The sequence below is a fragment of the Dermacentor albipictus genome, chromosome 7 (genome assembly GCF_038994185.2).
Source record: "Dermacentor albipictus isolate Rhodes 1998 colony chromosome 7, USDA_Dalb.pri_finalv2, whole genome shotgun sequence".
NCBI classification, from domain to species: Eukaryota; Metazoa; Arthropoda; class Arachnida; order Ixodida; family Ixodidae; genus Dermacentor; species Dermacentor albipictus.
The window spans coordinates 74,218,009-74,290,097 of NC_091827.1; the positions used below are offsets into that span (position 1 = coordinate 74,218,009).

The 72,089-nt window shown below is 43.5% G+C and overlaps 2 long non-coding RNA genes across 2 annotated transcripts; both read right to left on the reverse strand.

Moving 5' to 3' along the window:
* Positions 1-17,601: 17,601 nt before the first annotated feature.
* Positions 17,602-23,073, reverse strand: LOC135916097 (uncharacterized). Its single transcript, XR_010568849.1, has 3 exons — positions 22,982-23,073; positions 18,999-19,327; positions 17,602-18,096 (listed from the first exon to the last, which is right to left on the reverse strand). It is a non-coding gene; the product is annotated as an uncharacterized lncRNA (long non-coding RNA).
* Positions 23,074-40,083: 17,010 nt separating this feature from the next.
* Positions 40,084-48,911, reverse strand: LOC139047501 (uncharacterized). The gene is made up of 3 exons (XR_011507180.1): positions 48,647-48,911; positions 47,419-47,524; positions 40,084-41,418 (listed from the first exon to the last, which is right to left on the reverse strand). It is a non-coding gene; the product is annotated as an uncharacterized lncRNA (long non-coding RNA).
* Positions 48,912-72,089: the final 23,178 nt, after the last annotated feature.

Below are 72,089 nucleotides of genomic sequence, written 5' to 3' on the forward strand. Positions count from 1 at the left end.
TTACGAGAATTGAGCAAGACAGCTCTTACCTTACTGCAATAAGACAAGAAATGGGTGACGCTGAGCCTCTCGCTGAAGGAAACGCCAAAAATGCTGTCGGTCCTAAGTAGCCAATGGACAGCTATGAAGACAGGGCCAGCCGGTCGACTTGAGCGTTCTGTGGTCGAACAGACAACGACAGCGAAACATGGGCGCAGTTCGAGGCTTTAATGAGTGAACACGGCGAAAGCAATCTTGATACTATCATTCAACTAAATGGCGGCAAACCTACTCCCTGCCTAGGAGACTTTCAAGCTTGCAAGAATGAGCCAATTTTGTGAATTTCTTGCCTAAAGTTTTCCCCTGGCAAATTCAAAGAATGTGTCCCATGAAATTCATTTAAAATAATACGCTCTAGTTCCGGCATGTCACTCGACTATTCATTGAACAACTGGCTAGCCCACAATAAAGTTAAGATATTATAAAAGTCCCAGAACGAACATTTCAGACTTTCCATTGATGAACTACCAGTCAGAAGCTGCTTACACCTATGATAACTCTGGGCAAAAAATTATGCCGCAAATGCCATGGCTATCTACTCATAGTAGTACAGTAACAGCTGTTATTGTATTTACTAGTATCAGAAGCATCCAAGCCCTAATGTCATTCCATTAAAAGCCTCATCAGCATCATTGACTCTAATATTATCGAGCTAACGGAAATTCGGTTGTTCTCGTCAACCGATAACTCGGAACTGCATGTTGCTTTCTGAGCGTTTGGTCTATTTTGTTGCAACCACGTGGATAGACTAGGTAGTGGTGTATTAATATCTATGCATCACCATTCATGCTGTCACGCACTTCATATTTATTATCCTTTACAAATTCTAATTGTAATGTCGCAAATTCCAAGTGAACATATTATTATTGCACTATAGTTTCGCCCTACCGCTGCTGCCACCAGTTTCGTTTCACATTTTCAGAAAACACTTAGTAACATTGCATTTTCAAACCCTAACGTTCCCATCCTACTGTTCCGCAACTTCACCTTTGCTGATAGAACTTCGTCTGATACTGCAAAACAACCACACCAAAATAACACCGCAGTGGAATTTGTTAACACTTGCCTTATCTTTCGATTATCGCAACTCGCTACCGAATCAACAAGGCAATGCATTCATTCCCTGAGCATTCTTTATCTCGTGTTCACCTACCATCCATATAACATCCACACTCAATTTCTTCCCTGAACTAAGCGTTGGCACTATATTCCATGGCTCCGGTCATTGAAGACGCACATATCTTAAACATTTATATTGTGGGGTTTTACGTGCCAAACCCATTGATCTGATTAGGAGGCACGCTGTGTGGGGACTCCGGAATTTGTACTACCTGGGGTTCTTCAACGGGTATAGAAATTCAGGTACACAGGCGTTTTCGCATTTCGCCCCCATCGACATGCGCCCGCCGTGGCCGAGATCCGGTCCCTTGATCTCGTTTTTAGCAGCCCAACAGCATAGCTACTATGTAACCACGGTGGGTCGTACACATCATAAAAAGGTAAAACAGACTATCACGTTTCACAAGGAGGGAAACTATGCCGCATTTACTGAAAAATGTTGAATTGTAGCGTTCCAATTTTGGACCAGATGTCGAGGCGTTCAATTCAGAAACGCTGGGTGTTTCTTAATAGTAAAGTTCTGCAGCTCATAAGCAAGCATATTCCTGTCATGACTCTAACGGACCATCTATCATCGGACTGGTTTCATAGCACGCTAAAACCCCTCAAGAAACAAAGAAAATGCTTTGACGGATCGCTTAAGAAACTTGCAGGTCGCTTCTGTCCGGAAACTCGCTTACAAAACTAGAAGCTCACTCTTTAGTATTGAACTTCCAGCCATGGCACATATCTACCAGAGCCAATTTTCATGTTTTCAATCCAAAACCACGAAAAATTAATGTCTCTTTCGATCTAGATGTTGCGATTTCTGATGAAGGTGTCGCCTCAAAACCTAATGCTGGTTCTTGCTTAGTGTTCACAAAGAAGCTTGATGGCGACCTCCATTTGTTTCCAGAAGTTCCTCTACACTGTAATGACATGTATAATTACTAAGCCTAAGGTGTCATGGAATAATAACTTTTCTTGAGCCGACCTCTTCCCCTGGGATGGATTTAATTAGCATAAGCTTTCTTGAAAACGCCAAAGCGGTTACAAGTGTAACTCTATGCCGTATTTCGATATCACTGTCTATTACAGCGGGGCCGCTTCGTTGGAACATAGGTAAGATAATTCCAGTTACCATAAACTTTCATATTTTTGCCCGACCTATAGACGTAGGTTAGTCACTAATGCTAATGGAGCATATTCTTTCCTCTCATATCATGGCCATTCCTACAAACAAGCTATTTTTTCACTTCATATTTACAAGGATTTTTAATATCACTTTCTTTTGAAAAGAAACTCGCCATCTTCACTAATGGCATCGGCTCCAATACTCACTTATACATAACTGTTGGTGCGCGTTATCGAAATTTTTAGAAAGCCTTTGACAAAAATATTCCAAACTCGTCTATTATAAAATTGCTTGCGTTAATATCTTGATCTACTACATTAGAATTGCATATATAGCATTTTAACTGATCGACAGTCAATAGTGTTCGCGGAGAACCACTACTCTCTAACTCTCATGCACTTTCCGCTGTACCACCTTCTGGGCGCAATTATTTTCCTCATTTATATTATAAATAACCTTCAGGCCAGAATTTCTTTAACATACGTTTATTCTCGGACGATTGCTTTACCTCTGACGTTAATATTTTTCAGCAGGGCTTGGATAAAAATAAACATTGTATTTTAATGCGTGTTTACTGACTCTGCATATTACAACACAGTAATTTCATCTAACAGACTAAGAATCTGTTCAATCTCTGAAATATGTAGTAACGCCCAAACCCGTGATCTTTGTTGGCCAGAGTATGTAAGAGAGATAGGCAACAAGCATAAATCTCGCTTCACCTACTGCAAATCTACCAGCATACTAAACCGCCATACGGGCCAAAATACAATATACGTGTTCACTTTGGGACCTTCAGCAGTCTAACCTTTTAACACAGCTCGATTGTATTAAAAACAGTCCAGCCGCATTATTATTTACTTATAACTCCTAATGCAGCAGCCTACTTAACCTAAACATTACAGCTAACCTGCACTACCTTGAACTACGACGCAAAAGTGCAAGGCTCTGTGTATTTCGCAATTCTTATCACTCAACTACAAGTCAACCTGCAATCTCGTTTGCACATCGCCATTCTTCAGAAATCAGTCACCAGAAAGATGTATATCCTGCATAACCACGTACTTTTTTGTATATGCGGTTCTTCGTTTTCAAGACAACAAAGCACTGGAATGATCTGGCCAAGGAAGCCACGGAACAGCACACTTCAAGGCAACTACCGAACATATCTTTATTTAAGGCAACCTACGCCTCAAGTCAACGCCACTATCTAACATATCTTTATTTAAATCAACGTACACTTCATGTAATACGCATGACAGGATATGTCAGGAATAAAGCACGAAATAAAGGAATTAAGCATCTATTTTGTAATGTAACCTTTTTTTGAAAGCCCACGCAAAACAAGAAGCAGAAATTCTTATGTGTAATGTAAAAGGCAACGAAAAAGAATGCCTGCAAGGGAGTTCAGCAGACGCTTCAACCTATTGTGGACAATCAGAACTGATGCTTGAATGCTGCATTGTGTTGGTCCTATCGTGCTTGTCGGATGTTTTTCGGTGTAGCAATGTCCATTGAAGCTTAAAAATTGCAACATCATAAATAAGACGTGCTGATTTAGAAAACATGTGCATTTCCCATACGGACGCCAAAGTAGCAACAAAAAATCTTGCAACTAATTTGGACAGCTGGCTCTCCAAACGTAATTCTGTGACCTTACCACTGAACACTTAGCTGAAGGATGCAGAATTCGATAGAGTTTATCCGGATGCCAAATGCTACTTACGGGCGCTCTTAAATTCACTGGTGCTATATGCGAATGGTGCGCCCTGACGCAGCAGTTCCATGTGGCATTAACAAAATCTGCGATGGGTGGCTTCATTTAGATTTCGCTTGCTGTTTGTGTGGATATAGAGCATGCCCATCGCGTGCCAGGGCCGCTAGAACAGTGAGAAAAGCACGCTAGCTTGGCTGACCATCGGTATACTGGCATATATACAGTTCCGGTTCACTGAAGCCACTGTGTTGCGTACGCGCCTTCGACAAACAAAGAAGGGATCGCTCGTCGCCCACTTATTAGCTTTCGCTGCGGCAACATGTGACCGCTACCCTGCGGCGGGTCACATTAAAGTGCAAGGTCTGCGGCATGACCTGTCCAACTTCACCGTCCACTGCCCGGCACGATTAAAAAGCCGACTCGTCGACCCATGAGACAACTACCGCCATCTGTGGGCTGAAAACGCCGGCTCGTTGACCGATCAGACAACTACCGCCATCTGTAAGCTGAAAACGCCGACTCGTCGACTGATCAGACAGCTACCGCCATCTGTAAGCTGAAAACGCCGAATCGTCGACTAATCAGACAACTACCGCCATCTGTAGGCTCAAAACGCCGACTCGTCGACTGATCAGACAATTACCGCCATCTCTAGGCTGAAAACGCCGACTCGTCGACTGATCAGACAACTACCGCCATCTGTAAGCTGAAAACGCCGCCTCGTCGACCGATCAGACACTCGTCGACTGATCAGACAACTACCGCCATCTGTAAGCTGAAAACGCCCACTCGTCGACTGATCAGACTACTACCGCCATCTGTGCGCTGCAAACGCCGACTCGTTGACTGATCCGACAACTACCGCCATCTGTAAGCTGAAAACGCCGACTCGTCGATTGATCAGACAACTACCGCCATCTGTAAGCTGAAAACGTCGGCTGGTCGACTGATCAGACAACTACCGCCATTTGTAAGCTGAAAACGCCGCCTCGTCGACCGATCAGACAACTACCGCCATATGTAAGCTGAAAACGCCGGCTCGTCGACCGATCAGACACTCCTCGACTGATCAGACAACTACCGCCATCTGTGCGCTGAAAACGCCGACTCGTCGATTGATCAGACAACTACCGCCATCTGTAAGCTGAAAACGCCGGCTGGTCGACTGATCAGACAACTACCGCCATCTGTAAGCTGAAAACGCCGCCTCGTCGACCGATCAGACAACTACCGCCATCTGTAAGCTGAAAACGCCGGCTCGTCGACCGATCAGACACTCGTCGACTGATCAGACAACTGCGGCCATCTGTAAACTGAAAACGCCGACTCGTCGATTGATCAGACAACTACCGCCATCTGTAAGCTGAAAACGCCTACTCGTCGACTGATCCGGTAACTACCGCCATCTGTAAGCTGAAAACGCCGGCTCGTCGACTGATCAGACAACTACCGCCATCTATAAGCTGAAAACGCCCACTCGTCGACTGATCCGACAACTACCTCCATCTGTAAGCTGAAAACGACGACTCGTCGATTGATCAGACAACTACCGCCATCTGTAAGCTGAAAACGCCGACTCGTCGACTGATCCAGTAACTACCGCCATCTGTAAGCTGAAAACGCCGGCTCGTCGACCGATCAGACACTCCTCGACTGATGAGACAACTACCGCCATCTGTAAACTGAAAACGCTGGCTCATCGACCGATTAGACACTCGTCGACTGATCCGACAACTGCCGTCATCTGTAAGCTGAAAACGCCGGCTCGTCGACTGATCAGACAACTACCGCCATCTATAAGCTGAAAACGCCCACTCGTCGACTGATCAGACAACTACCGCCATCTGTGCGCTGAAAACGCCGACTCGTTGACTGATCCGACAACTACCGCCATCTGTAAAGTGAAAACGACGACTCGTCGATTGATCAGATAACTACCGCCATCTGTTAGCTGAAAACGCCGACTCGTCGACTGATCCGGTAACTACCGCCATCTGTAAGCTGAAAACGACGACTCGTGGATTGATCAGACAACTACCGCCATCTGTAAGCTGAAAACGCGGACTCGTCGACTGATCCGGTAACTACCGCCATCTGTAAGCTGAAAACGCCGGCTCGTCGACTGATCAGACAACTACGGTCATCTGTAGCCTGAAAACACCCGACTCCTCAACCATCAGACAACTACTGCCCTCTGTAGGCTGAAAATGCCGACTCGCCGACTAATCAGACAACTACCGCCATGTGTAGGCTGAAAACGCTGGACTCGTTGACCGTTCCGCCAACCACCGACATCTGTTGGAGGAGGAGGAGGAAAAAACTTAATTTGCTCTACAGTTGCGTACGGTTCTGCAATATCCGCCATGTCCGTATCGCTGCCGCTTTGCCGCCAGGTGCACACGTCATCAGCATAGGCGCTATGTAACAGCTGCTAATAACAAAATTAGGCAATTACCTGCCCTGCGGCTTTCCCAAGATTACTTTGAGAGTATATGCTCGGCATTTAGAGTAAATTTAAGCAAACTTACATATTGTGGCAGTTGGCCTTCTGTGAGTAGGGCAGATTACCGGTGCTGCACTACAGTTATAGAATCGGTGCCAAGGGAAGAGAATCGTAGTCGAGGATGGTAGAAAATTACGTGGGGTTGTGAAATTTGAACATTTGCAAGCTCATCTTCCAATCAGATGGCGCAAGACAGGGATAATTATAGATCGCTGGGAAAGGCCTTAAAGGCCATCCTTAGCTACTACGAAACACTTTCTCATATTCGAGGGCGTCACATTTTTTTGTACTCCTGAATAAGCTTGACATGATGACATTCTTATAATCTTGCATTTCGGAAATTCGACTAATTTTATTTATTTATTTTGTTTATTCATTACTCTCATGGCACAAGGTCATTAAAGAGAGGAGAAACGTACGAAATCGTAGGCACACTTCCTGAAGTTATCAGCATCGATTATGGTGGCGATGGAGGCAGGGAAGTAGTTTCATTCACTGCAGGTGCGGAAAATAAACGAATTCAGGCGGGTGTCGGTGTGGTATGACAGTCGGCTGAGTAATTCTGCGGCCACGGAGAAAGGAAAAGTCGCGAATTCTATTGTTTTCTGAAGTGCACTATTACACGAGAAAGTCGTGTATTGACGCACATGATCCCAGTTCTTGTGGTCATCAGCTACTTACATGGATAGCACGTTAACAATTGCTTTGTTTAGGCGCTCGATTAGGCCAGTTGTTGGTGGATGGTAAGCAGTAACGTTTTATTATTCGGTGTGACTGGCATGCCGGCGCGCACAAGCTCTCCTCTAGGCCTGTTTCGCAATCGGTGTTGACTACAGCTGGCGCTCAATTGCGGAGAACGATGCACCGAATGAAGAATAACGCAACATTGAGGGCGTTGACTCCTTGGTTTCGTAGTACCCGTAAGAAAATCTGTGGCATCCACAATACATCACTTGGCGGCAGAATACGTCGGAACTTGCCTGAGTAAGTCCTTATCAAGCTCAACAGGAACCTTTGGAAAATTCACAGGCTTGATAAAGCCGACTGGTTGCATAGGCAGAGCCTGGCGGCGTTCACAATGCAGACCCGTTTTCACGAAGTGTTTCATACTGCTGGAGTACCCTAACTTATCTCTCCATAGAACCCAAGTTGCTGAAAGAACATTGGTCCCGAATCTCGCGTAATATCCTCTGGAGGATATTACCCGACTTTTTTTGTTATCTCCATGAGGAGCCCTGAAAAGTTAACAGGGAGTTATGTGGTATTCTTCGAGTTCGTCGTAGGCGAAGTGGAATTTTGCACGCTTGATGGAGAATTCAGTCGTTAGAATATCTCCAGGGTTGCTTGTGTTCGTTCGATCTATTGTTTCAGCGTCATGAAGAAAATTACGCTGACCTTTTCCTTCCCGGGAATGCTTGTAGGAATCTTGACCTGCTGGTATCACAGTAGGCTTATTAATAATTGGGCGCTGGGCGCCGGTTCCTGGTCGGCGGTTTGTCGGGTGAACAGCGCGTCGAGGAAAGAACGTTGAGAATTTGGTGGACTCCGCTCTCTTTTTCTCCGAAATAGGCTGGTGCCGCTACGGCTCACATCTCTGAAGAAGGTTGCGCTGCATTTAGCAAACACATAGCGCCTCCGGGACGGTGATGGTGACATGAGACGAGGTTGTGCAACCACAGGGTCATTTTCTTCTGCTACAAACACATCAATTTACGGAGGACTATCGCTGTAGCGGGGGAAATACAAGTTGACATCGCGGAGACAAAATTGTGGGAACGTATAGCCCGAGTACAAGCGACCAGCTTCTGAACAGTCGTAACAGAGTGGACGGTTGTCGGCCATGAACCACACATTTGTCCTCTTCACGTACTGCCGAGGAAGTGATGGGCATAGGTGACCTGCGGGTGCTCGACTCGGTCTAATTTGAGCTACCCGACAATATCGGCACGTATGCCATTAGTTGTTGCCGACACATTCGTTTGGCACCACGTTGCTTGGAAACTCTGGAGTTCTTCACTCGCAAAACGTCATATGACGTTTGCGAGAGTCCCATTCAATTTATCACGCGAGAGAGGAGGGTGGTACATATGAACGTTATATAGCCGCGTTTCGATGATCATTGCCGTAGTATCCGTTCGATAGTTATGGCCCAATAATGAACTGCGCTTGATAATTCTGCTATAAACTTGCTCAACGTGTGGCCATTCTAAAAAAAACATTGAACTATGCAAGCCTGAAAAAATGATGTCTTTTTTATTGTCGCTCTCCCGGATATCCGCATGACACCGAGAATATTCGATGCTTGGCATACCTTGGAGCGGCGGCCATTAACGTTACTTCTCCTCTCATTTGCTCAGAGACGTGGATTGAGTGATTGTTTGTCAAATATTTATTTGGCCTTTACAAACTTCTAAAGCGCATTCTAATGAAAAATAAAGGCAAAGGGTGCGTGGTTCATTCCGAAGGAGAATGATGTCCTGCCCACAATCATTCATCACTAGTGACTATGGCGACTAAGAGCACCCTGCTTAAGAGTTATTCCTCATTATGTTGAATTTCAAAAAGTTATTCTTCAGTTCATGCACACTCCACCTCAATATACTAACATTTATTGCGAACAACTCCACCACACAAAACGAATGGTTATATGATACAAATACACCACGAGGGTGATCTATTGATCCTTAGATTATATGATCTGTTTCACTGCAAGAATAGATATTACTGCAGAAACTTGGCATTTCGTCCTGCATCGAGCTTTATGGCGAGCTACATTGTGATTTTCATATTGACTGACCACTTAATCCCAGTTTACGCTAATACTTTTATTGCCTTGGATGGCACTGCGCCAATATGCGGCAAAAGTAATCAGAAATTACACGTAAACCTTTTACTAATGCTATCGCTGCGGAGTGTCAAGATGGAAAAAAGTGTATGTACCTAAAGTTTCGGATCTGAATATAGAGCAACTGACGGTGCTCTCCTCTCGGCAACCGTCAGTTGCACTTTGGTCCTAGAAGACGTAGAAAGTGTGCTGATCGACCTCCTTAACAAGACTTGACAATGTGGTCAACGGGACTTATGTCATGGATAATGGGACTTCAGTGATGTTAGTCGGCAACATGACGCATTTCTCTCGCATTTACCGCTAAATCACCTCTAAATCTTTTTTTATCGAGGTAGAGTTATGACTGCCGCACCAGAAGATGCCTGAAGAAAGCGGACTCTTCGCAAATAAAGAAAATCCGCACAAGAGAATAGACAGAGCAAACTCCTTGACCAGAAAGTTTCTGTAATATTCAAGGCATGGTTTCCACATGGTGCGTGCAACACGAAGCGGTTTTCAAAGTCTTGCACGTGTTGGTAGACTTACTAATTTACTGAGGACTTCCAGCGCATACAATATGGAATACCCCACACTGGGTAAGCAATAAGGTCATCGCATCTGATTGCGCCCTCTTCTGCTTCTAAAGCGGCTCAAGAGAGGGGTTAAAACCCGTGGCATTCCATACGTCAGCCTACTTCGTACGTTGTGCACATTGCTTCGGTACTACAAGTAAAAAATTCGAAATCAGTGGCACAATATAACAGACACCTTGAAATTTAGAGAAACAAGCCAGAAAAAAGGAATACCTGCAAGTGTGATGTACCCATATGTGAAAACGTATGCAAGGTGAATTGAATCAGAAGGCAAAATTATTCCTTAGTATTAAATACGTCAGTTAATGTCCCACAATTACTGAAGATATTCTGATGAGACGTAAGAAATCATGGTTCATTTCAAACACCCACTTGCGGGCACGGCACTTGAATAGAACGTGTTGAGTACGCTATGTCTAGGCAAAAATATTGAAAAGGTGCTTCCCACTTCAATGTGTTCAGTCTGTTTTCTGTGTGCCTATTTTGGGACAGGGGCACCGCAGTGCCACTTCGGTCACTGCTACCACAGTTCTCCGTTGCGAATGCTATCCTCCAAAGCAAGCCACCCCCCAAATCATGCAAGCAACAACAATACAACAATGGGAATGGTATCTACGCCTGATCTTTTCAAGCTGCAGACTATCCTGCAGCACAACCACTCGGTTTGTAGCCTCAAAATGAAGCCAGATGGTGATTCGGGAGGTGGTAGCAATTTTATTAAAATTCTGCTCAGGTAACGTCTGACAGGCCCGAGTCTTAGGATCGCCCCTCGCGAGAAGCGACCCTTTTGGAGCAGCTGACGAGGGTTTACTGTCGTCTTTGATCTGCCGTTCTTCGCAGTTGTTCCCACGTCTGCAATAAGGGAGCTAACAGGGGGGAACCAGGAGGGGTAAATATTCGGACCTCCAAGGACTGCGCTTTTGGGTAGCCAATGCTTGAGTTGTGCAGTTTTGACATATTGGATTCCATTGCCAGCTGGTAATTATGGCCAAACTACGTGAGCTGGGAAACGTATTATTTTGGATTCGACGCACTATCGAGGCATGTGCTCACGTGAGGCTTGCGTTAGGAGGCGGATAGATTCTCCACTTGTCCATGTAGTAGTTTGTTATTTCGTGGTTCGTCATCGGTGCCTCATCCATGGGATCCGAGTTTTAGGGCAATCGCTAACTTTAGTGAGGCCGATTGAGTTCAGCTCAATTCCGCTACTGGCGGGATTGAGCTAAACTCCCGGTCACACTAGGAGGATGCCTCACTGATTTGTTCTGTGACCTACGAATAAACTATCGCTCGTCAATGTGCACATATTTTCAGTAATGTTTCATATTGTGTTTACCTTTTAATGTATTCTTTAAATACGCAAATATATGCGCGTGGCGGGTGAGTTATGCGGTGTGAATAAAGTACGATGGCAGTGTGCTTTCGAGAGAATATTGCCAGAGGATAGCAATCTCTCATAACTCAGCACTAACAATATGATCGCTTTAGCTCGCAGGACGAAAATCCAAAATATCGTACCTTTCTTCACTACTGTATATAAGTCCCTCTATGAATATAAAAAATAAGGTAATATTTTGTTTGATTTCTCTTACTAGAGATATTTAGGCTCCTTTATTGAGCAGTTTAACATGCGTATCTTTCACTTCTATCAAGAGAGTAATAACGCCATGCCATTCAAGCAAAAGCGGTATTTGTGTGTGCCCCCCCCCCTTAAAATTATTGTAATACAGCAATCGATGAAAATGCACCCATTTTCCCAGTGGTAAATAGTCCTACGCTAAATTTGCAATAGGTAGGAAACATGTTCGATTAAGAATTTACCTTAATCAAGTGACGCTATAGTCATTCTGGGTTCTTTGATTCTTGTGCGGCTTGAGATCATGAAGTGGTGCTTGTTCAAGGCGCCATAATCTACTTTTATGTTCTAAGCACGCCTATTGGTCGAAGCTGAAATGATAGAAAAAAAACATGAATATCACCGGTCACGCACATCAGGTGCAAGTCCTGGTGCCAGCGAATCTTAAGGCGTGTGAAGCAGCGCACGTTCAAAGTTGTGTTACGTTGTGGACGGAAGCACAGAGCGTGGCCGGGAGCAATGCCCCATCTCCACGTGCGTTTATCCATCCTTTGCTTCTTATCTGAGGGGACGCAGCCCCAGGGGCATGTATTTCCGGCTTCCTCAAGAAGATGAAAGAGCGGAAATATACTAGGCACGCACGTCGAAAGCAACGACACTGTGACCATTCTGTGCACTATATATCTCAGCGATAAATTTTTTACTGCATTGCTACATCAAACGTTTTGTGTTTTATTAACTAAGTTTTGTCGCTAACGCAGATATGCACTCCAACCGCAAGTTGCACGCTTTTGGGGGTGCATTTCCCAAAATGGTATTCGTCAGCCTTGGCGTTCATTTCCTTCATCAGCGTGGCATGCCACTTTTGACAAAAAAATGACGAGTGCAGATAATTTGAGTAAAGAAACGCAAGCAACACAGATGACTAATATTTCTGGGGAACAATGATGGGCACCATAAAGGGTGTCAGCTGGTTTGACAGAATACCACAATTTACCTTCTTGTAGACATTGCACTTTTCATTCCAAGGACTGTACCATCTGTAGGCGGTATTTTTCAGGAGGCGGAAATTGAATTCTATGTTTTGTTCATCGGCTAATAAAGACAAAAAAAACTTTTTATGCTTGGATTCAATGCGTCCAAAGTGATCACATTGGCCTTTTTCGCTGTATAAGATTTGGCAATCCACCAACAGCAACATTATATTCCTTCTGCGTTCATGCTGTTACTAGTAAACGTTTCCTGACAACCTGATCTAAACTCCTAATTTATCCTTTATTGTCACTATTCCTAAGAGCATGTTGATCCTGCTACTTCATTTTCTTAAATTTGGTTCTCTTTTTCTCTTCTATTTCATTCTCAATGGGAAACTCGTGAGTTCCCTCTGATATATTTCTGTTTGGCTCTCCTGTATCTTTTTCTGTAAGCCCAACACTGTTTTTTTTTCTCTTCTTGTTGCACATGCTGAGTTGTTTTGCACACTTGTTAATTTCTTGCCCACCAAGCTCAACCAGGGCAGTCACACAATCATACTGCCAATGTGGACGATTATTATGTCGCCAGGAGCGCCTCCAGGGTGGAAAGGCTGATACATCAAGCCAGTAAATAATAGGTTTAATGAACGTTTTATTCCATTGCTTTCTTCTAAACATTTATTTCCCTTGCTAGCACTGAGGAAGTAGTTATTTCTTGGTATTCTTACGTTTGGTAGGAAGCAAGTTACCCAACTCTTGACACAATGCTAAACGTATTGATCCACGCCCACCCTTATCTCCTTCCTGAAAAACAACACTTCATAAATAGCTTTAGCGTGTCCGGTGTAACCGTGTTGCTCCCTTAAATGTTGACACGTGTACTTATCTTTTTCGGGCGACCATGTTTCCCCGCCTAAGAAATGTTATTGCACAGCGCGGGACACGCCTGCATGCATCCGAAGTTCCTGGAAAGTTATCGATGCTTCTATCCGGCTGTCTGTTGTCGCCGAACCTTGTATTATCAGATTTGATCGCGTGACACGATTGGTGTAGAACTTTGTGGAAGGCACGCGGGTCCCATTGATTTGTCGGGAGCATTCGACGACTGCGGTATAAAAGACGACGCGCATGGCCCGCTGATGAGATTTCGACAACCGCCGATCGTGTTCGCCGCTACCGTTGTTCTTTGAGTGTAGCCCGTTTTTGAGGGCACAAGTTCGCCCAATAAAACGCTCGTTTCGTTAGTCACAGTTTTGCTGTCTTCTTAACCGTCACTACCACGTGACAATATACACCAGCAGGAAAGTAGCACACACCTAGATACTCCAATATTTACGGTGTTTGTGTGGTTGAGCTCTGTGCCACCAGGTCGCTGCGCCGTGCAAGCCATCCCCGCTTGCATCTCTGCGCATCTGCTAAAACATCCAGTCCGCTTGTGTTTTCTAAAGTACCGGACACCTTAAAAATGTAATCAATCTTAATCGGCCGCTCTCGTTCGGCTAGCCATTTTCGTTTTCGCAGCATTGCGCGTGCGCCGTTCGCACACGGATGACGCTCTCGTTCGCTTATACCACACATATTTGTTCAAGCTCTAGGGTTGTACATCACATGACCTTGCAGTCGCAGACGAGTGCATATATTGTGGCGGTTTCTAGCACAGCTATTTCAGTAGTGTACTGATATTTATTAAATATACTTGTCAAATTAAGGAGATTGAATACTGCAAGCATAATTTATTTTAAAACCTAATGTTTCGGAGCCGGACTCGTTCTTTCTTCAGAGGTGAGAAGGCGTGAGGTGTAGCCATGCTTATATGCTTTCTTGGCATTTTCACAGGCGCGCAGGCAGGTGCCGAAAAACTTTTCTAGACCTTGAGAGTAAACGCCGGGAAGTGTTGCCGCGAACAATTGATGTAACCGGCGTCTTCTGGATGCGCCAGGATTCGGAATGGGGCCGCCACAGGCAGTTTCATTCTGTCTCCAAGATGACAGCGCCATCGGGACTAAACTGGTGATAAGGAAGGTCACAGTGTTCTACCACAGCACTGTGCTCTGGGTTTAAGTGGCGAAGGTCCTTCTTGCTTTGAGAATTTTTTTTTTTTCTGGGGAAGCTTTAGCCTCGCCAATATTGGACCCGGGACATACGGAGCAGGTAATGTTGTACACAATGCCCGGAGCCTTTTCAACAGGAATGCGGTCTGTTCGACGAGGGAGGAGGCTACCGACCGTATAGAGAGGCTTGTGAGCGACGTTAACCCCTACCCTTTACAGTGCACGGTCTAATGTATCGCTGGTGCCTTGAACATATGGTTTGGAGACATGGGGTCATTGTTTAGGGGGTGCAGTATCCACGTTTCATCCTTTCATTCTCGTTCCGTCGTTTTAGGGCGTAGCGAATTTCGAAACTGAAAATGACACTCTTTGTGTAACATTTCATTGCTAGGTGACGGATTACTGTGTTCTTTTTTTCCGTGTGGAGGTGCGGAGACGAGAAAATTTGTTCATTTCTGCGTAGACAAATTCATATCCCTATGTGTAATTGTCACAATTATTACGTCGCTACGCCTCTGTAATTCGAGAAAATACTGAAGAAATTTTTCTGCCTTCGTCTTGCTGAGCTGGTACAGTAGATTGCGCAGCAGTATAATTAGTATATACACTCCGGGCCAGCACAAAGCGGGTCCAATGGAGTTGTGTTAGTTTTTGCAATGCTAGCCTTCGTTTGCATGGAACTACAAGGCTAAAGTGACTCGCCTGCGTCATCACGCAGGTCATTTGCGGCTGTGCGTGTTGCCGCTTTCAATATCGTGGTGGATCACTGTGTCACCACATGAAAGTGTGGACAGCGCCACTTCAGCTGCAGGTCACAATCAACACAACAATGCATTTGAAGGTGACGCTGACAGTTCTCAATGTATATTACACTTTGGGGAGCAAGACCAAAATTACCAAGTAAACAGATGCAGCATAAAAAGAACAAAGTAAGCAGTCTTCAGCCTGCCTCTGGGTAAAGGCAGTGCCGTAGTTCAGTAGTGCTGTCGTTTTACGGTGCAGGTACGAAACTCAACGTTTTTTCATCCTCTGGCATGAAGGTGATGCTTCGCTTTGAACGCAGCAGGTGAAGTAGGCACTGCATACAGTAAATACCCAGAAAGAGATGTTCTACCGACAGCAAATTCTCCTTCGCAGCGTTTCGATGCCTTATTTTAGCAGCCCACGACTGCCGCGTGCATCATTTTCGCAGCGCTGAATGATGCAACACTGCTGGCGTTGTCCAACACACCCGGCGTATTATTCTTTCGCATGTTCTCAGCTTCCCTGGTTCTCTTCCGCTGTAGTTACCGTCGTCTTAATTTATCGCAATATGTGACCAGTGGTACTCTTCAAGACGCAACCACAGGACCACTGCGAGGCCACCCACCTCCTGGGCAGCTCTTTCTCCCTACAGGAGTTAAGCGCAGCTGCTACCCACAAAATTTGTCGTTTCGTTTTAAATGATGCTTTGATAGAAACTGCTTTGAGCGTCAGCCTCACAAAATAACAGACAATCTGTCAAGTTGGCGCTGGCTCGTAAATCAGCGCAGCGCCAAATCACAAGTTCCACTAGAAAGCAATGACTACGACCGATGTAGCTTTGCAAAATTTGATTCGCAGCAAACGCATGTCTCCTTCTGCGCTGCCCGTATTTATGAAGCCTAAATGCAGAAGGTTGTAAAACGCGTACGCGAAAAACTTTATATCACTTATTCTACTGAATGCTGCTATACACACAGACGCGACTGAACGTCTTCATACGCAAGCTTTTCTTTTTTCTGGTCCGGTTCTAACGAAAATGCCATATATTTGAATAAGCCAAAGAAAACTGAGGAACACGTCTTTAAAGTGGTTCACAAGGAATAGAAACAAGGCCTTCTTTGGCGCAATGGCATATCATATGGCTTCCTAAGACTTCGTGATGCACCGAAATTGTAATACTGCACAATCTCCAAGTTGCTCATACTTTTGCTGAGTAAATATTGCCACTCTGAGTAAGCTTTGATTCGCCTTCAGGTTAAACAAGCGTATGTGCGTTTAAAACGCATATAAGTTCTCGACACTTTTCTTTCTGCTAACCTTGTGTGCCTTTTCCAGCTTCTTTATGACGCTTTTTTTTCTGGGTGCATAGCGACGCCTGAAGTTCTCTTGTTTTACGAGGCAAAAGCTTGCAAAAACACATATCCAACTAGCCCCAAATCATTCTGTAATCGCCAAACAGAACTTGTATTCAGAAATAAACCTTTTTCTTGCTGCGCGTGCAATAAGCTGCGGGCCTTTCCTTTACACGGTGCTGTAAGGAAACATAAATATAATATTTTCATGTTTTTTGTGCACCAACTTCAGCGCTACATTCCCTTGATTTATCACGTGACGTTTCCATATGTACGCACATGTAAAGATGTTTACAATATTGCGGTCACGTGGAAATAGACCGGATGTGTATTCTGACACCTTGCAGGCACAACATAAGACACGACAATGGAAGCCCTCAACTACGTTTGAAGCGAATAACCTTCTTTGGCTTTTTCGTCTGTTTTTGCAGCAGCAGGCAGCTGATCGGTGCCGAGGCACCAGGCTGCGCCCTCAAGTTGTGGGTTGTCTTTGTTGCTGAACGCGAACTGCTATAGCTTATTGAGATCCGTATGTTCTCGACCTATACCACCGCTGTACATAAACCCTGCCTGTATGGAACCTTTGAGCGCATCAATATGTCTGTAAAGGCGTCCGTAGGTGTCTCGTGTTCGGTAGTTATATGACCCTAACATTGTTTCCCATTGATGCGTCGTATGTGGTAAGCGTTTAGCTCTCATTTCTATTCGGCTTAAATTTTGTAACCAAGCTCAAACGCTATATTTAGGTGCTTCTAAATCTAAGCGAAACCTTTTTTTTTTCTCTGCACATATCAGTGATAAAGACCTGCCGTCCGTTCACGGCATACATGTCTCCTTCCTCCTCGTGTCGCCTCATTGCACAAGTTGCGAAATACGCTTGTGCATAGAAAAGCTGGCGTTCTTACAAAGTGCGGCTCCGAGTGTCCACTGAAAAGCACAGTATGAATGACACGAAAGTCTCAAGGACAGGGTTTGTTTATTCTCCACGGCATACACCAAATGTGTCACAAAATAACCAGAAAGGCTCTCTACACAGCCTCAGCTTCCTCAATTCAAGAAATCTGCTTCCAAATCATCAGAAAAACACTACTTCAGCCCACTTGCACAAGAAAATGCTTGAATGGCCCAAGTGGCATCAAATAAATTGAACTTCCGCATCCCGAGTCAATATTTCTATATTTCAGAGTAACAAGACCGGTTGATGATGCTTTACTATCTGACATCCTCATAGTAAAGAGATGCTCATATTCTCAGGGGATCGAGACAATTGATAATATGTTTCCCAATTTTGATGTAAGCACATCAATCCAAAACTCTTTGGAAATTTGAGGAAATAGCTTCCCCACCACCGCTGTCACCGTAGCCATGACGTCCCCGGCTCCATCAAGGAAAAGTGCCATCTTGTCAATGAAAACAGGCCTTGGACTGCTGTGATGTGTAAGGACTGGGCCGTTGGCACCACGGCGAGGATCGCTTGGGTTTACAACCTAAAAGAAGAAAAATAATAGCAAAAAAGTGACCAAGACGAATGTATTAATTCGTGCACATAGACTTTCATTGCATTCATTTCATTTATTACGCCACAAATAATGTAGACGCTGGCACACTTTATTTGTTGCTTGGCTTATATTATACAGGCATCCATGCACGCCTATTATTTTTCTATAGATTGCTCTAGTGGGCTCCGGCGAAGTACAGCTGTTCTTTATTCTTCTGTTACGTGCCAAGCCGCCTTGCTAGAGCATGTCTTTTCGCCAACCATGTAAAGTTCCCCATAACGCGCTGGAATCAAAATTGGGCCGTAATACGGCAACTCATTACTTACCGCAAGAATATTGTGCCGTGATTCAAGAAAGAACGTGCCATTAGTATCTCCCTTAAAAGCCATGTGGTCAAAATCTCCGACATCTTTGCAATATTGAGAACTGTCCGTTTTGTGGGAGTAATCCATATGTCCCCAAAAAAAATTTGATAGAGATATCTCACAGCTTTGAGATTGGTCTTGATGAAATGTCTTTTTGTGTTATATACAAACTGTGTAGATTTGTATAAATTTCTATTTTTACTCGTGTGTGGTTTCTTTGCTGTTCTTTGTATTCTTTAGAACGCATTCTATAAAATGAATGCTTCAACTTGTAGTCACCGCTGCATACTGTATGTTTTAGCGTTTTTACCTTGTGGGACGCATTTGACTCGCCAACTAATCAACATGAGATCACGCTCTGTAAACATCTGCTCTCGAACACGCGATGCTATTGAAAAAATATTAAAGTAGCATGTTGAACTCACATTCACTATAGTAATTTTCCCTTACACCAAAGCTCCTGTTTACCTAAAAAAATTATTTGTCCTCATGTTAACTCGTACTTTAATTGAGTATTCAATTTACCTCGAACGTTACGGTCACTCTCGCTCCAGTGTAGGTGCCGAATGTTCCGTTCAGACCATTTCATGTCTTCCAGCGGGCCCAGGCGCCAATCTGATCATCTCCTCTCGTCGCCAAATCAAATTGTACGAGCCTCGATGCGTTTTTGCAGTATGGCACAGGAGGACCAAAAAGTTTGAGTTTCTCTAAACCAGTGTAGACGACTGAAGACGACAGAAAACCGGCAATGAACTGTTCGGGCCAGTGTTCGTGCTCTGCGTACGTTACGGGCAGGTGGCTCAAGACATCCTTGACCATGCGCTCCAGGTCGAGACCAGAAAAATCACAGTTCCCTGGAATATAAAAAGACACGAATACTAGAATTGCATCCGATATGTTGGAGTAATCGGGGAAGAATAGTGAATACCCGATGTATTCCACTAAGTCTCTGTTTGTCTGTGTAGGACGGCCGTAGTTGATTTGAGGACGCTTGGTTTTACGTCCAATGCCGCAAAGAAAACCATTTTTTTTTTATTGGGGCTACAAATTCGCGTTTTTTTTTTGGCTCCTGAGAGCTCCACTACGCCGCATGTCTTGTATAGCCCCTCGTAAGCTTTTCTTGACGATTTACTTTTTCTTTAGGACCGCACGGGTACTCTGCGCAAATCGACGGCCTCCTATATTTTATTCTCACCAGAAATCCCATACATGTGGCACAACTAAATATTTATCCCTACTGCCATAAAAGCCACAATTTATATTGAGAGACTCGGAACATTCGTAGCAATTACAAGCTATTAGATTCTGTTATACGAGGCAAGGGTCTTCGCATATTAGGCAATATTACTTGCACCTGATTAGTAAGTATTGTATTGTAAGTATTGGCGCCTGATGTGGCATGCTTAAAGAACACTTATAGAGTTCAAATCGTGACCACCAGCACTTGTCGCCACAACGCTCACGAGGTGATCACTGCGGGCAGCGGAGAGAGCGTCTTCTTGCAAAAAAAAACTCACATCGGAATAAAGCTGTAGACCAAGCTTCCTGTATTAACCCGTTAATTTGATAATGCCATAAATATTTTGGCTTTTTGGCAGAACCGTGACGTCTTTGTTGTTTCCTTCATGGCATCAGGCCACAGGCCCAGTTATTTCGTAATCATGTGCACGCCCTCACGGCCTCTTCCTTGGCCATGGAACTCAGCGAGCCGGAAGATGTGGTCAGAGGACGCACCGCTGCACGCACAACGGCTGCAGTTGAGAACTGCCTGGAGTGTACGCATAATTACTACCAAGATAGAACGCAGAATCTGAATGCACTAGAATAATAACGCAATCCAACCCATAATATGAAGCAATGTACTGCGATTTGACATATTAAGATCACATATATTATTATTAAAAAACGCAACTTCGTTGTAAAATGCTTTCTTAATATCGGCTATTGCATGCAAGGAACACTATCACAGGCTAATTTCCGTTACACAAAAACAAATTTGAATTGAACTGTATCTCTGATATGCGAATAACCCCGAAGAAATGGTTCAAGAAAGCAGCAACTGAGGTTCAGAAAAGCCCGATCACAGAAGAACGGTACCCAAAAGCCGCTTCAACAGAATTTAAGACCTTAGGCTTATCACATGTTTTTGGCATTATCAAACTGTACCACTGCGTGCAATGCAAACTCTTCAAATCTGTGCATCTTTGTATGTCGCGCTTCGTACAAACTCGCGTATGGTACAGACCTGGTGGTGGCTTAGGTTGCGAGTCAGCGTAGGGGACTACAAGACCGAGTACTAATAAAGTGGCGAGACCTTGCCTCATATTGGAAGGCCTGTTGGAGAAAGTAGACAAATTCCAGCAGAAAATTATTTGGAACCACTCTTAATTTATTTGGCTATAGCTCAACCTATACTTAACATGCTTTCTAACAAGTCTCACTGGGCGTGGTCTGACATATATTGACATATTTAAGGATACAGTATAACAGGCAGACGTGGCATATCTTATCGTGAATGTCACTTTGAATAGTGGAAACCTGTGATAACTATTTCACCGAGAAAGATAGCCATGGGCGTTCATTTACGGGGTGTTTCAGCGAACACTTTCAAAAATCTCTAAGAGCTGCCTCTGGCAGATATCACAATTCCAGTTCATGAGATGGTCTACTCGAAGCGGTGGACAATAGTAGCACGAGAAATTGAGACGCGAATTCGACAAATAGTAGAAATTCACTACTTAATTTCTAACTAATCACAGTATGGCCCATATTGTAATTTGCAAATTCTAGCTATGGAGTTCGCAAGGCGGATCCACTTGGAACGAATTTTGAAGATAACACCAGTTTCGAGATATAAATTCCGAAACTTTCTGGAGAAATGCATTGGCGTTCCAGTTAATTTCTTAAGAAAACGTCGTTTTATGCACTGAGGCAAACAAGTGACTGGAACGCCAATGCATTTCTACGCAAAGTTCAGGGACTTGTATGTCAAAACTGGTGTCGTCCTGATGATTCGTTCCAAGTGGATCCGCCTTGAGAAGTCCAGTGCTAGAATTTGTAAATAGTAATATGGGTCATAAGATAATTCGCTAGAAAGCTAAATAGAGAATTCTTGTTAAGTACTCGATTTTGCACTGCAATTTCTTGTGCAAGTAGTGTGCGCTGCTTCAATCAGACTGGCTCATTAACTAGGATTGAGCTATCTGCCATAGGCAACCTTTAAAAATTTTTGAAAGTGTTCGTTGAAACATCCTGTATGCTTTCTACATTATTAGGGAATATTTCTAGTTAGGGAAACTACGTAATCTAAAGATGCTATTCCAGTACTACTATTTATCTAAATTCAATTCACATATTACACAAGGCTGATTACCAGTAGCGAAAACTGCCATCCATTGTCTCACTGGTACGATATAAATATAACATATCGCTTAATGAAAGGCCCCCAGTATTTTACAAGTTTCGGCGCACTGCTGGACAAGAAGTATTTCGTCGATAAATTATATCGTCTTACACCAGCTCAAAAAGTATATCATTAAAGCAGGTTGCTTACTGATCAAAAGTTTTTGATAACAAGTGTTTCACTGTGGCGTTTGTTGTGATTTCAAAACTAAGAACACCAAAAACAAATATCATATTTAAGTTGCGCAGAGAATGACTAACCTAATCATAAAAGAAGGCTCATATGTTAGCTAGAGTACAGTGAAAAGTATATTGTGGCCGAAGTGTTCTATATGGTTTGCGAAGTAAATTAGCTAGTTGTAATATAACGTGCCGGAGTTTGGTGATAAAAGCTCCATTGTGTTGCAGCTACTACCTCATTCGAAGAATTTTCATGCTAGATACACTGCGACTCTTTTTGGCGAATTGGAGCATCTAGTGGGGTAGTCTGATTGCCAGTACGTCTTATAAAATGAGAACAGATCAAGGTGTGAAGTTGGGAAACAACTTAAATTTTACATTAATATAGCTGTGCTTGTTTGTTGTGGTTGTGTAACCTGATGGAAAGGGGGCCCTTACCTGCTGGAATATTTTTACGGTGTTTGCATTGTAATCACTAAGGTCATATACTTTTAACAATTCCAAGTAATTAGAGGTGCCTTAACTTCTCTGATTCTTACTCGCTCAGCAGTATGACTGCTCGTTCAGTTTCAAGAGCGTTTACCCGCGTTAGTAAACCTTCGAGCAAGATATAATATACATATCTTATATTTTGCGTGAATGTATATTGGCTTGGGTAAACGCTCTTAGAACTGAACGAATGTATATACCCCATACTTCTGTTATTTCACACAGTGTGCTTACGCCCTACTTATCCGTATTCCACGTGTAACATTAGAGCCGCATTCAAAACATTGCCGATTTGAACAGTCGCAACATTCTGCTAGGAAAAATTACTTAATTAGGCAACTGACTGACCGCATTTCATTTGTATGAGTAGACTCACCCACTGGAGCAAACGAACGTGTTTAAAGCATCAAAGCAAACCAGCCAGAAGTAATACTTACTTTGGTATGCAGCTATTTTCCGAAAAAGATACGTCGGGCGCTGCTCCTGCCTATGCTTCACATGCGTCGTGTACACCCACCTTCAACGGTCGCTACCCTCTCCAGCACTGCCACGTGCTAGACAGGAAAGCCTCGTCTCCACGTGTGTGGAGCCAATCCTTCTTTCTTATCGCAGATGACACCGCCGTAGAAAGGCGCGCCCCGACGATTTCTGTATGAAACCTTCAGTTCCTGCTTCCTCAAAAAGGCTTCAAACTGTGCGAACGTTTTTCTGAGTGGCACACAGTGCCATAAATTCCTAGAGGAAGCGTCCTAATATGCGGCTCTCACGTTGCTGGCGCTGTAACCGCAAATGCCTGCTGAACATAACTAAATGCAGTCTACGAAGGTGTAAACATACGCCAGCCCCTCCAAACACAACTAAGCAGCTATGAAGACAGCTAGCGGCAAATTTCCACGTGGAAAAATACCAATCTCATAAGTTCTTTTTAGATATGAACAGTAAAAAACAGTGCGATCTTGCCTGCGGCAGCAAATTGGTACAGCAGAAACTGCAGCATTTTACAGTAAGTCGAAACAAAATTATCTTCGACTTTATTTACGTGAGTTCGTGCTCAGTGCTTATTTTTTTAATAATTTTTTTCGATATAATCGAAATTTCCGCACTTTATGAGGACATCCTTAGGAAAATTGTCCTCTAAATTGACTACAGTTTTTCTCCACTTTCGTGAGTGGAGTTTACTCAATTACATACTATTTTTCTGTTAGTGTTATTACTTGCGAATTGCTATAGATGGCACTGCATCCTAAATGGGGAACGTCATAGCTCATAAATTCTTTCTCGACATATTTGTGGTTCTTCGTGCGTAAATTGTCTGACTAAGAAACTGGTAATGTAATTAAAACTCCTTAAATGGAATATATGCGTGTTTTGGGAGGTTCCTTAATGAACTGCGTAACACCCATAATATAAATTTATAGGGAATGTAGTGAATTTTTGTGGTTAATGGAAGTTTGGAGGTTCTTTAGGGGATGAATGAAAATTGCTTAGCCCTGGATGCTTGCTTCATTAGAGGCATTATAATAAATGCTGGCAAAGCTTTCCTCCTTCTCTGAGATAGCTAAACGTGTTAGCTATTCAATATTTATAGAATATTAGGCCATGTAATGGGTAACCTGTGTGGAAAGCTATTAATATGTAGTTAATTGCAGCTTTTGCGGGAGAAAATGGGTTCAAGCTTGCCAGAGGTCACTTGATGACCAAGATTTCGCATATGCATACGCAATGGGACCTGATACCATCTTTTTTCTTTTGAATTTTCCGTATATCGTTGTGCACGTGGCCAATACAGTTAGCCGGTGTATACATGTACCGTCTTTTCTACAAAAATAAACTGAATTGTCACTCAGCGCTGGTTTGTTAACATGCCTGTTTTCATCTTTTGCGCTGCGGCTTAACAATAGTCCAATGGATGATAAGAAAATATTTGCCTTAACTGGCAACATTTAAATGCAAACTCTCCAATCTGAAGGTTTTCTGCGAGGACAAAGTTAAGGTTCACTGCCGTTTGCAAGAATATCATACTGGCCTTCTAATGTACAATGAGCTTAAATCGGTGGCACAAACTGCGTTTAATTTCTATCTATTTAAGGGCACGTGGCCTTGTACAAATATGCCGTGGAGTTGCAGGCGATCGCGACCACTTTTATTATAAATGACAAAGTTCTTATGAAAATGAACGATGAGTTTCTGATTAGAACATTATGCATTCCAAGTGTGATATCAAACAGCCATTAGAAATACATCGTCTAATGCTCTTTAGCATCACAAGTGCATGAGAGACTCGAATGGCAATACATCTTAACACTTCTGAGGAGAGGAGCCGACAGCTTTTTGTTACTGCTAATGTCAAAAGAGATCATACAATAATGTGTATGATGCCAAGTTGTGAAAATTATATTTCATGCGAAAGCTATGAATGGCTCATGAGACGGAAAATGCGGTGTTGTCGGCGTGACCACACGATGGTACATAAAGGCTATGAACCCTCGACGTTTGATGCGAGTCGAGCCCACAACCTTTAGTGTTAAGGCTACGAGCCCACGGCCTCTGGTGTTAATTATGGTGAAGTTCATAAGGTAGGATTGATTAAAGTATAGTTAATTAAGGCACTCGAATCCACGACCCTTAGTGGGAGTGGAATCCATGACCTTCACTGGTAACGAATGTTTTGTTAATTAAGTCACAATTAATTAAGATATTCTTACTAAGGCACTCGAACCCACGACTTTGGGTGGCAGTCGTAACCAGGACCTTTGGTTTTAATGAAGGTGATGTTAATTAAGCACAGGTAATTAATAATAGTCAGTTAAGACAGTCGAACCAACGCCATTTGTTGTGAATGAAGGTGACGGTAGTTAAGGCCATGTTAATTAAGATCTGGTTATTGAGGCCCTTGCACTTACGACCTTTGGTGGTTGTCGTATCTACGACCTTTGTTGTTAGTTAAGGCGACGTTAATTAGGGCACAGTTTATTGAGATATAGTTCATTAAGGCTCTTGAACTACGTCCTTGGGTGGGAGTCGACACCGGGACCTTTGTTTAATGAAGTGAAAATGATACATCCACCCATTCGTAGCAATTGCTACAAAGGAATCACATACGGGTTCCTCGAAAGAAAAGCCTCGCAGCTAAAGAAAAATTCGTCCTGGTCCGGGACTCGAAACCGGGACCTCCGCCTTTCCGGGGCAGCCGCTCTACCATCTGAGCTAACCAGGCGGCTAGCGGATGGCAGGGCGAAGTCGAGTTTATCGACAACTCGAAGCAAACGCAAATATTTAACGTAACAGTTCTGTGGAAACCCGCAAGGTGGAGGGAAGTAATTAATGAAGAAAAAATGATACATCCACCCTTTCGTAGCAATTGCTACAAAGGAAACCCATACGGGTTCCTCGAAAGAAAAGCCTCGCAGTTAAAGAAAAATTCGTCCTGGTCCGGGACTCGTATGGGTTTCCTTTGTAGCAACTGCTACGAATGGGTGGATGTATCATTTTCCCTTCATTAATTACTTCCCTCCACCTTGCGGATTTCCGCAGAAATATAAGGTCAGGACCTTTGGTGGTAATGAAGGCGATGTTTATAAAGGCGCTGTTAAATAACATAGAGTTAAGGCACTCGAACCGACGACCTTGAGTTGCAATCGAATCAGCGACCTATTGTGCTAATAAATGCAATGTTAATTAAAACACAAATTATTAAGATATAGTTAATTAAGGCACTGGGGCCCATGCCCTAGGGTGGGAATTGAACCGTTGGCCTTTGGTGGGGGAGGCATAGATTCATGGCTGGAGCCAGTCTAAGCGACAAAAACAAAGAAAACCATATAACACAGCATGAGCGCCTAGTATTGTGTTTTTAGGCCATTGTGCAGTCATGAAACATGAATATATTGCTTAAATAAATATAGCAGGTGATGCATGCTCTGGCAACGATTCCGATTTATCCGGGCTAGTCAGTAGTCATAGGCATTACTATTGGTGAACGTGTCTCAGCTAGAGAAGAAAAAAGTTGAGTTTTCATGTCAAGGTTTCATTCCTTGGAAGACGAGAAATATCTCGTTTTGTAGTATATTTTCTTCAATCAGACAACAAACCAAGGACGTGAACTTCCGGGGAGTTCACCGCTTGCCGATTGCTTACTCTCTCCCGCACATTCTAAAAAAATTGCATACTGCCTACTTGGTGACTGCATCAACTGAACGGAACGCGCTTTGAACAAAAAACCCTATCGTGCCCAGGATGCAGAGTTCACTGTCACACGAAGCAAATGGCAATTAATATATTCTCGTTCTGCCTAACAAAAACCTAGTCAGTGAATAACAATAAAGGTCAAAATCGTTTTTCTGGCAGCCGCACCGAGACACTTTATCTTCAAACAAATAGGGGCTGTGCATTGCACTTTCCGTGTGTCAACGGCATTACGTTCTAATCCGGCCTGTAGCGCTGTGGTACTTACATGGTGTGGTGGCGTCAAGTGAGGGGGCTGTCGACGGCTCTCTAATTGATATTCCAGTATGGCAAATATATTATCTTAACGTACAGTGCGTTTCACCTGTCATGAAAGGGAGAAAAAAGATTGCTGTGTGCACACACACAATTCCGTCTGTAATTTTTCCAATGAAAACCATCGGGAAAATGTAACACCCCACAGCAGCACCACATGCGGCGTTGCCGTCCAATGAGACCCTAATTTCAATCCGTTTGAAAACATTTCAAACTACAATTCTTATGTTAACGGAGCGCTTTAACTTTTTTTTGTTCCCCGTTTGTTCCCCGTTCTTTGGTTTCGTACTGTCCTACAAATCCATGCAGCGCTGTTTCACCTTTGTTTTACAAGTATACTGCCCCCGCAGGCCTTGCGCATAAGGGCGTTTAACAGCAGGTGTTCTAGCGCGTTGTCACGTCGGCTGATATTCCACGACTGCCTTTACATATCGTACTATACCAGCCGCTAAGCGGCAAAATAAAAACACGGGTTATGTTGTAGAGCGTAGTAAGTTATAAAATCTACTGTATGGTACAGTTCTACATTGTACACGCCAGGCAATATTCAGATAGATTGACCTGCAAGATTTACTTGAAGAAGCTAAATTGATCTATACACCTATAATAAATTATGTACTTCGCTTTTGAAGGAATGAAAATCCTCGTACTTAAGGACAAAGTATGTATAGTATTCCTGTCGAAGTACTTGATTATGAAAGAAAATTTTATAAAAAAGCTGGAGGATGGAAATTGTACTTATCATTACATGGTCTGGAAGGTGAACAGTGTATTTTATTAAAGTGACACTGGCAGTACGAGCATAATTATTGAGTATAAATCGAGCTGTACGGTTCTGGAGTAATTCTAAGGTGTCAGTTAATGATTATTGACCTGGGTCACATACGACAGAAGCATACTCGGGCTTTGGGCGGATTAATCTTTGATGCAGGTGCAGTTTAAGGTGTGCAGCCGCTTAGCGAAAGTGTACGAAACAAAGAGCACGACCAGTGTTGTTAGTAATGTAGGTTATGTAAGAGTGTCATGATAAATCATTCGATATGTAAACACCAAATATATGCAAGCACTAATAAATAATCTGCACTAATTTCGTTCCATTCAATGTGTAGTTAAAAAGTTCAGGAGTGTTACAAAATAGTCGCAGTTTCGCCAGAAAGTCGAAGTACCAATTGCGATAGGAAATTAAGAGATAGCTATACGGAGTAAAGTTACGTGTAAACTATGTACGTAATGTGCAGATATGTCGCTAGAAACGCAAGCGCAAACGCTAAAAGCGCAACTAAATTGTTCAGACGACAATCGTATGAAGTGCTAAAAGCTCAACAGTCGCCAGACACGCAAGCGTATTTGTTCGAAGGCCGACTACTGTTACGTTTCATGCAGATACGGCAGTTACAACGTGGCCAACAAGCACCGCAGTTTCGGTTTTAACTTTCCCGTGATGCCTCTTGCCGCATCCCCAGTAGAGCAACAGCCACGACTCCGTAAGCGTATGGGCGTTGTTCGAGCTGCAACGGCGACCGTATTTCTTTCGTGCCTTCGCTTTGAGTTTTCCGGTGGTTTCACCGTGTTGAAATCCACTGAGATGCAACTGGCCAGCTCACATTTTTATTAGCCGGTCTTAAGAAGCATACCGTATGCAACTTAGAATGTGTACGACCAGCATTATTAACGACCTTAACAATATAGCAACGCGCGATACGAGCTTTAGACAGATGGGCGCTTTGCTAGCGTTGCGACTTCAGTATGAGCATATCTTAAGGATAGTAGTGTTAACGGCCATATCAACTTGTAAACATTCACTTGCTAAATAAATTAGCTATTATATTATGTATAAGCGCGACTTAACGAGGACATAGAAACAGACACACAGAGACTGCGCTGTCTCTGTGTGTCTGTTTCCTTCTACGTCCTCGCCCCCTACATTCATTGACACCGGCTTATGCTCTTTTATAGCTTGTGTTTTTTTTTCCTTGCTCCACCATTTGTTTGGTTTTCTTTTTCCACTCCAACAATGACGTCTACGAGTTCCTTGTAATCCCAGACTGTTCTAGGAAATGTCTCCATTTTCTTCTCTATGCTTGTTGTTATTTCTAAAATTTGCTTTTCGTTTAGCTTTAACTATTCTGCTTCTATTGCTTCCTATCTGATGTCGGTACATCTCTTCAAGTTAAGGTTATACGCTTATTATCGCTACATGGGAGATCTGTTCCTTGTTCACCTATCATCTTTTGGTCTAGTCGTTCGCAAACCGCTTCTCAGACTAAAGCGTTGATGATGGATAGTTGCCGATTTCCGCATTGCCATAAATCAATAAATGCCCCTTACGTGTCTCTTTAACCGTTTCCCACTTCACATTTTGAAGATGCCTGCACCTCCGCCTTTCCTTAACTCAGTCATTCTGTTGCACCCTTCCCCTACAAAATAGTCCATAACAGACGGCTGCTCCGAATCTCGTTAGCTCGTTAATGCGTTTCGGTCAAGGCGCACACAGTAAGAGCTTAGTCACTCAAGTGCGTTTTAATTTCTAGCCATTTATTCTGTTTGCGAGAACCCTGCATGCTGATGCAACAAATCTTACGGTCTCTATACTTATCTTTTGTGCGTGTTTTTTCAACTACTTGGGGTCGAATTATGCTACTTAGTGATTTGTTGCTACATTCAAAACTTATTGTACGTCCCTAAGTATCTGCGGACAGCCTAAAGAAGCTACGCTCCGTCCCGTGAATCGACGTCCCACTTGAGCGGCTATCTGCTCGGTAAAATATATCACATCACGCACAAAAGCGCCATCGCGGCCCTCTCGGTGCACTTTTCGTTTGATGTCAATGATTCTAAAGTTCATGGCTTTATCTAGCGTTCAAATCTGATTGTTTACTGCAATAACTGGCTTTCCAATTTCACACCCTTACATTTCAAGCTCCGTCATCATGCACAATGCGATCTGCGAAACCTCAGAAATGTTCCTGAATTAGTTACCCCTTCAACTCATCACGGATGTGTTTACGTGGACATGACATCGAAGATTTTTCCTGGCCAATTTTGCAAACCGACAGAGTGCTTCTTCTGTCCACCCCACTTACGGTTTTCGTGGGGATTTGGGTCGCGTAATGTATACTTGTAAGCGTTCCAAAGCTTCAAGAACATGTTCATATAGCATTTGAACCGCACTCTTTGTGCAGGACTTGTCAATTATCATTTCGCTGTTGCCAGCTGCTGCCAGCAACATAGAATACCTAAAACAAACGGATGGGAAACAGCGCCTAGGTAGCATGATTCTAGAACAACGCATGCGTAATGCGAATACGTGAGTTCTGAGCCAACATGCAGCAGGTTGGTTATTTCTCATCGACTTTCATGTTGCTGTATGTTAGCATGTCTGTGTTATAGTTTTAAAAGATACGCGAGATACTTTATGTGTACCTTGGTTTCATTAGGTTACGACCGCACGCACGCACGCGCACACACACACACACACACATATATGTCTATATATATATATATATATATATATATATATATATATATATATATATATATATATATATATATATATATGCCGTGTACGTAAATTTCCGATATGTCTGACATTACAAAATGTGTGACTTCTCGCACGAGCTTCTCTGGTCTTTTTAAGCACCCGTGATAATGAATGTCCTGCGTAACATAAGTTTCCAACTGTATTTTGAAATGCTTTTCTGGTGTCGAACAAGAAGATGCTGAGAACGTCTCGTTTCCTTACTGCTCGTTTATCCAAACGTCTTTGCGATTACATGAAGACAAACATTTCCAGGTAAACAATGGGCCTTATATCTCAGTGATAGACGTGAGGCCAGGACGAACCTTCGGCAAATACAACATGGAGCACTCCACTCGTACAGTAAGAATTCACCCCCCAATTCAACACAGTGTCCCTAAACGCATAGCCTCAGAGATATCCAGCGTGTAGGCATATTTATGCTGATGTATCGGTCTATAGATGCTATGAGCGTCCCTTTTGAAACTTGCATGTGGGCTGCGCCACCAAGTTCTTTTTCTTATTTTGTCCTCACCATACTTTTTTTTAACAGACCGAGAATTCTCAGGATGAAGCAGGCGACGTCAAAATGACAATATCACCCACGCATCTTCTAGTAAATAGTTTCCAAACTGCTCCAAAAGAACTCCAGCTGCAAATATGTATCGTTGGAGACGTCTGCTTCTTGCCACAACATAGCCTCAGGGATAGCGTGTGGGCAGTCACGTCTAGCTCAAGTAAAAAAAGTTCGGCAGCATGTTACACACCTGTAACACGCGGAGGCGAAAGTCCGCTGCACACTTGGTAATGGGCCGTCTCGCATCGTCGCAGTGCGCCATTCGCAGTTCGGCTTCTTCGGCTCGTTTTCAACGCTTAGCTGCTGCTTCGCGGGCTCGTATAGTGGGGTCAGACTCGCGCCAACGACGTTTAGCTTCGACTTTACGTTGCATCCTCTCAGTAGGGAATTGAAACGTATGCTTTTCTGTGCGTTGAATGGGTGATTTCAATGAATGCATGCACTGTTCGCATCACTTTGCTGAGCGCTTGTAGCCTCAGCCTTCTGCATGCATCACCCATTGCATATTTTGCTTGCTTACGGCAGTATGAGCCATTGGTTACGGGGATGTGAGCCATTGAGAATTAAGGTCACATGGTCTTCTTTTTTTTTCATTTCTTTTTTTTTTCTACCACTCGACCACCCGCCGCATTTCTGTGGGTTGTAAGCTTGATTCCCATGAACGTAACTATATACTGTACGTTTCACTTTGTTGAGTGTTTGTAGCCTCTGCAATATGAAAGGTATGAGCCGTTGCATTTTTTTTCTTGCTTATGGAGCTAGAGAAATTGCTGATGATGCTAGTTTTTGTACCACTGGACCGGACGACGCGTTTATGTCGAGGCCATCGGGGCATGAGCCACTTTAGGGTATCGCCTTAAAATATATGGCTCTGTTCAACCATACCTTCCGCAAGATTTATTGCGCATCTGGCGTCTGCCGCTGCCAAAACATAGACTCAGAGATCGCGCTTGACCGGTCACGTTTGGCTCAAGTAACAGGAGATGGCGCCACTCACCCATCTTGACAAAAATGTCGGTGGTTGCACGCGTGATCCAGGCTCCTCAGCATAGTGTGCTATACTCCGTTTCATACACGGAGGAAGGAAACTAAGGAGAGGCCCTACGCCCTCCGCACGCTAGGAGAAAAGTGTGGCGGAAATTACGTGGTAGGTTCTCATTTTTTGCTGCTTTTTTATTTTTTTGCTGTATGGCCACGCCTTTTGGGCCACAATGGCGGCGTTGTTTGAGCGCTCACACGTGTTGCTCTGGTAGGTTTCGTGCCGTGGCAAAGGCGCTGTGTGGGCGGGTTTGCGTTGGTCACCGTGTCTTGTTGCGCTGTGTTACCTGCACCGTGCTCTGCCGGATGTAGCGCGAGCGCGAGCTCTCCGCGCGCGAAACCGCGCGCAGCGCGGCGTGGTTTCGCGAAAGATGTAAACAAGAGAGGAGGGTGGCACAAAATGCGGAGCATCGCCATGAGCAACGCCAACTTCCGGCTTCACTTTTGCTTCACAAAGAGTGACGTCAGGGCCTCTCCTAAGTTTCCTTCCTCCGTGGTTTCATATATCAGGTGCAACGCTGTGGAGGCTAGAGATACTTTTTTTAGTGGCTTCGTTCGCACTTAGAAACAGTTCGGTGTCTGTTGACCGATTTTTCTCAAAACGATCTTTATACGAGGTCAGTTCTAAATGAAAATAAGAATTTACCCTTCGAAGCAGACAAACCATGGGCTCATTCGGCTGCTAGCACGTTGTTTTATATCAATTTGCTTTTAGTCATATTTTTATTTGCATCCAGTCGCGGCAGCCTAACATGCATGCTCGTGCGAGCAAACGCTGCTGGCGCCCAGCAAAGCATAGACGGAACGCGCGGAGTGATAAAATTTGGAGAGCGCACTGCTTCCGTAGCTTCCACAGCGTTGCACCTGATGTACGAAACGGGGTACAGACATATTTTGAAAGAGCGGCCATTCCGGCGGGCTAGCACTCACTTACCGGGCGTCCCCTTTTGCCCCTGAGGTCCTGGAACAAGAAGGCGAAATTCTCTTAACTTTTAAAGACATTTCTACCTATTATAAGGATTGCCATCGCCGGTACCCAGCCCCAGCTAAGGGACTGGAGAAAGCGAACGAACGCGTTCTCCTTCGCTTATACACCAACACAATGCTGTGCCCGGCAGTAATGAAACATTTTGATCCTGCGATCACTGGCAGGTGCCAACACTGTGGCGAGGTGGCTGACACTTATCACATGGTGTGGGCCTGCCAGCAAAATTCGGCTCTCACCCCCCACCCCAACCCTGCCCGAGAGGACTGGGAGGCTGCCCTGCTTGGTTGCTCAGACCTTCAGGCCCAAAAGGCCTTGGTCAAGAGGGCCAGGCTGGCGGCTTCGACCAATGAGGTCCCGGACTAGGGACTCCACCTAGTATGTAGGGCTCCTGCGCGAGTCCACACCTCTCTTTCTTAATAAATGCTTTCCACCACCACCACCAGTTGAGGCGTTTGCGGTGAGCAGCCACACTACCGAGCTGCTGTGGCGAAACCGATTAGAACCCGAGAGCTGCCAGAGCTGCGCTAGCGGGCAGCAAGTGGCGGGCGCCTGCTACGAGCTGAAATCTTTCGCTTTCACTTCGTGCGCAAGGCACTTGGCGGCCATTTATTTTTAATGGTGTAGCGCGACATGATTTCCATACTTTTTACACCTCATCTGAGTGCTTTGGCAGCAAGATAGTGAAAGAACGATGTGCCAAATGGCTACATGCGTAGCCTTCCTCCTATGCGAGAGCACGGGAATGGTTAAGTCCCAATCTACCACGCAGGAGAACTTCAGAAAAAACACGCGCCAACAAGGAAAGAACGAAAATGAAATTATTCTAGTGGGAAGCGCGCACGAAAATTTTATGCGTGCGAGGGGGCTAACAAAACAATTATTCTGCACACTTCAGAACTGCGATATTTATGTGCAGTGATGACTCCTCTGACCACCATTACATTTGCAGTGAGGGTCGTCCGTGTTTTACTGCTACACTCAGAGAGCAGGATTTTATACGAAACTTGTTAGTAGCTTGCATGTAGCGAAACTTGCATGTAGCTTGTGTAAAGCAAAGAAGATAGAAAGCACCGATTAAGGTGAACGAGAGTAGGAGACGCCGTCACGCAGATAAGCATTATCAGGTGATGTTCAGTCAGGCATTGCGCGCTGCAAAAATCTTTGTCGTGGCCAGACTAAGCTCGTAATAAATGTGCAAATTATGTAATGAGGAAGCAAATGTAATGCAATGACACCTTATCTCAAAGCAATTTTACTTGCACTAGAGGTGTGCTATAAAGAGAAGCGTCTTTAGAGATATTCAAACAAATTTATAATTACAGATACATTTAGTAGCATTTTCGCGGGGTTAAGTGAACTGCCAAACGAGAAATACGTAAGCAATGTGCAAGCGCCAGAGATATGCGATTTCAAGCATTTCAAAAAAAGTTATTCAGAAATAAAACTCAGCCGGTAAATACGTTCTATAAATACGAGGATCTTCCTTTTATCACGTCTGATAAAAGTCCAAATTGAGAGAACGCATATAAACAATAAACATCCACAGTCATTGTCAGCCCAAACTTGTTCATCTCAAGCCATCACTGCGTCATGTAGCGCCCGTAGATCTATTGGCGCTTGAATATTTCGGTGGGAGTGAGCGGATCTAAGGTCTTCTGTGTGTTCCAGCTCAGCGGATACTACAAGCGGCCAGCTGGACGTTCCGATGTCAGTTGGGGTCATTAGCACAGCGGCCTCGTTTCTATATTTCTGTGTACAAAGACTGCGCATCACAGAGACATGTTCATGAGACATGCACAGAACCGCTTAACCATTTTAGCCATATATCAAACTACCTGTTACATATGATTGCAATAACGACACTTGTACGCGTAGTATTTGGTTTTGTTGCACTTAACCGCATCCCAAAAGCTTCATGTCAGATATATTTCAGCTTCTGCGTTAATCCGCATTATTTTTCTTTCTGTGTATATATATTCTGTTCCCCAAGAAATTATTATTACTGTTTGTTGTTGTTGTTGTTGTTGTTGTTGTTGTTGTTGTTGTTGTTGTTGTTGTTGTTGTTGTTCTTGTTGTTGTTGTTGTTTACAATACCGTTTACTATACTGTTTAATACCGTTTATTTATAACGGAAGTCAGGATTCGTTCTGAGTATAATTCAAGTTCGCAAACATTCATCAAGCATCCAAAATGCTTACCGCTGTTTAAGTATCTGATGGACGGATGGATGTTATGAGCGTCCCCTTTGTAAGGGGGCGGTGGGTTGCGCCACCAAGCTCTTGCTACTATACTGCCTAATATTCTACCTAGGTTAAACAATGAAAAAGACACAAAAAAACACTATGAACTACCACGCCCAAATTTTCTGATCCCCTATTGCGAACTGTGCTTTTGTACGTCTCCGTCTTTTGTCGTTTCCCTACTTTTCTTCCACCAATCCTCCAGCCGCCTCTTACTCATGTCTATTGCGGACATGTTTGCTTTACCACTGCTCCCTCTGAACCCAAGGGCTTCAAGGAGGCCAGTGGTGCCTAAATCGACCGCCGGGTAGACGTCTTCACATTCTAATAAAACATGCTCCGTAGTTTCCCTAGCTTTACCCCAGCAAGCACATGCTTCTTCCTTCTTATATCTCGCTTTATGGGTGCGTGTTCTAAGACATCCTGATCTCGCTTCGAAAAGTAATGAGCTTCCCTTTGAGTTATCATAAATGGTTTCTTTCCTGATTTCGTTTTTTCCTCTTAAGTACACACTAAACAAAAATAACGCGAAACGGGAGTAAACCGCTCGTCCTGTATCGCATTCCCGTTTCTGGGTTTTTTTTACTACGTACCAGTCGAGGTAAAAATTTACTACCATGCTGACCAAGGTTTTTGTATGTAGAAACGAGAGTAATTTTTTAATCTGTGGGATGGTTTTTAGGGACGATAGTGGGACTATATTTTTACTGCCATCACGAAGTTCTAGAGGCTATTCCTGAGAGTTATTTTTCAAGCCCATTCGCGAGTTTCTTGGTTCTGATGTGGGAGTATTTTTTTACCTCATTCATCCAGTTTTCTAGGCTATTCCTGGGAGTTATTTTTAGGCCTATTCTCGAGTTTGTTGGTACTGATGTCGGGGTATTTTCTTACCTCGTTATCAAGGTTTCGTAGCTCTACCTGAGAGTAATTTTTCAAGCCCATTCTGTGGTTTGTTGGAGCTGATCTCGGAGTATTTTTTTACCTCGTTCATCAGGTTTTCTCGGTTCTTTCCGAGAGTAATTTTTCAAGCCCGTTCTGGAGTTTCTTGGGCCTGATGTGGAAATATTTCGAAGACAATTGAAAGATTACAAAGACGATTTCATGGATCCCAAGCATGAGGGATTGTTTATTAGTTCTGACATGTTTCTCATAAAAAAGTCAGGCATGAGTTAATCATCACAAAACTATAACCTTATAAGATACTGTGATAAGCATAATAAATATTTGTACTAACACACAGACTGGGGGCTGGTAACTGCCCATTAGATCTCTCATAGCAAAATAAAATACATCACAACACATTCAATGTGCAATCCCACTAAAGTACAGTGAAAACAAGCAACATACAATATAAAATCTAACTGATAAATATACAGTCAGTACTAGAGACGTTCACATAAAACTCACTGAATATGCAGGTCATTCCTTCAAACAGGCAGTTGTCCAGAACATGGGTGTGCAGTGCATTCAATGGATTAGTATGAACATAACTATGCAACATAAAAATATTGCACTTAAGGCCAAATGGCATCTGCTGCTAATGGCCATTACTGCGCCAGACAAAATGAAACAACCATGTGGTAAATACAGCAAGCATTCGTACTATCACATTAGTGCCGGCCACTGCCCACCATATCTCTCACTGCAAAAAAAACAACTATCAACGCATTCACGATGTAGTGAAACTAAAGCACAGTGAAAACAAAATGACACACAATACAAAATCTAACTCACAAATACACAGGCAGTACTAGAGATGTTGACATTAGACACACTGAATATGCAGATCATTCCTTCAAACAGGCAGTTGTCCAGAACATGGGTCTGCAGTGCATTCAATGGATGATTATGGACAAAACTATGCAACATAAAAATATTGTACATAAGGCCAAATGACATCTGCTGCTAACGGCCACTAGTGCCTCAGACGAAATGAAACAACCATGTGGTAAATACAGCAAGCATTCGTACTATCACATTAGTGCCGGCAACTGCCCACCACATCTGTCACGGCAAAATAAAAACTATCACAACACATTCAAGATGTAGTGAAGCTAAGTCAGTAGTAGAGATGTTCACATTAGACCCACTGAATATGCAGACAATTTCTTCGAACAGGCAGTTGTCCACAACATGCGCGTGCAGTGCATTCAATGGATCATGAACAATACTATGCAACATAAAAACATTGCACTTAAGGGCAGCTAGCATCTGCTGCTAATGACCATTAGTGCCCCAGCGAAATGAAACAATTGTGATAAATACAGCAAGCATTCATACTATCACATTAGTGTTGGCAACTGTCCACCATATCTTTCATTGCAAAAGAAAAACTATCACAACACATTCAAGATGTAGTGAAACTAAAGTACAGTGAAAATAAACAAGTGACACAATATACAAAACTCTTCAGTATTGCAACAAGCAAATGAGAGGGCACTAGAGATTACCATTAGACCCATCGATAGCATACTGACCTTCAAACAGCTAGTTGCCCAAGACATGGGTGCACAGTGCAATGAATGGATAGTTAGGAAGAAAACTGCAACAACCATGAGCAACATGTTCTATAAACTTTCAAACTTTATAAAAAATGACCTCACTCAGATAAGGAAAATGGTGATTGCTAATACACACGACAAAACATATATGTGAAAACAGCCATTAACTGATACTAAAGCCCCTCCATACACGTTTCCGCTGACCAGGTTAAGTACCGCCAACCTACCCTCTTCCTCCACGCTCCTCTGCCACTCACCCCCTTAGCTTCCGGTGTCAAGCGGAATTTCCGTAGCTGCAGCTTCCTGTTCCGAGTGGAAGTAACGCTATGTTTTTCTTAACGTTGTTTACTTTCGCGTCGATGGAGAGGCTTTAATTGCACCAGCTGTGGTTTAAACTGTGAATGCGATTCCATCCAAGTACCACCGCCTATTGCAATCAGCGATCTGATCGTGTTCGCTGTTTCGTGTCAACCTGCGACGGGTTGTGCCACGAGAGACAACGTACAGTGGAATGTAGTGCCTGGGCGCTTGGAGACCACTGCCGTTTTTCGTGCATTTAGAAAACAGCGACCACGAATTACTACTTCAGCGGAATACAACAGCTTGTCGCCTTTGCATTCTTCTCATGGTGACTCCCACAGCTCTGCTAAGCACGCGTGGGCGTCTCACCATCGGCAGTCAAAGCGGAAATTCCCGCAGCACAACTTCAGGAAGCGGTAACGCCGGAACCGGAAACTTTTAAACTGGAAATGCTGGAACCGGATTTGGTGTGAGGGGAAAAGGCGGCGCACAACAAAGGTTGTCGCTACTTAAGAAAGCGGCAGTGGCACGTGGATGGAGGGGCTCTAACTGATACCACTCCCCCTTGTGCTCAAAGAAAACATATGCAGCCCGTTTTCCACACAAGAGGAACACGTTGCACAACTGTATTGCAGTACAGTCGCCGACCGATTTTCCGGACTCCAAAAATTCGGACATGCCCGATTATTCGGTCAGCTTCGCGGCACCGCCATTCTCCCCATAGACCATAATGTATAACAACTGCCGAAAGTTCGGACACCTCGCAACCTCTCGTCTGATTTTTCGGACACTCTTTGACCCAACTCGGTCGAGAGCACCATGCACCGACTCAACCCAGTACATGGTTCGACTGGCTGAACGCCATTTTTGTTTTGAACGTAGCTTCCTTGGTGCCCCACGAAGTGGCGCTACTGGAAATTCCCGCTCATCATCATCGTTTCTGCCTAGTTCGATAGAGTGGCTCTGCAGCAGTTCCGGTTTCAGCTTAGTAAGCCATGTCAAGACAATCCAGCAGCTGTTTGTTTCTTCGCGCGCGACGCTGCGAGCAGGCCACGTTTTTTCGTTTGTGTGACTGGTGTCGGCGCGGTGGTGTTTGCTTTGCGTGCTGTGTCGAGGTTTCGGTGATTAACGCGGCATACGGAAACATCGCGTCAAGTCTCCAATGGCGCTGATAGTGCCCGCGCAGACTGCGCTGCGGAATGCCGGCAAGCGGGTGCCGGGAGGCCTAAAAGATTTGTTGCCTTCCGATGTGCTCCCTACCGACGCGGAAAATGTTCTGCCGAGACTTGCGCAGTGGTTGCATTGCGATTCCGGACACCGTCTCATTGACAGTTTCACAGGTGCCGACACTGCTGTACTGACATGCGCAGAACTCGACGACGGCTATATCATTCGTCAGGTTTCTGCTGCACCGCCGGACGATGACCGAGTCGGAAGTTGACGCACCATGTGCTACGCTGCCGTCGCCTGCGGAGCGTGTACAAGCAGTGACTGTGCTTTCAGCCGCCTATAGTGACCGTACGACCCTCTCCGAGATTCAGGCTTGTCTGACTGCGCGTAAACGGAACAGCGTGCAACGGCGCATTCACGATTTCTTCAAGCCTACTGCCGAGCCCGAATAAGTGCGTGGAAATAAAGGATTTCATTTTTTTCCCTTAATCTGCTTTTTCGGACACCTGTTTATTCGGACATTTCCGCAGTCCCCGTGAGGTCCGAATAAACGGTCGGCGACTGTACTTATGGGTACAAGCCAGATTTCAATTTCGTTGCCTAAAAATTGTAGTGCTTCTTAGATAGACTAAAAGGGAATTGAGCGTGTTGCCCTTGTCCGTTTCTAGGCATGCAGTTGTCATGGATGACATATGCTTGTGTGACAAATTGAACATGGTGCTATAGGTACGACTACAAGGATGTATATTTGTAGCTGCCCTCAAACCCCTTCATGTTGCCAGTCAGCATCTATGGTGTATCTTTGTATTGCTCATCTAACACTGTTTACACAGAGAAGGCATGTCTGAATACCAAACCACCTTATTCTCCAGTTACTTTAAAGTGAATGCGTTGTGACAAAGTGTAATGTGAGAAGTCCATGATAAAGAAAAAAAAATTGCTAATTCAACTCCCTCCTGAATTACCAATTTCTGGGCCATTAAGTTTTGCATAATACACTTGTGATTAGCACAGAGCCACGTTGGCCTAACCCTAGTGACACAGGACATCCTTCAAGTTATCAGTTGGTACAGAATCATTGAGCATGCTGCTGGTGCTTTTGCCCCCGCTGAGAATACCTGTGGAATACTAACACACATTTTGTTGCTGAAGGTCCATTACAGAAATACTAAAGTGAAACAGTAAATCATTTTATACTGATAAAACAATCTTTCAGAACTGTATTCATGAACATTGTGGCAATAAGAGGATTATTAGAAGAGAAAATGAAGATTTAACTTTCATTTTTCAAGTTTTATGCAGTGCCCGCACATCAGTGTGGAGTCATACTTCAACTAAGTATATTCTTTGACACCTTTACAACAGAATTCATCAATATTGGCCAGTAGAACATTAGCTAGACCCGAACAGACACCGTCAAATTCCATATCACAGCGAGCTGGTGCAGGAACTATAAGGTGGTGGTGGCGACACCAGTTTTCGTTTTTGCAAGTTATCTGGCTTATCAAGCCAATTCTCATGGTGGGAGTTGTTTTTTCGGTGTTGTAGAAGAATGATTTAATAAAGCTCAAATAAATTTTCTTTTTCGTGTCCCTTTAAAGCAAGCACTGTGCTACATGGCTTGGGCAACCTGTTCAGCCACAGAACCCACGAGTGCTTTTGTTAGGCAAAATAATTTTGACAGAAACTTTCTTGAGGATATGCATCTGAAAATTTTTTTAAAAAAATTGACTAAATCCAATGCTTTCACCTGCGGCTTTGTGTAGCAAAAATCCAGAAAGCAGTGCTCAATAAATGTCAAAATCCTGTGGGCCTTTTTCGAGTAGATAACGTGGAAAACCCAGAACAAAGCGAAAAGGCAGGCCAGTGACGCTCTCACAAACAATCGCTGCGCATCCATGTGTAGCGCCTCCCTTCAACCTCTTCTTTTGTAAAAGGAGCCTTAAGGAGGCCCCCCGCAAACTGAAAGCCCGAGTTGTTAGCATCCAGGCGCAGCCTCTTCAGCAGGCCCTTTTCACCATATACACCGTCGCCGATGTCTACCTGTGAAACAACAGAACAAGCACAGATTAATTTTCTACACTTTTGATCAAGGAAAGGTTAGGAAATAAGGTAAGGTTTGCAAAAACGGAAGTAGCTGCTTCTTGTTGATACGGTTTAAAGAACAAAGTACCCTTACGTATACCATACATGCGTTGTGCTGAGCTGTGTACTTTCACCTAAGACTAGAAAGTATTGAGAACTTCAATGCAAAAGAAAGACATTCATCTGCCTATCTCTAAGCAAATGCGTTCCACCCCTTGGCACAGAATGAAATCTGGTGCTGTTCTAGCGATTAGCACACACTGAAAGCTTCAAGCCCGATTTAGTATTAGGCCAAGGGTCAAGATGTGCTCGATTATAGTCGGATACAACTTTAGAAAAACAGGGGCGTTTACTCCTCCGAGGCGGATGCACACGAGCATCCACTAATGGGTGCGCACTCTGGACTGACGTCATGCGCCGGACGGCCGGTGGCCCGCCGTCGAAGATGGCCGCCCGGGCTTCGAACTGGGCCAAGTCGCGTCAGCTGTGCGTGTCAATGCCTCGTCACAGTGAATTCCCAAACTGTTTGTCATTGTCTATCATGCCGGAAATATTACTGCAAGCTTACAATGCGGCATCTGTGCCGCGTGCGTTTATTCTAAGCCGTGATCCGGCGAAGAAACATTGCAGCGAGCATCGCTGATGCTGCGCTACGCTTTGCCTGAAAACAGGATGCCTCGGTGACTGCTGCAAACACACATCCTGCCTGTTTGTTTCATGTCTTTTTTATTTCGCTCCTGAGTGAAGTTAGGACAATAAAGTTTGCCAAAGTCTGGTGCCTGCTGTCAGCGGCGGGTGAGTTCGTGTACCGTGTCGCTGCATTTTTTCGTCGGACGGGGTAAAGTGATGGAGCAAAACCATTCTGAGGAGAAATTAGTAAAGCGTGCGCGCATGAAACAAACCTACGAGCGTCTCAACAGAAAATATTTGACAAAGAAGCCTCCAATGCAAAGATTTGTCGCCGTCAACTTAGCGTGAGTGATCGTTGTCAACAGTGAGATAGCCGAGCGTCTAACGGCGGTGTTCGAGCGTTGTGTATAGCACCGTCGATTGATTTCTTTCCACCAGTGCTCACCGCGCATGCAAGCTGTAGAATGCGTGCTGTGGCACAGTCACGCATAAGTTGTGTTGCCAGCGTTCCTGCTTCCATGCGTGTTTGCACTTACTCATATTTGTCCTTTCATTTTATATTAGCATTTGTTTTTGATAGTTTTCTTTCAGCAAAGTCCTTACACATTTTAATTAGCCAATCTCATTCAAAGCACTAACTCCTGTACACTGCAGGACTGGTCTCTTCCATCTCATTAAAACCTTTCTCACTGGTCTACCTCGTCTTCTCAATCTGCCTACTCGCTGCGTTTTCTGTCCTTGTTTCTTGTGTTGTTGCTGCAATGTGATTAACCAACTTGCTCAAAACAAATTTTGATCGCCTATCAAAACAGAAAGGTTTTGAGATACATTTTTTTAAAAGCGTCATGTGGGTTGCACAGTAACTTTGCCTCTTACCTCTGTTCATGTTTATGCGTCAGTGCATGTGGCAGCTAGCCAGAAGTGCACATGAAAGGCTGCATATTGTGAAACACCTTGCTATGCTGTTGCATTTTTCATGCATTCAGTATTAGTAAACAAACGGTTCCGCTGCCTATCACATATGACGGCGAAAATTTTCAGCACGAATAACAATGTGCAGTGGGGTGTGATTTCTGTCTGACGCATTCGCCGTTGCAAAGACATTTTTCAATGAATGGAGCCCAGCAAAGTAGTGCACTGAGAGCTTTTGCAACTTTCACCATTTATTACTTCACAAATGACATTGTCTGAACCTGGCCGTTGATCGACATGCCGATGGCTTGTAAATTAAATAATTGCCTCAATAAAACACATTCAACTTCACTCAGCAATTTTTAGCACAATGCTAGCAGAGCTATTCAGGGTGAATAATTGTGCTTACATTGGCTTACATGTGCTTACATTACTTGCCCGGTCAGATAAACAAATACAACAATGGCTGCGGTATGACTGTGATTTGACGTGCAGACTGTTAATGGTGCCTTTCAAGCGTGCCCTTGACTGCTGCTATTAATAGCTACCCGCCTGGGTATATTGGGCCTAACTAAGCTAATGATGTTTGATAATAGTTCTCTTATTCGCATTGCTTGCCTGGGCCAGGTAACCAAAATAAACAATGCCACCACATGAATTAGTGTTTGCATGCAAGCTGCCAACAGTGGCTGTAATTCTCACATTGATTGCTGCCATTTCACCAACAGTGGCGACGGCTTGACTGCGCTTTGATGTGCCGACTGCTAATGGTGCCTTTCAAGCGTGCCCTCGACTACTGCTATTAATAGCTACCCGACTGAGTATATTGGGCCTAACTAAGCTAAAGATGTTTGATAATTGTTCTCTTATTCGCATTACTTGCCTAGGCCAGGTAACCAAAATAAACAATGCCACCACATGAATGTGTGTTTGCATGCAAGCTGCCAACAGTGGCTGTCATTCTCGCATTGATTGCTGCCGTTTCACCAACAGTGGTGACGGCTTGACTGGGCTTTGACGTGCAGACTGCTAAAGGTGCCTTTGAAGCGTGCCCTGATGACTGTTATTTCATCACAGGGCCCGTCATGCTCATAAGTGGCTGCCCAATAGAGTATTTTGGGCCTTCTGACATTGGCATTATTCATCTCAACGGGCTGGAAAAAACAGTAGGGGCAGCACAACTGCACACAAAGCACAATGTGCTTTGGCGTGCAGGCTGCTAAGAGTGGCTGTCAATTTCATTCACGTTGACTACTGCTTTTTCGTGTGAAGCTGGACAGTGGCTGCCCGAATGAGCGTTTCGGGCCCCACATAGTTATTCAGAGTTAATAACTGCATTTGCATTCAGATTTTCCGGCATTTCGGCACGTTTCCATGCCAACGCTTATATTGAGCATGATCTGTGCAGGACGTTGCTTTTTCAGAATTGGGCTTCCATTAGAAGGAATATGTCATCAAATGAACCGCTTATTTATTTGAGAGGTCACGGGAGAATGCTTGGCTGCTGTGCTTGACACACAGTACACCGCTTCAGTGATGGGAGATCCATTGTTGCGCTTGCCGAGGTATGTGTGGCTGGCAGGAGATCTGGACCTCGCTTCACGCAGAGTCAGAAACGAGGAGAGTTTTCTCTGCGAATAATTCTTTATACAATGTTTACATGTTGTCGTCGTTATCAGGACAGAGACCAACAGAGCAGCTGCAAGCTGCTTAAATAACACCCCTCCGTCCAAAGATCCCTCAGACAGTCCCCAAGGACGAAACAAGGTCGTGAGAGAAAGGGTCCGGGCAGCCTCCAGGGTCCTAACGCCGCTCTCAGTGGCCGGCGCTTCCTTGAACTGCGCTGCGGCGTCAGGACGATTTGGCGGTCGGTCAGAATGGTGCGCCGGGCAAGTTTTATGGCCCGCATAGGACAAAGGGAACCAACTGCAAGGCACCGGGTCGAAACAAAGCCCTCCTTTGGAAACTGTCCCAAACACAGCAGGAGTCGTTTGTGGTGTGGGCGCCGCCGGACAAGGGGGGGGGGGGGGGTTGCATTGCTGGCGGGACGGGGAGGGACCGAATAGCAGTCCGTGATCCGGTGGCTGCTTCTGTCGTGGACGCCGTGCACGTAGTCGTGTCCGAAGCAGGCAGGCACCATGCGGGGATGAATGCTGCCTCCACAGTCGACAAACCATAGCACTGGCCTTCCGTCAGGCAAATCCCAGGGCACAAACATAACACAATATACGCTTCGAGAACTCGTTAGTGAGATCTCGATCGTCGGTATCTCGTTGTGGTGAAAGAAATCGTGCACACGACCTCAGCGCACATGTGTCCTTCTTCGTGCTGCTGCTTCTTTTCTCCACATTTTGTGGGCGTTTTCGCGAGGGCGTCGATAGTTTGCCACCTGAAATATGCGAAGCTGTGACCTCCCTCCTCACCTTTAACACGGTGCTTTCGCTGACACCGAGCATCTTGGGTTTGTAATGGTTGCGATAAATGCATTGTTTTATATAAGTACTGGTTCAGTAGCAACTGATTCATTTGAAGCTCGGAAGAGGAGTAGTAAATGGGCCGTGTACATGTAAACAAGCACAAATGCCATGCAGAGTTGCTCTTTCTACTTTTGCCACTTGCAATGAAGCTAAAGAGCAGACGACGGGCAGCGTTGTGGAAGGCATGGGGTTATTTTTCTGTCACGATCTGGCATGTGCTGTAGCACATGAGAGCTCTACTAAACCAGTCATCAAAGTCTTTATTTATACTGAGAATTGCGCGTTTCCTAAGCACGATTTTTTGAGCGGGATTATTTTAGTCGCGGAGGCAATCGGACGTCGCGCTTCATTAATCTGGGCGGGGCCTCCCCTGTTTTCTAAATTTGTATCCGACTATAGTGACGCACAAGTGCTCGAGAACTATTGAACAAGACGCACTTGTTTTCGATTTACTGACTGCACTTGGGTGTAAAGCTTTTGTCTGAGAAATGAATAAACCACATACACAAGCAGCATTTTCTTAGCACAGTTTTTAATAGGTACTGGTACCTTCAATTTAGAAAGCCCTGTATATTGGGCCTCATCAAACTAATTTCATAAAAGGTTTGGCAAGGTAGAAGCATAGAATTTTAGAGTCATAAGAAGACAGGTGAAATGAGTTATTTATTGCAATTATTACTCAAATTTAAAATTTAGGTCCCTCATCCCAATGAGAAATTGATGCAAGCAGTTTGTACATGCCACATAAGCATTTAGATATCAAAAATACGGAATAAAGAAAACCGTTTCTTGAAGGTTCATTATTGCAAGCAGTCATGGCCTCGAGGAGAAATAACTTCTTTTCCTGTCGGCAGAAATGAGGCTCGAGTATTTTATTGACACATATATATGCCCATGCATATATGTTATCTCTGCTGTAAAGCTTTTTTTTATGTGTATGCAAGGCGTGTGTGTAACATCTCATTGTGCACAAAATCAAATCCATAAGAACCCGACAAGAAGCTAAACAAACAAGAGAGCAATCCCAGTGACAAGCCATGTTAAACCAACGAGGTAGCCATCCCAGTAACAAACCGTATTAAAAATTTTACTGACATGAATTCTGACCTTTGAAACATAACATGTGTATATGAATACTATCTACATTAGAGCAATGGGCAACTTTAAGCAATGGCTACGCCAACATCAGAACGATGTGGATGAGAAAAGAGTGGCATCAAATGCTTGGAGTGGAGCATGCAGCAATGACTAAACACAATAGTGACTGGATAGTGTCTAGCATAATCGGCCAGGAAAGAAATTGGAAGCCATGCCTGTACCCGGATTCCCTGGAGATGCAATCAACAGGACACACGTTTATCTGAAACCAAGGAACCCATGCCCATCTTATGCTAAAACTTACATAATTAAATATGCACTTCCACTTTTTTTAGTCTTATTGTGAACAAGGCTTCCATATGGAAGCCAAAATGTATTGCTTTTATTGTTGTATTTGGTTGGTCTATGTCTGTCTTTGTCATGTTTCATACCGACCACACAGGCTTCTCTGAAACTCTTGATGATACAACTTTTGTGCGAAAGCATTGCTTAAGGCACTTTTGCGTAAACCATGTCTTTAGGTGGTACAACGCATTTTTCTAGACACTCTAGAGCACCTTATTCAAGGCACGAAATCTGAATTCATGGTTCTTAAAAAGGCATTTTGGCTAGATTAATATAGTCTATATGGAGTATATAAGGCATAATTACTCAAGCGCCCAATTATATTTAACTCAGAGGAGGCTACTTTAGGTAAATTCATTAAACTGAGGGCACTCCACCAAAACATAAAATTCGTGATCAGCCACTAGAAATCCTGAAAATGGCAATACAGTAAAATGATTGCATATAACACAAATGTATCCTACAACTCGAAAGGCAGCGCCAGTTTTGTACGCACCTTTGAGAAAGCACACAGATCACGTGCTTTATTGTCGTGCTGTCCAGCTTCCAGCAGTGCAGCAGGTTCCTGCTCGATGTAGGGATGCCTCCAGAATCCGCATAGCCTTCAAAAGTAAGAAACGTTTAATTTATTGTGCTGTGAACCTGGGAATTTGTGATTTACCAGTGTCATGTGGAATTGCAAAGAGTCTCACACAGCCAGCTGCATGAATTTGCGCCTGGTTGCACAAATGTCTCTTTGTTATATCTAAGGAGGTTACACTGATATTTTGTAACAAGTGAAGTTTCAGGAAGGAACGAAATCAGCAACAACAGGCTACCAGGACAATCAAAAACAAAACTCATATATGCAGTAAAACGTGGCGCATTGGATTAAACAAAAATATTGAGCACATGAAAAGCATTCTGAAAGCTAGATCGCGATTTTGTAGCGATGCTATTCCTTTTCGTTAGTGGTCTGACCGCCGCCCCGGGTCGTGCTACGTACTGGAACAGCCGGTCGTTTGCGGTGGGCGACAAGAGTGGTATAGGATCGAGGGGTAAGTATCGCTACAAAATCGCAGTCCTTACTTTATTACGCACTCCCGTATAACCTACGATTGCAAGAGCTGGCATCCCGTTCGTAAGAATTGGTTGGTCTATGTCTTTCTTAAAGGCCGGTGTCTGAAATGTCTCGATTAAAAATAAACTTCGTTACTGTAATATCGGCGTATGTCGGTTTTGCAACATAGAAGACAAATACGCGAAGACACTCAATAACATAAACAATACACAGGTTCTCGCGACGTGGTCCTCCAAACCAAACTGTATACATACAAAAATCTTCATACAAGCTTCTATCCGCTTAAGCGTCAAACATAGGAATCGTGTGCCAACGCGCGAAGCCCATGATACATCCACGGATACATTACACATGTACTGTACTTGCGGGAATGCATATATAACGAATAACTTCTTGCCAGAAAACTACCGAACGAACAGCAACTTTCAGTGTTTTCATAATTGTGTGCCCATTCAGGCATAGCAATCAAGGCGGGTAGCATATATTTTACAGCAGAATGCAAGTACGCTGTAATATCAGAGGAAGCCTTCGTGAAATTGCTTGCTAAATGTGCACAGCAAGACGGCCAACCTACGATCAGAAAGCGCTTTGCTCTAGCTAGTACACAACGTTCATTACGTAGATCATAAGTTCAAGAATGCGCGCAAGGGCCAAACTTGCTTACCTTTCAAAAAGACTTGGCCAACGCTCCTTCGTCTCAAAGGTACCGAGGCACCGACGTCTTTCTGGCGCAAGCACTGTAGAACTTCCGATGAACTCCAGCTCCACAAAAGCACAACCTTCAACAGCCTTCCATACACTACGATTCGAAGCTCCAGTACCAGACTTTTCACGGGAGCGTGGGCAGAACAAAGGCAGCTCTCGGACGGGCGCTGTAGTAAGACACTCACTGTCGACACTGGTAGATCGCACGAAGCACACGGCGAACTAACGGCCTTACACGAGTCCGGAGGGTTTGCGATGGTTACTGCACACGACAAGGAGCACATTTTGTCTAGGCACTTCTAAAATATAACTCAAATACCGCCTTACTGCAGTGTGCATTTCTGACAGCCAACGTGGTATGTCGACCAAACAAATACTGCAGTGGCGCCACTCTGCGGTTTTTAGAAAAATGTGTCGTAAATGAGAAAATTACGTGTTTTTTTCCTCACAACAATCGGTAGGGACACTTTAACAAATTCCTTGGGTACAAAAGTGTTAACTTTGTATAAATATGCACTTTTTTATACGCAGTTTAAGAAAGACAGTGTCTGCTGTGCCCGGGGCACAGCAGACGAAAGGTGCCCGAAATGTCTACGTTCACCCATGACGTCACGTCCGCTATAACCCGTGATGTCACATCCGCTCATTTTCATGGCGTCTGTCTTACGGAGCCGGCTGCGCTGCGAAGCGGAGAGCGTGAGTAATTCATCTTTCCACGCTATATGCGTGTAATAAAGGATTGGGACTGTGAGCTGTTTGATGCGTTACCATTAGGTACCTTGTGCGCATATTTTGCCTCATAGCCGCGTCAAATTGCCGCCGGCATGTGGAATGGGCCGTGACATCTTATATGGAGCTGCTCATGTGAGTGGTATTGCCTCCATCAGGGTCGTCAGTGCGTGCACAGAACCATTCAGTAGTCTGATTCAGGGGAGGGTGCGCGTAAGAACGAGGACGTAAGAAAACACTGGCATGACGAGCTGTTCCGTCAGATCGCGTTACATCGCGCTTTTTTTCTAAGACCATCTCGCTCGAGCGAGAGGATCTTAGAACAGCATTACTACTGCTTTTTTACAGCTTTGCTGCGGCTCATTTAATCATAACCTGCATTCTTGTAATAATACAAATGGCATCGCTGCGCGGAAGAGCGTCTCTTGAAGTTTACAAACAAGAGCCAATGCCGCCGTGCCTGCTGCATGCATACACGCTTACCTTTCCTAACGCAGCTACGACGCTGCACTAGCTCTGCTACTGCATGATACAGGGTCACTGTGATAAAAAAATTAAAAAGAACAAACGAAATTAATGCAGAAAATGTCAAACGCTACCAAGCGTGATAAACGGACCTGCCTCGCTAGACGAGTTGAATAAATCGGCGTCCTGAAGTCAGCTTCGCCGCAGTAGACTAGTGTTACGCGGTGAAGCATGTCAGAACTGAAGAGTGACCGCTTTCACCGACATATATAATATGTGTTCCTTAATGGTGTACGCGTGCACCTGCCGTCTCCTATTACATTACGCGCGCCGAGGCGCCTAAGCGTACTGGCCGGCCTTCGGCGCTATTTCGGACGTGGCTGTGGTGCTTTGAATCGTTGGTTTGTCGACCTCGTAAGCCAGTTAATGTTTACACGGCCATTTTGTTCTGAACTGTTGATTTCTTCCATCTTTGTTATGTGTGAAAGGTGACAGATACACAATATGGGGAGAACGCATGCACTTTCATATTTTCTCGCGCTCAAAAAAAGCCGGAGGAATTAGGTTTCTTCACTGTGCCATGGAAACTATATGTTTGCTCTCAAAGGTAATTCTGATTCATTGGATATGTTCCTGTGCTGTGTTTATTTTCTTGAGTGTGGTTTAGTTGTTGCACGTTAATGTTTCAAACTCGTTTTTATTTTCACAGACTGAACATCCCACGTCTTGGTTTGACTTCCTGGTACAGGATACTTGCACTTAGCATGGAGTGATGAAGCAGAGCAGTGTACTTTTATTAAAAGTGCAGATTTTAGCAGTATAACAGCCGTTCAATAAAAAAAAAAACATGTGTGCTGAAAATAAAGTGTTCTTACCCACATACCTCCTTGTCTATTTATTTATTTATTAATACTGTCAACCCTCATAGAGGGTCATAACAGAGAGGACAATACAATTACATAAATCAAATATGGACAATGTCAATGTACGTAAAGTTGCTTAACACTTGTCAATTCACAGTGAATAAGATGTTCACTTGAATGTTGTTCAGCACACTTCTGACATTTATCAATATATGTACAATGAATATCAAGTTGCACATATCACTTGGCACTTCAAAACTAAATCGAAAACTCCCATAAATATGCCTCAGCAGCATTTTCAAAGTCGGTGACATCTTTTAGGCTAACAATAGCGTTTGGCAATTGGTTCCACATTTCTATCGCATCCAGGAAAAATGAGTATCGATATGTATCACTGTTGGTATGGTCCGGCTTTATGACGTAGTCGTGGTTAGTTCGCGGGTATCTTTTGCCTGGTGCATGTAGATATTTGAGCTTATCAATCTTAAGTTGATCCTGCATTATTTGATAAAGCACCTTCAGCCTATATTTTTTCCTACGTACCTCAAGAAGATAGAAGTTGCAACGCTGTAACATAAGCGTGACCGATTCCTTCCTTCGGTATGTCGAACAAATAAAACGTGCCGCCAGACTCCGTATCCTTTCCAACTTCCTCTAAAGCGTCACTTGATGGGGACTCCAAACAACGGCTGAATGTTCTAGTATCGTCCTAATGAAGGCGGTGTATGCAATAAGTTTTACATTACGTGATGCATGTTCCAGTTTTTTTTTCTCAGAAAATATAACTTTTGATAGGCAGTCATGCAGACGTTATCTATATGTTGGTTCCATGTCAATTTTGCTCGTATTCCTGTATTCTCATCAGCAAAACCACTTATATGGGGAACTGATCATGATAAGTGCTCATGAGCATTTTAAAGAACAGCCTTGAACCCTACTCATGTACTGGTAAAATGTATAGATGCAGTGAAATTGAAACAGAAGGCAAAATAGCAAACATGATGCAGTATTTGTCAGACAATTATGTCAGCAATCTTTGCATAAAACAATTTACTTAGAGCATACAAGCACTACAAAGTACCCATCTTTCTTGTTAGGTATACATTACCACAAGCTCTTTAAATGTGGTCACAAGAGAGATGCTGGCTTTAATGAGGAACTATAAAGGTTAAAGGCAGCCATGAAAATGTATGAAGAAATAATGCAATGCATAGCATTTACTCAGTTCAGAGAGCTCCCAAAGTTGCCATAAGGCCTTGATAGCTGTGGATGAGGGAACAGTTGTAGTCCAATTGGAGTACGAGAAATGAACATTAAGATCGAAACAAGTAACAACTTGTAATGCAATTAAAAAATCTTGCTATACCTTTAAAAAGACAGTAAAATGAAATTAGTGTGACAATTTCCTTTTCCTTTTACTTCATTTAGGTTCAACATACTTATTTTAGTAACACAAAAAAGCAGAGGCATGAAGCACATAAAAAAGATGCTAGTCTGTTTTTATATTCTGCCTTCTCTAAATTCAAAGTTCAGTAAAGTTAACTTAGAAAGTTACAGTGAAGCCATTGCATCTGCCTGTATGGTGTATAACAGCAGCAATCGCCAGCCTAACGGCTTGGGTTTACAGTGCCTTATTTGTATTGTATACCTTTTAAGTGCTGAGCTATTGGAAGTTTGATTAAGGTGGCCAACATGCTGAACCAGTAGTTTACTGAGTAAAATACACGGAGAAGGGTGGAAAGATAGGACAGAGCACAGGGGATGTATTCCGTGTCCACCTAGTGGAAATGTCCATTTCATCCGCTGCTGAAGTTCTGATTGGCTGGGCTGGGGTATGCACGAGAAGGAGACATGCTCCCCCAGCTAATTCAGCAGAAGAGGATATGGAAATGTCCACAAGATGAATGCTTACAAAGCTATTTAATAAAGTACTTCTGTAATCAACATGCCTGCTATGCCATCCTTGCTTTCAATGTCTGTCTTAGTAAAAGTGTGAAAGAACCAGGTTTGTGCATGAAAAGTTTTCCTGAGGGTGTGTGCCTTGAAGCCCATAGTGGTAATCACAGGAAACGGGGGTGGATCCAGAGTAGCACCAAAGGGCAAGCCTTCATCGAAACAAATATGGAGAGAAGTGACTGCATGCTCAAACTTGTCAGCTCACAAGTTTGCCAAGACCAAGTGATGTCAGAAGCTGATGAAGCCTACATGGTTAATGTATAACCCTTTAGGCCAAAATTATTTAGATACTTTTTATGAGGACTACGTATTTACTGGAAATCTCAAAATAATTATGTTAGTGCAGAATACCTTCCACTAGGTGTGACGTCCTTGAAAGAATGAAAATGTTTGAGTTGTACTTGTGTGGTGCATGAAGTTACTTTTAAAAAAAAACTCAGCAATGGAAACAAAATGCAAAGAGTAGTATTCGAAATAAATTGCCACCTCTTTAGTGCTAGATGAATTCAAATAATGATAATAATAATAATGAGCAAATGAAGATCGGGCATACAAGATAGATGCAAAGCTCCAGTTAAACCAGTTCTTATTTTTCATTTTTATGGTTAGCATCTAATTTTAAACTACTTACCGTGCCTCTTTTGACCAAACCAGGCAGGCTGCCGTCAAACTCTTCACTACTTCAACGCAAATAATTGGAGGTTGGCAAATACATTTTTCTAATAGGAATAGTAGGTAACGAATAGTCAAACACTGATGCATACAGTTACAGCAGGCATATTTATCTTGGAATTAAGCACCATGCTTATATTGTCTAGTAAAAAAAGGACAACTATCAAGGAAGATTAGGATTATGTTTAAGCAAAAGCAATTGTACTTCATATACTTGAAGCAGATGTAGTGCATCTCAAGAATCACGTCCAAACTGCACACACTAAAACATTAAGCTGGGATATTCAAAAAGACAAGTACATGTTTTGCTCGCCAAGTGACTTTTAATGTGCTCAATTATGTAAAGTGTGCTATTATATGATTAATTTAATTTGCTAATTTAAAGAAAGAACAAGCCAAGATCTCTTGCTTCATATATATGCGCTGAATCAAGAAAGTAATTAAGGAAGAAGAATACCAGAAATAAACACAAATATTTGTGTGCTTTCTGGCATAAAATAATTCTCATGTAAGCCACATAACATGCTTTCCAAAGCATCCCCTACCTTAACTTAACTTACAGCTGCATCACATGAAGGCATTTCCTAAGAACACACATGCTTCATGATCATTCACTGTGTTAGTGACTCCCACTGAAGTAGACTGAGAACATATCTGGGCATTACATTCAATAGCTGATGTAAAGTGAAAAGACTGCTGCTTGTAGGTATGAATGAACCAAGTGAATAAGGAATATAAGTTCTCAAACTTCTAGTAGTAAGTGTGGCAGCACTTAAGAAGAACATATTGCAACTAAAAATTGCAACACATGATGAAATAACTGAAATAGCTAGGGAGAGTTTAATAGACCAATAAACAGGAAACTGCAAATTCCCAACATTTCTGAATACTTTTCTTCACATGTACTCACCATATAAGTATGACTTCCCTTAATGCTCGAACCTCTGCCTTAATTTCATAATTCCCCATTCTCGCTGCTTCGCTCATGCTGATTGACATCTAGCACAAAGGTTGGCAAAAGTACCTGAGCATGTGCATGTGTTGTGAGGCAAGCTGCCCACATCTGGTAGCCGCATGCCAATTTCTCAGAGTAGATGAAAGGGAAGCCTTGAGGGTAAACCATAGAGAAGACGGATACCTTGGTTCAATGATAACTGAAAACACCAACATGGAAAATTTGCACAGCCCACAGAATCAGCAGAATTGACATAGTTTGGAAAAACTGAAAAGATGCATTATGATATTTATGTTACACAGGTTCCAGTCAAGTTGAAGATTTTCACTGTCTAATAAACTTATAAGACAATACATGACCAGCAATACTGTATGGAACCCAAACAATTTTAATAAAGTCACCTAGAAGTCAGGATGGAGAAGTGACTGAATTGAGGATGCTAAAATGGATGAAGTGGAGGCAGATTGTGAAGACAGGTCTTAAAAAATTAACATTCAACACACACTTAAGTTGGCAAAGATTGGACTCAATGTTCAAGAAGAAATTGACTAAGATAATTGATTGGTATACATACATGAGAGAGCAGCAACAATACAGCAGAGATAACTGTCATGCAAGAGGAAAGGATGTCAGTCTAAAAATTAACATTTGATCAGAAGAATGGTTATGCATGGGCTCAGGCTCACGCACAATTCTGTATGGTACGCATGATGTCAGAGCTGCATCGCATAAGGAACTGTGGCCTTACATGCCTTGATTATGAAATGATGTTGGCCAAGAGTGGAACAAGGATAGCATCAAGAGGGGGCCTCCTCCTAAAGGAGAACGGTAGGGAAATGGGGCGAGAGAGATTTTCTACGCAACAGATAGAGAGTCATATGAGTCATAGTCATAGAAACCATGACCTAAGGAGCTGTACAACAAGGTATATAAATTCAAATCTCTATGCAGTTAAGCCTCAGTATAACGAAATTCTCGATATAGCGAAGTATTTAACTTTTCATAACCTCTTCTCCATAGAACACCATGCATTTAGAGCCTCAATATAAAGAAGTGTGTTTGTGTGCAATTTCAATATAACGAAATTTCGCTTCTGCTGCAGAGGAGTGCCAAGACAATCAATGGTAACTTCCGCGGACGCAGATAGTCAAATGATTGAATTACAAGCGGCTGCTTGCAACCGCACCTCTCAAACTGCGTGCAGCGCGACAAGAACAACAGCTTGGAGCCGCATTATGCGATCAGATCCTATCGCGCCCCGCGCACTTGTGCTTTAGGTGCGAGTGAAAGAGTGCGAGGGTGAGACAAGAAAGATGGTGGCTTCGTAAATGCGGCCTTCCCACGCGAGCAATGGCAAAGTGGGGAAGGAATTAAAGCGAGCTCGCGGTAACGCGATCAAGCGCGCGCGAGGGGACGGAGTGGGGGGGGGGGTAAGTTGGCGTGCGTCTCAGCCATGACTGCGCGTGGCTGTAAACGCGGCTGAGCGCATACGCAGCCGCGCACCCTGCTCTAGAGGTAATCTGCTGCGTGTGGAAAGAGCGGGCATGCCAAGACGGCGTGGCATCATGTAAGCTGCTTTCCCGCACGTTTAGTATTGAAGGTTGCGCAATCTCGAGTTTTGATGACCCGTTGGAACGAGAAGCAGACGAAGCATTCGCTCCCAGCTGCCGGCGCTTTTCATGATAGCGTCGTCGCAGTGCGACCGGGCGACGCTTTGGGGGCGGAGTGCACGCAAAAGCATATGGCGTCACTTAATTCGTACGTACCGCTGATGTGAAGATATCAACGTGGCATGGAACCGTATCATTCATCGCTGACTCCTATATTCGTCAAAATAAAATGTTTTCCCATTCAAACTTGCTTTTTTTTATTGCCCAACAATTCGGAAAATTGCATGGCCCCTTTCTATGCAACAAAAATCGATCGGCGACTGTACTCATTTGCATAACAGATCGAATTTCAATACAAGGAAATTTCTATATAACGAAGCGAATTGCCGATTTTACCTACTTTGTTATATCAAAGTTTAAGTGTATAACGAAATTTCCTGTTCTCTACAAGGGGGCGGCATGTGGGCTTGTTCGTTGATCATCATGGAACAGCATGTAGTGTAGCGCAGCAAAAACAAGAACACAAGAAGAAATGAAACACAGACACAAGCGCCTAATTATGTCTGTGTTTTGCTTTTTCTTGTGTCCTTGTTTTCATTGCATTACACTACATGACATTCAATACTTTCACTGTCACATTCATGAGCACTGAAAACCTAGAATCAACTAATATCTTGCCCGATTTGCCATAATTAAAAAGAAAAATGTGGGTATAGTAGGTCTAATTGAGTTCTGGTGATTTTAGTATCACTGACATATAGCTTTTAAGAATATTTAATCGTTTCTTCTGTTAAGGCAGAGTACATGCTCAACTGCTACAATAAGTGTGAACGTAGGCAAAAACGACATTTTTGGCTCTTGCATCAATTTTATGGCATGTTGCGCGTGATCTAATCAAGTGGTTTCAATTTGACGAAGTTCTCGATTTAACAAATAAAACCTCACATCCCAATAAAATGTTGTAACTAGACTTACTGTACTTTATAACCAAAGTACTGTATAACTATAAGCAGCTAAAGCCGCCATGAGTGGCGAGCAGAATTGAAATGAAATTGCTTTAGTCGAAACACGCCGAGCGCTGCTGCTAAAGTACGCGCCACATGCATTTGGCGACTGCGGGAACCGCGGTACCACACGCAGTTATTCAAAGCAGCACATAAAAGTGCCACGGACTCAAATTGGTTAGTAAATGCATTTGGAACCAGTCTTTCCATTACTCAATTGATATATCAGCCACGCACTCGCATGGCACGGCCACGTGGCAAACGCAGCCATGCGGACGCTTCACTATGCACGGATCAGCTGGTTGCAATATTGGGGCACTCTGTGGGTGCATGTTTAAAGCACAGCGTTTTTTGCCTATCGCATGATCGTTGTGGGTACTCCATGGCTGAGTGTATTGCATGGTACAGAATTAGCCCCAGTACCAAAAGTACACAGTAGGGTGGTCCGTGTAGATGAAGCGTGAACGCGAGCTCAACATAACCACTTCGTCATTATTCTGTAGCAATTATTTATGCGAAAGCGTCAAATGACCCATTGAGCAAAAAAGCCGGCGTCTGTCGTCTCAGCAAAACAGCACCTCAAATCTCATTTGCGACCACGTCACAAGCGCACCTCGACGAAACAGAGCAGGTGAAAGGGTACACCTGCTGTCGCTATAGTGCACCAGGTGTTGCGTGAGGGGAGAGGGCGTTCTTGCTTAGTTCTTAGTTCTTGCGTTGAATGGATGCTTTTAGCGTTTTAAATTCTGCTACTTTGTGCCACTGCCTCCTTCTCCTGAATAAGCTAACTTAATATTGATCCACATGCAATCACTAAAATTCACTGAATGCTTTCTTCATGACTAAACACAATTTTTATGTTAACAACTCCAATTCACAAATCTGTCTTTTGTCACTTCTGGCATGCCACAATGCTGAGTGTTTAGGCCCTTGATTTTTCTCATTTTAGATCTCGCAAAGAACTTAACGTAGGAAACTAAACTTTCTGTTGATGACTGTGTTTTGTCGTGAAACAACCAAACTCTGGCAGGTCCGTTTCTGTTCAAACAGACTAAACAAATGGCCCACTGAGTAAAAAAGGCAGCGTCTGTCGTCTCAGCGAAATGGAACCTCAAATCTCCTTGGCTGTGACCACATTGCGAGCGTGCCTCTACGGAGCAGAGCGGGTGAAAGGGTACATCTGCCGTCGCTCTAGCGCACCAAATGTTGCGTGAGGGGAGAGGGCGCCGCCGCAATGCCACATCATCCTTGCTCTCGCAAGTGGGCGCAAAGTCCATATCTCCCCCCACCCACTGGGCTTAGCTGCTGCACATGCCCAGTGGGGCAATGTCTCCACTAATGTCTCTCCGGAGTGCCATCACTAGTTAAAAACCTAACATCAGTACCCTAGCAAAAAAACTGATAGAAATTTCTATAGTGTCTTAGGAATATGTATAGGTTGTACAGGTCCTTCTAAGAGTGATATATATTCCTACCTGCACCCATAGAACTCTTTACCAGACTGGCAGGCAGCAGATAGATCTCACTGTGCTGCCTACAAGCCCAAATAGCATGATGTACGTATCAATCTTTTAAACCCAGATAGAGATCATCATATGACATACAGAAATCTGATTGAGGCACTGATAAAGCATGTTAGAAATAGCACCCATGCCGGTGCCCACACGCCTGAAGAGACGTTTTTAAAATGAACTGAATATACAACCCTGAATGCATTGCCTGTCACGTGAACAGATTAACAAACACAGTTGGGATATAGGAGTATCAAATAAAAATGAAGTGTGTAAACTGTGCAATTATCAAAACCTTTTACGGCTTGTATGCAGATATATTATTCTAAACATGTTTCAACAAAAATTAAAGCACATGTTTTCAAAGCACAGCAGCGTTACTTAGCCTATGAAACTACATTGGGGAAGTTGCATGAGAAAAGTATCAGTCCATCTTTGTAGCAGGTGCGCTCCAGTTCTTTTAATACAAAATTACGTTTACAAATTTTGCGAGACGGATGTGCAAAATTTAATGCATATCCAAAACAGGATTACTGTCATCATCGTCATCATCATTATATTTATGTCCACTGCAGGATGAAAGCCTCTCCCTGCAATCTCTAATTACCCCTGTCCTGCGCCAACCGATTCCAACTAGCACCCGCAAATTTCCTAATTTTGGCGCATCACCTAGTCTTCTGCCATCCTCTACTGCACTTCCCTTCTCTTGGTACCCATTCTGTCACCCTAATGGTCCAACGGTTATATAATCTGTGCATTACATGACCTGTCCAGCGCCATTTTTTTCTCTTAATGTCTATTAGAATATAATCTATACCCGTTTGCTCTCTTGTCCAAACTGCTCTCTTTCTGTCTCTTAAAGTCATACTTAGCATTCTTCGTTCCATCCCTCTTTGCACGGCCCTTAACTTGTTCTCAAGCTTCTTTGTCAGTCTCCAAATCTCTGCGCCATATGTCAGCACCCATAAAATGCACTGATTGTATACTTTACTTTTCAATGATAATGGTAAGCTCCCAGTCAGGAGCTCACAATGTCTGCCGTATGCGATCCAGCCCATTTTTATTCTTCTGTGAATTTCCTTCTCATGGTCAGGGTTTCCTGTGATTAGTTGACCTGGGTAGACGTACACCTTCACAGACTCTAGAGGCTGACTAGCGATCTTGAACTCTTGTTCCTTTGCCCGGTTATTTATCATTATCTTTGTCTTCTGCATATTAATCTTCAGCCCCCCTCTTACACTCTCCCTGTTAAGGTCCTCAATTATTTGTTGTAACTCGTCTGCAGTGTTCCTGAATAGAACAATGTCATCGGCAAACTGAATGTTGCTTAGATGTTCGCCGTCGATCCCTACTCCTAAACCTTCCCAGTTTAATAGCTTGAATACTTCTTCCAAGCACGCAGTGAATAGCACTGCAGAGATTGTGTCTACTTGTCTGACTCTTTTCTTCATAGGTATCTTCCTACTGTTGTAATAAAGTTTATTTACAAAAGCAAAACAAAGCACTTTCAAGACTGTGGATACTTACTGTAGCTCTAACATGTCCGGCTGAGTTTGTGAATGCCATAAATTAGACACTACCAACGTGATTTCATTAAAGCTACATTCTGGGCTAGTTAGTGCATACTTGATTTGAAAATTAAAACAAGGCTAATGCATCCATCCACAAAGGAACAAGGACAAGACACAAGCAACATGACTACAAACATGACTAGGGTTTATTTTACACTCCACTATCTAAAGAATAAGCAAGCAACTTTAGCCACATTTAAACAAACACATAAGAGGAAGAACACAGACTGAAGTACCAACTTCACCATGCCCATTTGTGCTCACAGATGCTGTATAGAACACCAGGTCTAATTGGCATATGCTTTTATAATATTACAACTTCATATGAAGCTATTTTCTCTAGACTATGCATTTTTGAATTCATCCCAAAAGTGTTGTGATATGTGACAGAACACAAGTTAGCTTGTGCAAAAAGAACAAACTGGCATGGCACACTGACAGGAAGCAAGGAAACAGGACAAGCATCGCTATTGGTACAAGATCTACAGCAATATATCAGAACATGACAATACAGCAATATTATTTAAGCAAAAGTGAGTACAGATCTGAGAACTTATTCAAGTAAGAACATGGATTTACGATTTTTAAAACCACATAATCATGAACAAAAACAGCTAAACATCAGTGCACATATTGCAAAATCAGAAGACACAATTCTTCACTGGGTGCTAGTTCAACCACCGCACCTTGATATGTGTAAAAGTAGTTTAACCTGTGTAGCCTTCAGCATGCGAAAGCAAAGAAGACTATCAGAACAGGCTTCATATATAGTGTTTGGAATCTTTGATTCAAACTGTAATACACTGTTAAAATAAAATTTCAGAGTTTGCTTGTTTCATTCAGAAAAAAGATAGTGTCTTAGTCATGCTGCCACAGTTAACGGATAAACTTGCACCGGCTACATTGAGTCAAAGGAGTAATTAAAGTGAGGCAGACAGATGCATGGTATGAAAATGATGCTGTTGTATCAAGTAGCATAACTGCTCACTAAACATTCAGCTGCTTTCCATGCCTCTGCATACAGACTGAGAAGCTTTACCTCTTCACCATCTGCTAGTGAAGCACTGTTTGTTCACTGTGATCACCCACTCAAGGCAGTCGCATGGTTAAGTGGAGCCCTTCACTACATGTAAGGACACTGACCTGAAACTGTGCATAAGTCCTGTAAATATTGTCATTTTTTGGCTACTGCAGCTGTTCATCAGCAGCTGCATCACTACTGCCAACATGCAGACCATGCAATTCCCCAAGCACTTAATCAACAAGAGTACAATAATGAAGAGTGGCAAATTGGGCTAGCTGGTTCATTAGGAAAACAAGAAGCTAATGCAAGAAAAAATAAACACTCTAGAATTTTGATGGCTCTGGTTTGGTTAATATATTCAAACTTCGAAAAGCTGATTATTACAGAATGCCATAAAGTGTGGTGCACTGTTACCAAGTGTTTTTTTTTTAAGCTATAACCTGTTATTACCAGACATTCATGTACCATGGCTGAAGACATACTGTTCATCGTTGCCATGTCTTGAGCATCAGAATTAGTCTCTTTCATAAAGGTTTCATATTATCCATTCAAAAATATTGTTGTCTATTTCTATAAACACATAAAGGCATATAACTTCACTGGGTGTTACGTAAACTAGTGGCTCCTCTCTTCTGTGTGCTGGAGAGAGTGGAATGTTTGTTGGTTGACGACCATTCGCTAATATTCAGTGACACTTGTTGAGTCACAGCCACGGTTGTGGACTACAGCCTGTTTTTCACTTTCATCCAAGTTCAGACACAGCTTTCCAGTGCTTAACAAAACTGTCTGCTGACCAGCTCTCCTCTCCTGTACACCAAAAAAACTCACTGCTTCTGGTGAAAGATTTAAACTACCTTTAGCTGCCTATAACTTTCGAGCAAGTACATAACATTCCAATATTTGTAAAGGAACATCATTAGCTCCGCTGACTTATTTCACAAGAAGTTCATTTCCGCCTTCAAATAAATGAAGAATGCGACCAATGAGGTCCTAGTTTAGCCGCACATTTAGGAAGATGCAGGATTTGGTGTACATTGTATGTCATTGCACCCAATCCAAACAAAGACTGTGCTCTCACAACAAACTCCGAGAAAAGATCAGATGATCTCATTATGGTCATCTGAAGTGACGGTGTCTAGTAGAAGTATATAGACACCCTCCACAAGCAAACTGGAATGTCTGACATACTTATCTGGCAAAAAGCCATGAAGGCATGGTAATGAATAATGAAGAACCCACCACTTCCATTCACTAGCTCTCCAGATTGTGAAGTCTAACAATCTTTGGGGTGTACGTGTGAACCAATTCGGTGGCTTGATTGCCAATAACCTCCTGTTCAAAGAGGCTAAACTTTGTTGTCAACCAATCTAAACAGCTTTTCTCTTTTAAATGTGATCACATTTTTATTCTTTGTAAGCTGTTGTATGGTGTATATTTGTTTCAACAATCTTTCCCTTCTGAATCCTGGGCTTCATATTTGATTTATATGCATTGTCTTTTCTGATAATATAAATGCATTATTTCTGACTCATTTTTTGGGCAAATGAGGAAGCTTGCTTCTCCTTGAAGCACATTACACCTATACAACACACATAGATACTGATAGACTATAGAGCTGGCAAACTAATATGAATACACTATTACACTAATAAAAAGAATACACTAGTAGAGTTGTACAAGCAGAATAGCACAGATACGTCCAGAATAGAACTAAAATTAATTTTATCAGTGTATCAGTTGTATCGTTTCATAATGCAATAGAAACAAACTGCTTTAATTTTTATTAGGTTGCCCTATCAGATTTTTCGCTAGTGATCTTTCAGTGTAAATGCATATCAACTTTTTGACTAATGCTAATAACTGAACACATGGTTTTTTTTTGCTGCAAGTTTTCTTGGACTCCTGCTTCCCTTAAACTTATGCTGTATAATATGCTTGCAAGATAAAAACTGGAGTATGCTTCATCAATCCGGGATACACCAACAAAACACACAACTCTCATATTTAGTTGAAGCCATACAAAACCAACCTGTACATTTTATTGTAGCTGCTTATTCCCATACTGCAAGCATATCAACAATTACAACTTGCCTTGATTGGCCAGGCTTGTCAACAAAAAAAACTTACCCATTTATTTCACAAATTCTCTATTGAAACATATGTTATTACCTCCTTGTATCTCATTGAGAATGAACTACAACCTCAAGGTACAGGTGCCAACTTGCCAAACCAATCTTTACTATCCCTGTAAAAGGCAGCCTCAGAACACACACACGCACACATATACACACACATATATATCAATGAGCTACAAGGAGGTAATAAAAACATGTTTCAATTGAGAATTTGTGAAATAAACAGGCAAGTTTTCTTGTTGCCTAGCCAATCAAGGCAACTTTTAATTGTTGATATGCTTGTGGCATGGGAATAAGCAGCTACAATAAAATGTACAGGTTGGTTTTTTATGGCTTCAACTAAATATGAGAGTTGTGTTTTTTGTAGGTATATCCCGGATTGATGAAGCATACTCCAGTTTTGATCTTACAAGCATATTACACAGTATAAGTTTAAGGGAAGCAGGAGTCCCAAGAAAACTTGCAGCGCAAAAAGCCATGTGTTCAGTTATTAGCATTACTCAGAAAGTTGATATGCATTTGCATTGAAAGATTATTAGTAATATGATTACCTATGTACAAGGTGCTTAATAAGAACAGAGTGTTTAATTTTGTAGGTAAATGTGTTAAAAGGACTAGTCATGATGTGAAAATCTCTTCAGTTTACTCTTACCACCTCACCTTACCACCATTTTACCTTTAAACGCACGCACGCACACACGCGCGCACACACACACACACACACACACACACACACACACACACACACACACACACACATACATAAGATAGAAAATTGGGCAAGTTGTTGAAGCTTCATGGCAGCTACTGCATGACAGATGCCGTCAAAAGTAATAGAATGGGACAGGATACAGCACTATCAAATGAAGTTTATTGAAAGAAAACAACCAATATATAACACACATCACGTGACGTACACCCGGCCCCCTAGCATATGCAGATACATACCAAAACAACCTTCACATCACCGAATGCACATGTTTTGACGGCAACACACATGTCACGGCTGATTAATCAATGTAAAAAAACAATTACTAAGGCACAATGCAACTCAGTGGCTTTACTTAAGATCTAACACGGAAACCTCGCTATCTCACAGCGAGATGGATGGCTGGCTAACACATAGTGAGCCTTTCTTTCTACTGTGATAAGCCTCCATTAATACATGTGAGAGCTTTTCACAGTGTGTGAACAGCAGAATAGTACTTTCAAAAACTGGATGACGCCCAATGCTGCAACAATGCACAGAAAGGTGTGGATGCGCAAAAACCCTTCAAAAAACTATGGTACTTCCTTAGTCGAATGTTTAAGCACCTTCCAGTCTGACTGATATATATTTTGTAGGCTTCAAGAAAAAGGAATCGAATAAACAACATTTCGTGTGCAAGAGACAAACTGTGTGCTGTATTTCACTTTGCAGTCCTCCCTGCTCAGACACCCGTTGTGAAGAATGTGCTTGTTTATTGCTTCACATATTCCCTTCAGCTTATCTTTAAATTAAAACCCAATCCTCTCCTGGAACTTAGAAGCCACCTTTTTCTGCCTGTGCGACAATTAATAGAGGGGATAATGGCAACTTTGTTCCGCTCTTGCTCCTTAAGCTTCTACCATCCTGGTCGCACCTTAAGTTCCTTAATTAACGTGCTTCAAGATAAAAAAACCACTGAAACTGAATAACCTGCCTCATTAAGCCTTGTCACCAGATTTCTTACACTTTCAAGGATAAGGTGAGGATAGCTCTTGATTGAGGCATCTCCAATTGCGTGAGTGGCAATACTGTACTTAATAAGTTTTGAATGGCTAGACCTATAATCAAGAAGGAGCTTAGAAGTTCTCAACTGATATCCCCAGCATACGTGATCTCACATAAAAGTAAGCCTGCCATAAGAAGTTGCAGCACATTTTTTTTTCTGGAACTTCTAAAGTGAAGTTGAAACCTTGCTATTGTTCTCTAAATAGCTTCAGTACTTCGATGACAGCTCTGTGAAAGTTATCATTTGCTCATGAAAAACAAATAATCATCCACGTATCTGAAAATTTTAAGAGCAAGCCCACTCAGGTTTTGATTATCTTCTGGTCAACATAACTTAAAATATTACTGAGCACTGGTGAAACACCGGAACCTATGCAGATGCCAGCATTCTGGACACATATTTTACTTTCCCACCAGACCAAAACTGACCTTAAATAGAAATCAAGAAGCTCCAGAAAGTTTGCAACAAGAATTTTACACCTTTCAGCAAATTCCAGCTAACCTGTTTGCTTGTGTATGCAGTCCTTAACAAACTGCAAGAGACGCGCCTGCGGTAAAGAATTGTATAAATCTTCTGCATCTATACTAAAGCCTGCCCATTTTCCCAGATTATGCTCCTGCAGGAAGTGTACAACAGTCTGAGAGCTGGCAGCAAGGAATTGGTCGTTGATTCCCAGCCTGTCAAGGTGTGTCTGCAGAAATTCTGAAACATGAAGCCATGATTTATATTCCGACACAATGGTTCTGAAATGGATTCCCTAAGCTTGTGTGTTTTGCACTGAAGAAGGCGCATAAAAGAAAACCTTTTTCCACCTTAACATCATTTGAGACTTGTCAAACCAAACTGATTCAACTTCGTGACAGCTCAACATTTTATGTCAGCTATATTGGTATAAATTTCATTAAAATTGATGTCAGTGGCTGACACACCCTCCTCCGGAAAAGTGCTTTCCAACATGACAACACAATGCCCTTTTTTGTCTCCAAGAAACCTCCAAGTTTCTGCCCCATACGTTAGCTCAGATAGAAGGCAATGATTCTATGCTTGATTGTACAAAATTATATATATATATATATATATATATATATATAACTTTGTATTCATTATCCAGGGCCAGGGAACAAGAGAAGCCAGACACCACTGACCAATTTCTGACTAAAAGAATTAATTTTTGACCTTATACATCTTGTTTTTACTGTACATGTCCCTCACCTCCATCCAGGTTCCCAACATTTATATCTAAAAAGCTTGTCTATCACCACATACAGGGTCTGTCCTGGAAGTAATGTCAGTAAATTTATTGTGATGTGACTGTATGTCAGAACGGTCTAACTGGTTGAAACTAGTAGTGACGGAATCTAGCTAAGCAGCGGTCCGTCAGTCAGTGTGCTCCGAACACCGGAGAGTGTCGGATGGGCCCGTCCGTGAGCTGTTTTTTATTCTTGTGCAAGTGAAAATGCAGCGCTCATTAGAACAAAGATTTGCGATCAAGTTTTCTGTGAAACTTGGCAATACCGCTGCGGAAACTGTTACTATGCTCAAGACTGCTTATAAAGAACATGCCTGGTCAGATCGGCAAGTGTTTCGGTGGCACAAGGCCTTTCGGAAGGCCGGAAAGAGGGCGACGACAAGGACTGCGCTGGATGGCCATCCACGACCACTACGACTGACAATGTAACACGAGCGAGAGAACTGTTGAACTCAGACCAACAATTAAGTGTTCGTTTAATGGTCGATATGTTAAACGTTTCAAAAACTCAAGTTCACGAAATTCTTACAAACAATATCGGCATGCGGAAGGCGTGCACAAAAATGGTTCGAAAAGTGCTCACTGACAACGAAAAGTCACGCCGCGTTGAAACATGCCAAGAAAATCTCAACATGTGCAAACATGAGCGAAAATTTTTTGACGTCATTACAGAAGATGAGACTTGGGTATCTGAATATGACCTGGAGACCAAAAGGCAATCATCTGAGTGGCACACACACTCGTACCCTCCCCAGAAGAAAGCCAGGATGAGCAAATCAAAGATCAAGATTATGCTCATTGTTTTTTTTGACATCCACAGACTGGTTCATCATGAGTTTGAAGAACCTGGAACCACTGTGAACTCCAAATTTTATGTGGATGTCCTTGAAAGACTGAAACGCAGGGTTCAACATATCCGGCCGGACATTGCACACAACTGGAAGTTGCACCACAATAATGTGCTGGCCCACAGTGCCTTCATCGTAACCGACTACCTGGTTAATGCAGTGGGGCCAACGATTCCCCAGCTCCCGTACAGCTCGGGCTTGGCTCCCCCCTGACTTTTTTTCTGTTTCCATGCCTCAAAACACCCCTGAAAGGCAATCATTTTGGGACAGCGGACGTGATTAAAGCAGCTAGCACCACAGCATTAAAGGCCATTCCGGAGGAGGACTACCGCAACGCATTCGAGAGCTGGAAGTCTCGCTGGAGCCGATGTATTGACGCAAAAGGAGAGTATTTTGAAGATTTTAAAACTTTTTGTAACAACAAATTCAATAAATGATTTTTAATCGCCTTACTGACATTACTCTCGGGACAGACCCTGTACATGCACCTTGAAGGTATGTATGTGGAAAGCATTTCAACCTCTGCTTGCTTTTCTGGCATGGAATAAAACGGCCTTTGTCCCTAAACCACTTACTTTTAAAGTATTCCGTTTGGTTCATTTTTCTAACTTCTGCAGAGTTGCATTCACAACTTTCATAGTTAACCGGCTCCGTTTTCATTCTTGCTTCCTAAAATATGCCCTCCTATCATGCATAATTTGGAAGGCCTTCCGTATTGTATTTCAAGACTATCAGTGCAATGTTGCATGAAGAAACCTATTCTTGGAGTGAATTATTGTTCAGCTTGATATCATGATAGTGCTGCATGGTTGTTATTTAACTCTGCAAGAGAATGGTCCTGCCATCCTACCAAGAGTGCATTTCATGGGTATTACTCTCTTTCTTTTGACATTAGTTTATGAGGCTCACAGATATGTATCTGTGTCAACAATAACAATTGACAACTAATTTTGTGCAACATGCACTACATTTAATCAGATAAAAGTTGCATGTTTTGTCTCTTGGACCAGTCTGCTCAGTGGTAGGAGGTCGAGACCACAAATTAGAATGGCTGGCCAAGATCTGTGGTGTATGTCCCATGTTATGCATTTGACAAGATTTCATGGTGGCAAGAAGACATGTCGGACCTGATGTGATCTTTCTAATTATTGTGCACAGAGTTATCAGCATGATAATATCCTTAATGCTATAAAGAGTACCTCCAGCAAGCAGTCTATATGCTTATGCCTTTTTGTCGCTTATGGCAACAAAATCCAACATCCTTTGAAACATGCTCACTTGCTGTCTGATGCACAAAATGAAGATCGCTGCCTTCTCTAAACTTATTAGCAACAAGAAAGCCACTCTGGAAGCAATTATATACATACACAGCAACACACACTAAAACCTACAAAAGGGAGAAAAAACACAAACTAGGCTAACAATAAAAGAAACCTGACACCCAACAAGTGTTACATGCATGTTACTCAAGTATGCACATTCAACCTGAGTTAGAGAGATAGATGGTCGACTCCCGCACTCCTGTGCATGCATGTGGATATGTTAAGCCTCAGCTACTCTTTCTATATCATAACTTCCCCCTTGTTTGTGAAATCTGGTGTACAACTGCAAGAACAATGATGGCTTGACAGGTGGTTTACCTTTCAGTGAGTTCTATAAGGAGGGTGCATCAACTCTTCCAGCCAATGTACACATTACCACATGAAAGCAGCAGCTTATAAACAGCACAAAACCATACAGCACAAATTATATTCGCCACGTGTTATTAAACTTACATCATTAAAGTACATTAGAATTGGTGCGCTAAGGCTGGTGCACAATATATGCATATACTTTAAACAATCATAAATAATGCAGGAGCTTGGAATATGATTGGCTATTCTCGGAACTGCTTTGATAATACAAAAGTCAAGGCTTTGTTTTTGGCATCACCCACTCCAATTCGTTTTCTTTCTTTTTCCAATTGAAGCATTGGCAAGGTTTGTGCCATGCGCTTCGACCGTGATTTTTTCTTGTTCGCGCACGGCCATGACCATAATACAAGAAAATCGCCCCAGTAACGCAGTGGTCCCTGCCTACTTTTTCATATACTTTACCGCAATACATTACGTATGCTTCACCGCATAACATGACTGTATTGCGGCAAAGCTGATTTTATGGAACAGACATTATGTAACGGACCTTTTGCTCTTCTGCTGCTCGCATGAGCATAAGCTCGAAAAACCACAAAATAAAGACTTGGCTTGCTGCTGGTTGATTTCTAGCTAACATTTCGAGACGTCCACGTTGTTAACAAAAGCATCGGTGAAGTTTCTCGCGCTCGGACGCGCTTCAAAAGGCAGCGTATGACCACCTATAATTAAGGCAGTCATAAGCGGCAACGAAATCCACACAAGGTACATCAACTTCCGCAAAGCTACTGGGCAACGCCATCAATAACTGGCACACGGGCCACCCAGGAGCTGGCAAACGCTGCGATGACATCCACACAAACCACGTCGGTTTTTCACAAAGCTATTGGGCAACACGATCAGTCACAGGCACAGGTGAAGTCCGCAAAACACTACATGAGCAGAACCACTACGGCCATACTCAATCACTTCGCCACAAGCTCTCACATATAACGACATCAAACAGCTACAATCACTTCTCCACAGCCACTGACCCAGGTGAAGACCGCACGGACAGAACGGAAGCACCGATTCTGGGCTCGATCGTCGCGTTCCACAAAGCTAGTAAAGCACACGAGCAGCCAGGGGCACGGCCGAAGTCCGCACGGGCAGAATGGAGCTCACGTCGCGTCCATCACTTTAGCGACACCTATTTAAAAATAATATACGGAGCCAAGCCAAATCATTATTTAGCGTCTATTTGGGTGAACCTAACGCTTTCGGGCCCTAACCGTTCGTACGACCAGGGCACTATAACGGTTACCCCCCCCTTTCCACTCCTACGACCGGGTCGTAGGAACGGCGGCCTTTAAGAAAATGTACTGTATATATAAAAAAAAACGAAGCGGATGTCGCCTTCAAGATTCGCAACCGCTTCAGTCGCATGCAGTTTGCAAAAGCACGGCCTTCGAAATCAGACTTTGTCGCTCAAACGAAACTGTAGCTGGGAGGAGGGCAGGCATTTAGGCCCCAATTGTTGGGTTTACAGTGCCTAGGTAGGCTTCCTTATTTATAAAGAATATACAGGGACTAACGCCGAACCATGAGCGAGCTTTAAGCAGGGGACACACGGTACGATTCGGCGTCCGATCCAACGTGCGTGTATCCGAACGGTCGAGCGGCGCGTAAGCTCCGCCCAGATCCAGCCCTCCTCCCCCTCCCCCCCCCCCCAGCTTGAGTTCAGATTCACGTCGAGAAACGCAATATAAAAACTCTGCACAACACTGCTTCGCTTTACGTGAACACTGTCAATAAAATTATGCCCCTGCAAGTGACAGAACACTTCACGACGGCGCGTTGTCCACTGACGGCTCCGGTAACAGCCAGCGATACGGCCGGCAGGCATAGCTAGGCGGACGCTGCGGCCGACGGCGCTTGTTTCAGCCCGAGCTCGATGAAGAGGGCTTATTTTTGCCAAAACAATTAACGCTGTGCACTTAGGTAGCCCGTAATCAAATACAATTGGTTTACTCGACGCAGTCGTTGCGAAGGGCAAACGTGCAAGCGAAGCGAGCAGCCTCGCTCGGACGGTCGGTGCATAGAGATCGGTGTGTGCTGTTTGTCCGCGGAAAGGCCCTCGCGTCGCGGCTCCCGATTTCGACGGTAGCTTAGTGCTAGTGTACTAGGCGCTGTTTTGCATCATAAGCACATGTTCGAGATAACTTTATTGAACTGGTAACTATTTCGTGTCGGCAACAAACTGCAGCAGGCAAGGGAAAAAAAAAAAAAGACGGCGAGAAACCGGCCTGCCAGCGCCGCCTCCGTGGAGGGAACGTCAGAGAACGTCACATCAGCTGCGGCCAAACGACGGTGCGGAGTGTGCGGTTGTCGGACACATCGGACGATGAAAATTTGCCCGGTTTGTCGCACGCCGGACGTCCGATCCGGCGCTTCGGCACGGCAAAACACCTCGATTCCGGCTGCCGTTCAGGCGCGTCGGACGCCGGATCGGACACCGAATCGGACCGTGTGTCTCCCGCTTTAGTTGGCGAACACGAGCCCATCAGCGCGCCGTCCGTGCACCTCCGTCTGCTTGCAATGGTGGATGGCCTACGGGCTTCTTTGACGCCTACTGAGCACAAATTCATGATCACCGCTCATATACACGCTTCCTACAGCGCTAGCTGTGGTGTTCACGAGATTATGTGCCCTCACCTTGAATTGGCGAGACCGCTCGACATGATCGCATCTATTTCTAGTGCGTGAGGCTTTCCATTGACTGTCACTACAACTAACCAACGTTTTGTTTATTTTGTGCTACAGTGGGTCGTGACGATTCCGTTCACAGCTTCAAAGTGGACAAGAAACAGTCGTTTTCTCGCTCGTAGAAGCATGAAAAAGTGGGCTTGTGCTTGGCAATGAACTTTGACCGACACGCTTGCTTCCGGCCGGAGCAGCAGACGCGACAACTCGCCGTTTGTAGGCTGCCGGCCGATGGCGGTATCCCTCGCGAACGGCAAGATATTTACCTGCCGTAGAGAGGATCGGTCCAGGAACGATTCTTGAGGCGATTTTTGTCGCTGAATGCGAGCATGGCCACGCCGGTTCGCCGTGCAGAGCGGAATCGGAACATTATTTTTCGATGAGTTCGCACTGACGCAATGCAGTCGATCGGCTCGTCGGTCGTGCAACGGGCGGCGCGCCGGTAGGAAGCCGCGTCCACTTGAGACACCTCTTACGCGACGTATGTAGTATACATACGTTCCAAGTTTCCAACGTTCTGCCGTTCCGCTGGTGGATGCACCGCCACGGCATCGATCTTTACCATTCCTGCCGCGGCCGTGCCTGTCGCCGAGCGTAGGCTTAACTGGATTGGGCGGAGCTTGCAACCTTGGGGAGTAAAGTGGTAGTATTTACTCATGTGATCTTCAGGTTGGTTCCAGATC